The sequence below is a fragment of the Aphidius gifuensis genome, linkage group LG5 (genome assembly GCF_014905175.1).
Source record: "Aphidius gifuensis isolate YNYX2018 linkage group LG5, ASM1490517v1, whole genome shotgun sequence".
In the NCBI taxonomy this organism is placed as follows: Eukaryota; Metazoa; Arthropoda; class Insecta; order Hymenoptera; family Braconidae; genus Aphidius; species Aphidius gifuensis.
The window spans coordinates 13,526,938-13,599,026 of NC_057792.1; the positions used below are offsets into that span (position 1 = coordinate 13,526,938).

At 30.0% G+C, this 72,089-nt stretch overlaps 1 protein-coding gene across 1 annotated transcript; it reads left to right on the forward strand.

The window, feature by feature from the left end:
• Positions 1-36,552: 36,552 nt before the first annotated feature.
• LOC122856428 lies at positions 36,553-37,823 on the forward strand. Its single transcript, XM_044158096.1, has 2 exons — positions 36,553-37,168; positions 37,750-37,823. Exons 1-2 carry the CDS (start codon positions 36,553-36,555, stop codon positions 37,821-37,823), a joined length of 690 nt encoding a protein of 229 aa, XP_044014031.1.
• Positions 37,824-72,089: the final 34,266 nt, after the last annotated feature.

Consider the following 72,089-nt stretch of genomic DNA (forward strand, 5'->3'; position numbering starts at 1 on the left):
ACTGATTAAAATAGGGGTCCAGGACGCTATCCAGCTTCTGGGCCTTAGTATCTGAAAATTCTAGAAAAATCTAGAAGGCCAAACGACGCCGGTATAACGAAGCGTCGTTTGGAACCGACAAAATTTCCAAAATGTTTTCACATTTATTTTATTTCATTCCTCGAAAGACTGGGTGGTCTTCTAGGTCAGCGTCCTAATCCTCATTGTCCTCAAACTGCAACATCTTTCTAATAGCAAACGTTGTCATTTTGAGGGATTGGTCGGCATCGACTCGTGCCGTCAGAGGATTAGATACGCTGGCTCAAGGTTTGTTGTACATTTTATTTTTTATTTTATTTTGCCTTTTATTTTATTTTCTCAAAATGAATTTGACTTTTTCTCTCTCTCTCTCTTCTCACTTACCTCTCTTTCCGACGGAACAATGTTAATTAACAATTGAATATCTGCTTTATTTATTGAGGTACAAATTCTGCTCCCCCTGGTGGAAATATTACTTCAGCATTACTCTGGCATTTCTCCGTTTTTGGCTTATTTCCGGAGAAATTACTCCAGCATGAGGTTGATGGCGGAGAAATTATTCCGGCAAGAGATTGATGGCGGAGAAATTTTTCCGGCAAAAAAATCGTAGCAGATTAATTTTTCCGACATTAATCTCATGCCGGAGTAATTTCTCCGGAAATGGGCCAAAAACGGAGTAATGCCGAAGAAAGCCGGAGTAATGGCGGAGAAATATTTCTTTCAGGGCTTCATTTAATAATTTTTTTTTTATTTTAAAGAGTAGAACGTGAACTAGAATGGAATGTGTACCTCAATAATTAAAGCAGATATTCAATTGTTAATTAACGTTTTGTTAATTAACATTAATTAATTTTTTTTGTTGTTGTTATTTTTGAGGTACAAATTCAGGGCTTTAGTACAAATTATTTTGCGTCTGTAGCAATTTTTTTTCCCCCTGAGTCATCTAGAAAAAAAATCGGTTTAAACCCTTTCTCCACTCTTTAATTTTAAGGTACAAATCAAAACAATTGCGGTGCAAAATGGTACAAATTAAGACGCTTCTAGTGAGTATATTTTAGATAATTTTCTAGGACTTATGCAGGCCAGGTTCACGCACCTGTACAATTCTTCTACATATTTTCATTTAACCGTGAACGATATAATAATAACGGTATTAATTATATATAAGAAATAACAAATCTTCTTGCATATATAAATAAATCGAAAATTGAAACATGTATATATATATATACTTATATGTAGCTAAGGGAGAATTAGAAAAAAAAAAGAACAAGCACACACACGGACAAGAAAAAAATCGATAACTATGCATACATGCACATATCCGTATGTAGGACATGAAACGTCTCGAGAGTGGGGGCAACGAAGACATTTAGCTGAGAAATTTATTTTTTAGTAAGTTTTTGTTTTCGGCTTTTACTGATGTTGATATCTTTTTTATTAGTTATTGGAAAAAATCGAAAGTAGGCTTATTAGAAAGAGGGTCATCGATATATATAATAAAACTATTTTTATTTTTTTTTTTCGGCCAATAGTTAGACTGCAAATTGATAAATTAGAAATTATGACGTCACAGAGCACAAACTTAAAATACTTATACCCGGTAGAGAGTTCGCGTTCGTTCTATATATTTTTTTCGTTCTAAAATTGAGGCGAGACCCTACCGGGTCTCCTGATATATTTCTTGGACTTTTTTCTTCATTATCTAAAGAAAGAGTAAACTCCATATAAGAATGATAAGTATTAATTTATTATTCAGCTTGATATGATTATAGTGTTATCAAGGTTATAATTATTTAATGATGATGATAAATTATTGGTTTTCGATTCAAAAATACATACATACTGCACTCATGTCATGAAGACTAGATTAAATCTCAGTTTCAAGAGTATTTAATCAGTTGATTAGAAAATCATTGTCGGAATGTCACCAGGTGATACATCAGTAGAGAAATTATAATAATATGCTGATAAACCTGTTAAAGCGATTATTATATCGTCAATCATTTCGCTCTAAAATATTTTCCATTAAGATAAAATATTATAATAACATTTTTCTTTATATTTATTAATTTTATTTTTGTTCAATCGACTTTGAAGGGACGGAAACCTTGATTATTTTTTTTACTAACTTTGAAATGAAAATTGGGGCATAAAAATATTATTTGTAGTAGAATTCAACTAATTAAAAGCCAAAAAAAAAAAATTACGACCCTTAACAAAGCGTTTTAGGGGTTAAAAAGGGGTGAAAACGCGGATTTTAGACAATTTAATTTTTTTTTCTGATTTGAAATCAAAATTGGGGCATAAAAATATTATGTAAATAAAGAGTCGACGAATTGAAAGCTAAAAAAAAATATCAACCCCCAACATAGCTTTTGAAGGGGGGCCAGGGGGGACGGAGACTTTAATTATTTTTTTTGCTTACTCTGAAATGAAAATTGGGGCATGAAAATATTATCTAAATTAAAAATTTACTTAAAAGCTAAAAAAAAAATTACGACCCCTAACATAGCATTTTAGGGAGTGAAAAGGGGTAAAAACGCGGATTCTAAACAATTTTATTTTTTTTTTATCTTAAAATGATACTTGGGGCATCAAAATATTATGTAAATCAAAAGTCGACTAATTAAAAGTTAAAAAAAAAATATTTACCCAGAACATAGCGTTTTGGGGGGGGGGGGGAAGGGGACGGAAACCTTATTTATTTTTTTTACATATTTTAAAATGAAAATTAGGACATGAAAATATTATTTAAATTAAAAGTCAACTGATTCAAAGTTGAAATAAACATTATGACCGGAAAACATATGGTGTGTCGGGTGCCCCGCGCTTAATTTTTTTTTTTTTTTCATTATTTAACAAAATTAGGCCTGTTTAGTATTATCTTAAATAAAAATCAACTAATTGAAAGCTAATAAAAAAATTTCAATTCCTAACATAGCGTTTTAAGGGGGGCCAGAAACATTAATTATTTCTTTTACTAACTTTGAAATGAAAATTGAGGCATGAAAATATTATGTAAATCAAAAGTCAACTAATTAAAAACTGAAAAAAAACATTACGACCCTTAACATAGCGTTTTAGGGGGTGAAAAGGGGTAAAAACGCAGACTTCAGACAATTTAATTTTTTTTCCTATTTTGAAATGAGAATTAGACCAAGCTGGTTTGATCTAAATTGATACGGAGACAATAGAAAGCTAGGAAACGAAAATCGACGCTTAACATAGTGTTTCAGGGGGTGGTTTGGCGGATTGAAGCTTAAACGCTAATGACATTGAATTTGGCATCCATGTCTAGCGGGCAGATATTTTTTTCAAGGGGCAAAGCGCCACGTAGCGCCCCGACATATTATAGAAACTTATTATAGCTTTTAACCAGGATAAAACAATGTTGAAAAACCTCCATCCTTCGATTTTTTTCTCTAAATTGTTGTAGACAATATAAAAAATGTTTATGAATTTTTCTAGGATTTTTCCATGTGGCATTCCATGTAAAAATAAAATTACAGTTTTTTGTTTTTTTAATTTTTTTTTTTTTTAAATAGAAAGCCACATGAAAAAATTTTAAAAAAATTCATAAACATTATTTATATTGTCTACAACAATCTAGGATAAAAAGTCAGAGGATGGAAGTCACTAATTGTATTTTTTTTCTAGTATACCGTGCAACGAAATATTTAGACTTTGTAATAATTATAAATACATTTAAAGACCTCCATCCTTTGACTTTTTTTCTAGATTACTGTAGACAATATTAACAATGTTTATGAATTTTTTTAGATTTTTTCCATGTGGCTTTCTGTTTAAAAAAAAAAAAAATTAAAAAAACAAAAAATTGAAGATTTTTTTTTAGATGGAATGGAAAAATCTTAGAAAAATTCATAAACATTTTTTATATTGTCTACAACAATTTAGAAAAAAAAATCAGAGGATGGAGGTCTTTCAACATTGTTTTATCCTGGTTAAAAGCTATAATAAGTTTCTATAATATGTCGGGGTGCTACGTGGCGCTTTGCCTTAAAAATATGCCCACTACATAAATTCAATGTCATTAGCGTTTAAGCTTCGATCCGCCAAACCACCCCTGAAACACTATGTTAATTTTCTGCTTTCTCTCCGTATCAATTTAGATTAAACCAGCTTGGTCTAATTCTCATTTCAAAATAGGAAAAAAAATTAAATTGTCTGAAGTCCGCGTTTTTACCCCTTTTCACCCCCTGAAATCTAGAAGAAAAAGTAAGAGAATGGAGGTCTCGAGTTGTATTTTTTTTTTATTATCCAGTACGACAAGATATTTAGACTGTGTAATAATTCAAAAATACATTAAAAGACCTCCATCCTCTGACTTTTTTTTCCTAGATTATTGTAGACAGTATTAACAATGTTTATGAATTTTTCTAGGATTTTTCCGTGTGGCATTCCATGTAAAAATATGTATATCCATGGAATACCACATGGAAAAATCCTAGAAAAATTTATAAAAATGTTAATATTGTCTACAACAATCTAGAAGATAAAAGTGAAAGGATGGGGGTTTTTAAACATTATTATCCTGGTTAAAAGTTATAATAATTTTTTATCAATCATTGTAACGCGCCTGAGTGCCGCCTGGCGCTTTGCCCCTAGAAAAAAATATCCGGCCGCTAGACGTGACTGCCAAATTCAATGTCATGATTTTCAACCCTTTTTTTAATAATTTTAAAATGCGGGGCACCGAGCTTCTATTCGTTCCTAGATTTGCTGCTAGTTTGCCTGCCAACTTCAGCTCCGTATTTGTGATATTGTGGGTGGGAGTGGGTGAAAAAAAACAGCAACAACGCATTTCCCATGTTTGAATATTTAATTATCAATTCTAAAAAAAAAAAAAAAAAAATTATGCGTGTTGCGAGTACGCGTGGGGGAAGTTAAACTTCTTTTGGAGTGATTGCGGTTATGACTCTATAAGTTTCTTTTATTTATTTTTCTGTTGTTTTTGACAATTTATATTACGGTTGGTATTCATATTACTGTTCAATTTTCTAACTATGTGATATGAATTTTTTTTTTTGTTATGAATTATCGTTATCTAGAAGGATATCGCTGTGAACGTTCAGTACTTGATAAAATGGTAGTTTTTTTTCCTGTAGTTTTTGATCAGTTGAATCAGGATGGCAAACTTGAGTCTCGACGACTGATGGACTTAGATTGGTTTTTGTTTTTTCAAGCATACCTATTATAATAAACATTAGTTTTAGTAATAATATTTTTGAATTACAATTTAAATAAAGTAGTCGAGAATAAGTATTAATATTACCATTTTCGTTTTCATTATTTTGATCAACAATTTATTTGTTGGGATCATTATCCATTCCAGATTCATTAGGGATTTGTGATGATAATGACAATTTTTCTGTCTCTTCACAACGCTCTGCGTTCATATTGAACCATTGTAAAAAGAGATTAATATAATATTTTTTTTTATTGTAATATTTTTATATATGTATTGTAATATTTTAATAAATGTACTTATGAATTTACTTATTATATTATTATGTTTATATGAAATAATATAGTAATATAATAATATAATATATAGGGGAAAGCGGGGCAAAATGGGACACCCAAAAAAATATTTTGACTCATATTTTTTTTCATTTTTTCGTCACTCTTCGATTAAAAAAGCCGGAAGAAAATAGATGCAATAAAAAAAAAATTTTTTTGAAAATTTTTTGAGCATTTTTTTTAAGAACAAAGAAAATTATTTTTTATATGTTTTTTTTTGTTCGTCGAGAAAAATGGTGATAAATTAATTTAAAAGCAATTGTTCGTAATTATACATGAAGAGAAATAAAAAAAAATTATTTTTTGTGATTAATATCACATTTTATTAAACAACAATAAATAAATTTATAATAATAATTTTTTTTTTAATTTTTAAAAATTATTTATGTTTTTTTTATTAATAAGTGAGAAAAACTAATCGGAAAATACTATTGTCATACATCGATTTATATTTTTTCCTTAAGTGTCCCATTTTGCCCCGCTTTCCCCTATGTTGTAACGAAATTTATTATTTCGTGGGTTCTCGAAATAAATAATTATTAAAAGAGCTTGTTATAGAGTAATGAGTTCTTATTATTTATTTGTTATCGCCTGCATTGTTAATAGCTAATAGGAGTTAGTTATTAATAATTAAAGGAACATTGTGCTAGAGGATCTGTGGAGGGCCAGGTCAGTTATACATGACGTCGAGTAGGGCGCCTATTCGATGTTTATAACGTGACTTGGTACGTAAACCTCTTGGCAATGGCTTCCACTCCTCCGTCGAAGAGCCCCCACAGAAATATTTTATAAAAATTTTGCAAAAATTATATAAAAGTCATTTTATAAAATCACTTTGTAAAATAAGGGCAAAAAAATTAAGAAAATTATGTAAAATATTTATAAAATTTTTATAAAAATTTCAATTTTTTTTTTATAAATATTATATAGATAATATATAAAAAATTTGTAAATATTTTATAAATTTTTTGTAAAAATTTCTAAGTTTATTTCGAATATTTTGACTTCCCTCCCTCTTTTTTTGTCAAATTTTTATAAAAGAATTTTTCAAAATTTCAGAAAATAATTTAAAAAAAAAACTTTTCAACTAAGAATCGAACCCAGACCATCTTTGTGATAAGCGAGTGCTTTACCACGATGCCACATATCTTTTGGAAATCTGCAATAGAAATGTACATAAGAATACTCTTTTTTCAATTTCAATTACTTGTCAGTTTTAACCGTACTTTTCCATCGATTCTTATATATTTATATGTTGGAAAATAAATTCTGATTACTCTTATAAAGATTTGTATGGAAATCGATGGAAAAGTACGGTCAAAACTGAAAAGTAATTGAAATTGAAAAAGTATTATTCTTATGTACATTTTTATTGCAGATTTCCAAAAGATATGTGGCATCGTGGTAAAGCACTTGCTTATCACCAAGATAGTCTGGGTTTGAATCTTGGTTGAGAAGTTTTTTTTTTTAATTATTTTCTGAAATTTTGAAAAATTCTTTTATAAAAATTTGACAAAAAAAAAAGGGGGGGGGGGAAGTCAAAATATTCGAAATAAACAGAAATTTTTACAAAAAATTTATAAAATATTTACAAATTTTTTATATATTATCTATATAATATTTATAAAAAAAAATTGAAATGTTTATAAAAATTTTATAAATATTTTACATAATTTTCTTAATTTTTTTGCCCATATTTTACAAAGTGATTTTATAAAATGACTTTTATATAATTTTTACAAAATTTTTATAAAATATTTCCGTGGGGGAGACGAACTTACCGAAGGCTGCGTACGAAGCCTGATCATAAATCTATCGAACTGCGGGCTAGGAAAGCGTGCTGCGCATGTCCGGGGGCGATAGGTAGGAGAGTGCTACCTGAGTGGGGTTAAAGCTCACAGCAGCTGAGCACAGAACGTCGTCGTTAGACGACACAACTTGTCTGGCTCTCGAACTGATCACTACCTTCTCTTGACTGGCTCTCTTGGTTCACTACTGGTTCTCTCGACATCGTTTGGATCTCTCGTAAAGGTTCTCTAGGTATCAGACGTTAAGTCCTGGTGAAACTCTGTCCGAATTTCCCATGACGGACTAATACTAATGATCACGTTATATGGTTCTCTTAGTATAATAATAATTATTATTATATTCTCGCTACATGATGTGTATGTGATGGTTAGACCATCACCACATATAAATGTGTATGTGTGAGTTCATGAATGGATCGCTGTAAATAATAACGATAATAATAATATTGAGATATATTATTATTGCAATGGCAACGTATGTGTAAGACCTGGTCACGGATGGATCGCTGTATGGTTCCCTATACAAAATACTCATTTCATATGTAGGATATTTGATCCTACACTTATGATGCTTGTGACGTCAGTATTTTGCTATAGTATAGTCGCAATGTAATATAGGCGTATGTAACACTATACTTGGTTCACGATAGTTCCCTCAGGTTTGGTTACGTATTTCATAGTCCGATCAGGTGGACCGCGCCCCTCTACCATTTCTAAGACTGAGTTAGGTTCTCGTATTTTGTTCTCGTTACTCCTACGGCTGTTGGCTTCCGAGATAACCAACATGGCTCCCCCCGGTGATTTTGAGGAGGATGGTGAGAAATCCTCGTTGTTAGTTAAGAATGTAACACAGTGATAAAAACTACCACTGACAGGTTTTGATTTTTTAAAAAATAAAAGTAGTTAATTCCTGCAGGGCAGCTATACCCTATTTTGCTGATTTCAATTAGGCGTGAAACTCTAGGGTGCTAGTTTCAGATCTCTTTTTATCCATGTGCCAATAAACAGTTAGCTTACTTCAGTTTCAGCAACTAGTTCAGATGTCAAAAGTTTTTTTTTAGTTACTTCAAAATAAATTTGATATTTAAAGCTAAGGCCGAACATCAAGTGGGCTAGCTGTTTAAAAATCTATATATTGAAATATTTTTATTAAATTACTCGAAGCTAATTGCACTTGCTTCTGCTGGAATACAATAAGATCGAAATTCCCAATAATACAATTACATTTATTGAAGTGAAACTTCTTTAGAATGGGCAGTAAAAAAAAAAAAAACAAAAGATGGATGCAACGAAAGTAACGGTATGAGGGTAAGTAATTTTAAATTATTTTTCAGTGCCGTAACAAGGAATTTTTGCGCCGTGGGCAAAATTATATTTTGCGCCTTATTTTTATTGATATAATATATAAAAAAGACATTATTTCTTAGGTGTATTTAACAATAATAAATATAACAAGCAAAACCGCCAGAATATATTGAAATTATTTTTTTTTTTTTTACATAAAAATTGTTGTGAATAATAATATTAAAGACAAAATATTTCAAAAGTGATATAGATGAAGAATGAATCATTACAATACCAAAACGGTTTTTGTCTTCTGGCGTTGTCGCTGAAAAATTCATCTATGATATTATCGAAGTCTATTGAAGATACAATCAATTTGGCTCAATGATTTTATTTTATTATAAAAAATATTGCAGAGAAATTAATCTAGATTATGAAATGATTTATTTGGTTACATCCATTCCTTAGCAACAGTTGCCAATAGCTTTTTGATTAATTAATTATGGCAAAGGTTTCTTAGGAAAGGATGTAACCAAATAAATTAATTTGAAATCTAGATTAATTTCTCAGCAATATTTTTTATATTAAATAAAAATTTCTGTGTCAAATGGCTGAGGAATAAATCTAAACTAATAGTCATTTTATTTTGTTACATTCTTTCCCTTAGAAACATTTGCCATAATTAATTCATTGAAAAGCTTTTGACAAATATCGCTAAAGAAAGGATGTAACCAAATAAATTAATTAAAAACCAGATCAATTCCTCAGCCATTTAGCACAATAGGTTTAATTTAATATAGAAAATATTGCTGGGAATTAATTTAGACTGAGAATTAATTTATTTGGTTACATTATTCCCTTAGCAACATTTGCCAATAGCTTTTTAATGAAATAATTACGGCAAAATTAGCTGAGGAAAGTATGTCACCAAATAAATTAATTTATAAGCTATATTATTTCCCCAGCATTATTTTATATATCAAATCAAAATTATTGTGTCAAATGGCTGTGGAATTAATCTAGATTATAAATCATTTTATTTGGTTACATCCTTTCCTTAGCAACATTTGCCAACAGCTTTTTCAGTAATCAATTGTGGGAAATGTTGATAAGAAAAGGATGTGACCAAATAAATAAATTCGTAATCTGAATTAATTTCTCAGCCATTTGCCATAATCATCTAAATTTATGTCAATAAAAAAATGATAGGCAAACCTTTAGCATATAGTCAATACAAGTAGAATAAAAATCGGTCCATTATTTTAACTTGCGTTCGTGATTAAGTCAGTTAAAATACGATGTTAGTAATAGGTAAAATTAGATAGAATTTTAGAGTATAGAGGATCGTGTCTTGGCCGTTGTCAGATGAAACAAAAAAAAAATTTCAATTGAAATTATTAAGTATTTTTTATTTTACGTTTTATTTTGCATTTTGAATATTGTTTTAGGACGAGTGTCTCTAAACGAAAAATAACAATTATAAGGACGATTATCTTCAAATTTAGAAAGACAATCATGTTTATGTAATATCCGAATGATCATAAATGACAGTAGTCAATTTATTTCCTGAAAATATAATTTTTTTTTTTTAATTGTTTAAAAAAAAATATTTTTTTTCTCGTAACGCGCCTCTAAGTGCGCCCCCCATTACACTGCGCCCTGGGCAGTTGCCCCTCTTGCCCACCCCTTGTTACGGCACTGTTATTTTTTATCTTGTTTTATTTATTTATTCCCTTGACAACGATACAAAAAAATTTGTTTAGAATTTGTTTCAAAATTTTAGTTCCATGAATGATTCAAGAGACAAAGGTGAATATTGAGGTTAAAACTTTGATCAAATAATGAGTATTTAAAATTAATCTGTTAAATAAACAAATAATACACAAGATAATAGTTATTCAAGTGCTTGACATAATACGACAGCAACATCATAATCACAATACCAAACAACAATAAATAATATGTGGATGAAATGTGGTACCACGTGAACGTAAAGATAGTAAAGATGGTATTTTAGATTGTATAGGACTTCAAGAAACAATTAATGACATTGAAATATTAGCAGAAAAATGTGACAAATGTACTGGTAATCCTAAATCAGTAAAGATTAAAATACAACGAGGTGCTATACCAATGTCTGATAATTTTGATAAGACTTGTAATGGTGGTTATAATAATATTTTTAAACAAATAATGAGTTACTAAAATGAATCTGTTAAATAAACAATTAATACACAAGATAGTGTTTATTTAAGTGCTTGACATAATACGACAGCAACATCATAATCACAATACCAAACAACAATTAATAATATGTGGATAAAATGTGGTACCACGTGAACGTAAAGATAGCAAAGATGGTTATTTAGATTGTATATGATTTCAAGAGACAATTAATGACACTGAAAAATTGTCAAAAACATCTGATAAATGTACTGGTAATCCTAAATCAGTAAAATTTAGAATAGGACCAGGTGCTATACTGCAATAGGAAGGGTGGTTTCTGTGACTACTCTGGAAAGATGTAAGCGAAGCTACATTTTTTGCCGTTAAAGGAGTGATTACCACGTCACACTTTGGCTAAGTAAAAGATGTAGCTAAGTAACGCATGCTTTCTGGGAGATCAGAAACCTGGGACACGGAGCAAATATTCTCTCTGTCCAAGTGCAAACAAGGCCTCCTCGTGGCCCCTTCTGGAAACCTCATCTATGTTGCTTTCCCCGGAAAGTAACCAATGGATGATGGGCTAACTTGTTTGTGCGAGGGGTAGACAGTGTACCTCATGCTGCTACCCATAAAACGTTAATAACACTGCCCAATCTCAGACCTATCACTGAGTAACAGATGTTTATTTTCGTAATTGATATGAGGAAGGGTCGCCCTAGGCTTCCCGACGGTGACTATTCAACGTGGGCTTGCCCAACAATAGTACTGAGGGGTAAGTGGGCCCACACTGGGGTGCAACAGTGCCACTTACGAGTGAGGTAGGACTCTCAGGGGCAGCCGCCGAGAGAGTAGGGGAGAACAGGTGAGTGCATAGCACCTGCAGAGGGGGAGAGACCTACTAGGCATCCTTATCTCGAACAACCGAACCGGAGCGGCACACTTAACTCTGGGAAATCTGCTTGAGTTGGATTTATCCGACGTTATAGCACAGTATACTATACCAGGTGTAATTTTCATGAGACTTGTACTGGTAGCTGTAATAATATTTTAAATCAAATAATGAGTATTTGAAATGAATCTGTTCAATTCGTGGTTAATTCGCTCATAAAAAAGATGTTAAAAAAGTTAAAAAAATCGATCAATATTTGAAATTAAATTTATTTAACATCAAATAGTTCGTTTTGTTTTTTTTTTTTTTTTACGGAGGCTAGGAGCCATAGGCTCAGCCGCAGTCTTGAATTCATAGGCGAAAAAAAAAAACGCTCATAACTTACGAACTAAGTAACCGAGAGACTTCGTACCAGGCTCAAAAGAAGCGCATTGAAAAACTCTATCGCCCGCGTAGTAGGTTTTTTGCTCTATTGATAATAGTTTTTGATTAAAAAAATTAAAATGTAAATTTTGAAAAAATTTTTTTTCTTACTTAAAAATTTGTGGTCTCTAAACTTTCCATCAGAGAGTATTTATCACCGAAGGTTTTTTGTTCGTGAATCTTTTCTGTTTTATATTTCATCATTCTTAAATTATTATTTATGTAACTTAAAATAGTACATACGTTTTCATGTGAAAATTTTACAAGTTATAAAAACGGCGCAATAAATAACTCGACGCAAAATCATAGTAGAGACTTCGTATTAGGCTCAATTTGTGTGTCTCAAAAAACTCTATCACCCGCTTTGCAAAATTCCTTTCCATTTATAATAGTTTTTGAGAAAAAAAGAAAAAAATTATAAAATTAAAAAAAAAAAATTCTGATATATAATTTTTTTTCTCGAAAACCGTTATTGAGAGAGAAAAAAACCCCTAATGCCGTCACTAGATTTTTTTTAAGGCACATAATTTGAGCCTAATACGAACTCCCTATCTTGATTATAACAAAAGTTATGGCTCGCCGAAAAAAAAATAAAAAAAACGGACCAAACATGTCATCATAGAGTTGAAATAAAATGTTTATAAGGCTCCAAAAAAAGCTTTGAAAAACTCTATTGCCTTTCTTTAAAATATGAATAATGTTTTCGTTAATTCACGGTTAAAATATGTCTGAGCAATAAAAATAACAATGGCCCTAGCCAGAGTATTGAAAATTTTTAATTTTCAACGGGTAACGCTGGCCACATGCCCCAACAAATGTTACCAGGTCTTTTTTTTTATTGAACAGATAGCTACTAAATTAAAATCAAATTTATTACGGAGGCTAGGAGCCATAGGCTCAGCCGCAGTATTGGATTTATCAACGAAAAAAAAAAAAAGTCTATAACTTTTGAACCACTGAACTTAGAAAGTTCATTCGTAGCTCAAAAGAAGCGCCTCGAAAAACTCTTCGAAAACCATCATAAAATTTTTCCCTGTGACTAAAAGTTTTAAAAAAAAAAAAGGAAAAATCGATTTTTGGAAAATGTTTGTTCTTTGTTCTAAATTGAATGCCATCTAAACTATGAATCTGAGAGCATAAGTTACGAGGGTTGATATGATCTTTAGATATTTCTCTATCATGTTTTATTTCTTAAAAATGGATAAGCATTCAAATAAAAAAAAGACAGACGTTTATACAAAAATTTTTTCAATGGTGCAAAAAATGGCGCCAGCAATAACTTATAAAAAAAATCAAGATAGAGACTTCGTTTTAAGCTCAAAAAATGCGTCTACAAAAACTCTAGAGCCCGCATTATGGACTTTTTCCGCCATGAGCGATAGTTTTCGAACCAAAAAAAAAAAACCTTGAAATTAAAAAAAAAAAAAAGACATTTTTTTTTTTTTTCTCAAAAAAGATGCAACATAGAGCAGAAATTTTTTGAAAAGCACTAGATCTTTCGAAGGAGCTACTTTTGAGCCTAATACAAAGTCTCTATGATGATAATAACTCCAAATATGGTGGTTCGAAAAAAAACGAAAAACGGCGCTAACAATAACTCGTAAAAAAATCAAAATAGAGACTTCGTTTTAGGCTCAAAAAATGCGTTTTTGCAAACTCTATCGCCCGCAACGTGGACTTTTTCTACTCTGAACAATAGTTTTTGTAGCAGAAAATAAAAACCTTGAAATTCGAAAAAAAAAAAAGATATATAAAAGATATATAATAATATACAAAATCAAAAATATAATTTTTGTAAAAAACAAACTCGTTAAAGTTGTTCTTTACGTTAGCTTAGTACTACTGTATATACTAAATTTTTATTCAATTTAACAAAAAAAAATAAAAAATTCAAACAAACGATGATAAATAATTTAGGAGAATTAAAGCTGCCTGTGTTTGAAAAATAAAATCGAAATAAAAAAAGATCACGTTTTATCCTTATTACACAAACAAACTTTAACGCCGCGGTTTTCTTCACAATTCCAAGATCAGGTTGACAGACAGCTAAAACTTAATATAATTTCATGATATGTCCATTCAAAAAAATCGACAATACTTTTATCTAAGACTCGATATTGTATCACATGCGAATAAATAATTTTTCAATAGAAACGTCAAATTATTAGAAAACAGATATCGTATGCACGCCCTGGTAGAAATATTTCTCCAACTTTTTCCAACTTTCTCCGCCTTTTTTCCAACTTTCTCCACCTTTTTACAAAAATGACCCATGGTTGGAGAAAAGTTGGAAAGAAGTTGAAAAAAAGTTGGAGTAAATTTCAGGTTGAAGAAATGGCGGAAAAAAAATAGAGAAAAGTCCGAAAAAAATGGAGTAAATTTTTGGCTGGAAAAAGGTTGGAGAAATTTGTCCGCCATTTCTCCAACTATGGGTTATTTTCGTAAAGAGGTGGAGAAATGGCGGAGAAAAGTTGGAAAAAAGTTGGAGAAACGTCGGAGAAATATTTCTACCAGGGCGTATTTGACAAAAATTTTTTTTGATTATTAATCAGGTACAGCTGACAAATTTTTTCTTTCAGAGGACTCAAATATGTGATGTAACTCGAAATAGCCTATTTTAAATTGAAAATGAAGAAATTAAAAAATCTTTTCTTTATGCCGATCCCAGGTAAACAAGAATATTTGTCGTTTGCATTGATTGATTTATTGATTGTTATTCATCAGCAACTCAATTACAGCTGTACTAGTGTTGCGATAACTATAATGGAAGGTGGAGTTATCAAAAAAATACAGAAAAACAGAAATATAATTTACGTTTCCAAAAAAATTCATATGATAAATTGCAAATACCAAAAAATCTAATATCAAGCTCATCTAAAAACAAGCTGAAAAGTTAATCCAATAACAAGATATATGCAAAATAGTGAGATTGTTGATCATCAAATTGCATCTTTGCTGGAAAGTTTTCGTCTGTAAAACCTAATCTTGGAATTGTGAAGAAAACCGCGGCGTTAAAGTTTGTTTGTGTAATAAGGATAAAACGTGATCTTTTTTTATTTCGATTTTATTTTTCAAACACAGGCAGCTTTAATTCTCCTAAATTATTTATCATCGTTTGTTTGAATTTTTTATTTTTTTTTGTTAAATTGAATAAAAATTTAGTATATACAGTAGTACTAAGCTAACGTAAAGAACAACTTTAACGAGTTTGTTTTTTACAAAAATTATATTTTTGATTTTGTATATTATTTCACTTCTTTTGTTTAAACATTCAGCTTAAAAGTAAAAATAATCAATCAATTCATGAATGATTGTATTACCAAAAAAAAAAGAAATAAAAAAATAGTTTTAAAAATATAAGTGAAATTAGTGATGCCGCGATACGATGCGATACGATATGAGGCCTCATATCGTATCGTATCGTAATTTTCAAGGGCCATATCGTCTCGTATCGTATCGTCAGGTGGTCATATCGCCTCCATATCGTATTGAAAATTCATCATATCGTATCGTATCGTATTGCCTTCATATCGTATCGTATCGTCATATCGACGATATTGTAAAAAAAAAAATTCAGTTTCTGGGGTATTTTTTCGAAATTTTATATATTTTTCTTCTTAGTACAGAAATTCATGTATATGTATTTTATTTTTATTATTTCTACCATGTGTATTTCAGCATCTGGATTTTCTAAAATTTTTTCAATGATCACCAATATATTCTCGAGCAAATACAAAGTTCTCAAAGAGATAGAATTGAGAAACTTTAATAGAATCTCAGGGTCAAGCGTTGCAAATTGGTTTTCCGGCAGGAAGGCCCATTAAAATATTTCCAAACAATGCTGTCTTATCTTTTTTTCATATATTTTTGTATACTGTGGTTGTGAATACCCTGCTGGTTTCTGTTTTTTTTTTTTTTTTTTTCCTTGAAAAATTATTTTGTCAACAAATAAAACTCTGAAATGTTGCAGATACAGATGATTTTTATTTTTTTTCTAACGGTTTTTTGGAGGTCATTTTCTTGAATAAACTCTTCTGTCAATGTCTCATTTTTTTTTTTTTTCTTTAACTTTTCGACATGAGTTATTGGGTTGTTTTACATTCAAGACCTCTTGGTAATAATTTTTAAACCATTCTAGATTTATATATTTTTTTTAAATAGGCGAAGTGTTTTTTTTTTTCAATAAAATGGTTCTTTTTTCTTGAAAAAAAGTGAAAAAAGAACTCTCCATTTAGTTCTTCGAATTTATTTTATTTTATAATTTAAAGTTATAATTTTTAATAAAATTTGTTAAATATTATGAAAAAATTAATGTCATATCGTCGATATGGACGATATATCGGATATATCGTCTTGACCATATCGTATCGTATCGAGTTTGACGATACGATGTGAAACCCCATATCGTATCGGATATCGTCACCTCCATATCGTATCGTATCGTCATATCGTCATATCGCGGCATCACTAAGTGAAATAAAAAAATAAAAAATCCATTAGAAATTTATATAGTTCAGAGTGATACCGATTTTAGTGGCAAGGCCGTTAATTTACCATTACGAAGGCATCTTTTTAAAAAATTTATCAACAAACGGCGCACGGTGTCTTACGCCATCTATCAATAGTCACTTTACTGTGATCTAAAATACTGTCTGAAGCTAGGTTTTTCGGTATATACATTATACAGCAATTATTTTCTTGCTGCGGTCTTTAACTTTGTATCAATTAGAGGCACTAGAAGCTCTATATATGGTTATCATCAATGAATATTATTATTTTATGAATATTATTCCAACAATAGCTACAAATTTAATATAACTAGTTGATTGGTAAATAATTTTTGTCACACTATGATCTAAAATACTGACTGGGAATTCGTGGAAGTATTTTAGATTGCATCGAGATTTAACTTTGTATAAATTAGAGGCACTAAAAGCTCTATATATTACTATCATCCATAAATATTAATATTTTATAATTATTTTATAAATATTATTCCAACAATAGCTACAAATTCAATAACTAGTTGATTGATGAATAATTTTTGTCACACTATGATCTGAAATACCGACTGGAGATTCTTGGAAGTATTTCAGATCGCATCGGGATTCAACTTGGTATAAATTAGGGTCACTAAAAGCTCTATATATTACTATCATCAATAAACATTATCATTTCTCAATTATTTTATCAATGTTATTCCAACAGTAGCTAGAACTTTATCAACTAGTTGATTGGTGAATAATTTTTGTCACACTATGATCTGCAATACGGACTGGGGATTCGTAGAAGTATTTCAGATCGCATCGAGATTTAACTTTGTATAAATTAGGGGCACTAAAAGCAAACAATAGCTACAAATTCAATAACTAGTTGATTGGTGAATAATTTCTGTCACACTATGATCTGAAATACTGACTGGGAATTCGTGGAAGTATTTCAGATCGCATCGAGAGATAACTTTGTATAAATTAGGGGCACTAAAAGCTCTAGATATTACTATCATCAATAAATATTATTATTTTATAATTAACTTGGTAAAAAGTACAGACACTGAAAGCTAATACACTATGTATCAATAATATTCTTATAAAATACTGTTATTTATGTATTATGTATTATTATTGTATATGTATTATTTCAACAATGATTACAAATACTGACAATTGAAGAGTTCAAAATTCGTTGATTGGTTTTATTCTTTAATAAAATATGGCAACTTCGTAGTAGCACACACACAACAATAAAATATAAAGCAATATCCAAACGTTTTACCGCAATATTTTGAGGCAGTGTTCAGCGTTGGATAGTTTGACGATAATGTCTGACAATGTCATACGTTTAATACTGCCTTGCAGTATCGCAGATCGCAGCAAAGATTCAAAAATATTGGCAAAACAATCCTGCGCAATAACCAGCGTACGCAACTACAGTTGTGCTTGCCAATGTTAATTTGTTAACTAATGTACTTACAATCTTTAACATAAGTCGTTTCATACAACTATTATTTTGATTAGTAATAATAATGAGAGGCCCTAGAAATCACAGGAACCGATAAAAAACAAGGTATGGTGCGCGCAGCATCGCTACGCCATTTTTAAACTCTCGCTGCCATATGACATACTGCTAATCAGATAGAGCAGGATGACCAACCAATATTCTCGGGCGAATTTATCAGATACAGGACGCCAACTTGGTAAAAACTTCAAATATCGACAAAATCGACAGAAATTTATTTTTTACAAAAAAACGGGAGGCCGGTTTATCATATATTTATATCTTTTTAAATAAGGCACCGAAAAATCTGATAATAGGCTTATTTGAAAGAGGAACCTCGATTTATATAGTCAAACTGTTGTTATTTTTTTTTTCGATTCGTCAATCAAAAGATATGGACTTGACTATAAATCAATGACGTCACACACACGAACTTAAAAGACATATATCCCTGACAGTCTCTCGTTTTTGAACAACTTTAACGAGAGACCCTACCGGGTCTCATGATAAAAGATATATAATAAAAGATATATATACGACCAATGGCTGAAAAAAATATGTGACTGACCTGTTAATTTCTTTGGCTACATTAATTGCTCAGAAATTAACAGGTAAAACACACCGCTTCCTCAGCTATTCGCCAGCAGTAATAACTTTCAATTGAGCCTAATACAATGTTTCTATCTTCAGTATCCTGAAAGTTATAGCATTTTTAATCAATTTTTTAACAATTTTAAAAAATTAGGTAATAAATAACTCAACGTAGAATTGGATTGAAAACTTCGTAATCGGCTCTTATTTTGCGTCTCAAAAAACTCTATCGCCCGCATTGTGGGTTTTTTCTGCTATCTCCAATATTTTTTGAGAAAAAAAAAAAATAAACATAAAAATTTATTTTTGAATAATTTTATTATCAATAAACCATAAAATTATTTAAAAACCATAATTCTATTATATCTGAAAAATAAAAATAACTATGGCCCTAGCCGGAGTATTGAAAATTTTTAATTTTCAACGGGTATCGCGGGCAACACGCCCCCACAAACGTTTCCAGGTCTTTTTTCCATTATAATTTGTATTAATTTTATTTATATTTTTCAGGCTGTAACATGTGAGATTACGAGGCTGAAATTGACTCAATATTCAGAAATATCGAAAGCTAAAGTCATCCAAAGTTGATGTATCGGGAAAATATTAAAAGATATCATCCCGACAAAAATCCTGAAGATAAAAGCAACTCAAAAAACTCAGTATTTCATGAATATATATACATAAAATAAAAAGTATACATAAAATAGTAATAGAAGTGTTCGGCTGACTAGTTGTTCAATAAATAAATATTTATATAAAATTATATTCTGTGTTAAGTTTTTTAATTAGAATTTCATTTACATAGAACCTTAATATTATAACTAATCAACAAATTTCTATCATAATCGTTAATGACTGAATGAACATAATAGTTCACTCGGAATGAGAGCGAATAAGACAACTAGTCAAAAATATATTAATGCAACGAGAGATCTTTTAATTACTATTTATTAGAATTATTAAAGGAGTTTCACTTCCCTGTGCGTACAATAACACACATCTTTTTTTTTTTATAACGTAAATTGGTGTCGATTATGTCCAAATAATTTGAAAATAACCCGTGTTTCAGTTTTGCCGTAATTCGTGATAAATTGTCATTTTTACGAATTTTCTATGACAATACTTATTTTTGGAATAGATTTGATTAAAAATATGTATCCATAATCAAGAGGCACGGTAGTGCCTCGCGTCAAGTATGAGAAAATAAAAGAAAGTGGGGAAACGAGATAACTACCGTGCCTAATATACACGACATAGAGCTGACCCTAACCCTCCAATTCCTTGGGAATTTATTTTAAAATATGATTGATCAGATAAAAATATTTTGTCTTTTGATCATCCTATTAAATCAATATCAAACTTTTTATCAAAAAAAAAAATCATATTTTTTAGTTGTATACTTTTTTTTAAACTTTAAAATCAATTTCAGAAATTGCGTTTTTCTTGATATTTCCTTAAAAACTCAGGGCACTCTGACAAACATTAAAAACCAAAATTAAATCAAAGCATTATGGCTTCCAAGTCCAGAGCAATTCGCTAACCTTATAAAATAAAATTGAGCAATAATAGTAGAATGGTGTGAGAGAACCTTTATTTATATCAGTACAGTACAGTATTCAATATCGCAGCGATGGTGCGTGCGCCATATGAAGTTGGGATATAGGCGCGAATCCTGCTCATCAGGTGTGCTAATGTACTAATATACAACATACACATGCTTGCTGATAAACGTAACCTTTTGTTTATACATCCTTTTGTCTTTATCGTGCCTTTGTTTCTTGTGCCTTTTGGAATATATTATTTGATTGATGTGAAAAATATTCTGTCTTCTGATCATCTTATAAATTAATTGAAACTTTTTAATAAAAATAAAAACAGATTTTTAAGATGTATACTTTTTTTTTTTAACTTCAAAATCATTTTCAGAAATTGCGTTTTTCTTGAAGATTATTTAAAACCTTACTGCACTTTGACAAACATTATAAAACCAAATCAGATCAAAGCAATATGGTTTCCAAGTCCAGAGCAATTTGGCAACATTATAAAAATAAAATTGTGCAAGGTAATAGTAGATGGTGTGGGAAAACTTTATATTTACTTCAGTATCCAATATCGCATCGATGGCGCAAATTAAATAATGATACTTTAAGCTATGTTCCCAAGTCACATGTTATTGTTTATTTTTCTTTCCATCAAATTTAATGAGTTTTTTTTTTACATCATATGTAAACAAAAATATAAAATATTTTTATTTACGAAAGGATTTATTTTCGAATATCTAAATCAGCTGCCAGAAGCATCGGTCTATAGAACTGCAAATCCGTGGTGTCTCTTAGTGACTGCAGAACAAGCTTAACACCACCAAGCATGTTTTAAAATCACGGATTCGCGATAAATTTAGTAAATTCAGTTACTTTTTGGTGATTTTTATAGCCGCCATGCTTACAAGCGGGAATTTTAGCTTGTCGTGAGTTCGCACTCTAAAATTGATGTCAAGTGTTGGTTATTTGATTGTAGAAAACCTTTGATTTTCGAAAAAAAAACTGTTTTTGAAATAATTTCATGTTAAATAAAGTGTATTTTATATTTTGTTATTTTTGGCTTATTAATATTATTTTATTATTGTTTTATCAATTATCGATATTTTATATATTTTTTCATTGTTGTCAAGTGTATTAAATTTTAGAGCGGTGTGTTCACACGCGAGTTTTTGCTGCAATGCTTTATGCTTCATGAATGAGTGCCCTCACCGGTAAGTTTTCTCGCTCACTGACGAATCAAGTCTCCGCTCGGTCTCTACGACTTCAGAGCCCTATGGTGTTATTCATTTTTCATTAGCAATGTACAATTGTAGCTACGAACAAAAGTATTGAGAAAAATGTGAATCGTGTTCATATGCAAATGTTTCCTTGTCAAACGAATTTATGATGAATCTTTTAATACCAAACAAAAATAACACATTCACTTCACAAGAAGTTATTGATCAATCACTATCATTGTGGCACGAAGGAGTTGGTACATGTGTCGATTGTTTTAGATCAACGAATATTCTAAGAAAGATTGAAGTCCTCAAAATTAATGATATCATTGTTTTAAGTCTACTCTACATCAATAAATTTTAGTGATGCCGCGATATGACGATATGACGATACGATACGATATGGAGGTGACGATATCCGATACGATATGGGGTTTCATATCGTATCGTCAAACTCGATACGATACGATATGGTCAAGACGATATATCCGATATATCGTCCATATCGACGATATGACATTAATTTTTTCATAATATTTAAAAAACTTTATTAAAAATTATAAATTTAAATTATAAAATAAAATAAATTCAAAGAACTAAACGGAGGATTTTTTTTCACTCTTTTTAAAGAAAAAAAAAACCATTTCATTAAAAAAAACAACACTTTGCCTATAATTAAAAAAAAATATACAAATCTAGAATAGTTTAAAAATTAATATTAAGAGGTCTTGAATGTAAAACAACCCAATAACTCATGTCGAAAGGTTAAAGAAAAAAAAAATGAGACATTGACGGGAGAGTTTATTCAAGAAAATGACCTCCAAAAAACCGTTAGAAAAAAAATAAAAATCATCTGTATCTGCAACATTTCAGAGTTTTATTTGTTGACAAAATAATTTTTCAAGGAAAAAAAAAACAGAAACCGTGTTTAAACAGCAGGGTATTCACAACTACAGTATACAAAAATATATGAAAAAAAAATAAGACAGCATTGTTTGGAAATATTTTAATGGGCCTTCCTGCCGGAAAACCAATTTGCACGCCTTGACCCTGAGACTCCACCGAAGTTTCTCAATTCTACTCTTTGAAAACTTTGTATTTCCTCGAAAATATATTGATCATCATTAAAAACATTTTTAAAAATCCAGATGTCGAAGTATACACATGGTAAAAGTAACAAAAAAAAATACATAACCAAGTAGAAAAAATATATTTACTGGAAATATAAATTAAATCTGATTATCTGAAGGACTTACAGTTTTGGACTTACTAAAATTGAATTAAGAAAAAATTTAGAAAAGATTTAGAAGATATAAAATAAATTTATTTTATATTTCCAATAAATATATTTTTTTTTCTACTTGGGTATACAGGTGGTTCTGTACTAAGAAAAAAATCATATAAAATTTCGAGAAAGTACAACAAAAACTGAATTTTTTTATACAATATCGTCGATATGACGATACGATACGATATGGAGACGATATGACCACTTGACGATACGATACGAGACGATGTGGGTGGGTTCTACGTATAAAGTTAGTTATTTTGTCAGTTATTTCCGCAAGAATACTAGCTGGACAAAAATTGTTAATTTGTTCGTTGCTAGCAAAAACTGGCGAAGTAATGCGAAAAATGCTTACATATTTTTTTTTAGAACGAACAAAGATTAATACGGATGGTACCAAGTTATTTTATATACTTTTTAATATTATGGTTTTTTCTATCGAATGATTGAAGGACTTTACAAAAAGATGTGATATCCCACGTAGAAAAATTATATCTGAAATATATCTCAATTATATCTCAATTATATCTCAATTTCGACAGATATGGAGGAGATATAAGAAAGATATCGAATATATCTAAATAATATATATTATATATTATTTTTATATTCCTGGTAGAAAAAATTATTCAATTATTCAATTTAACATTTTTTTTAAATAATCAATTCAACATTTATTTAAACATTAAAAAAATGTTGAATTTAATGTTCAAACAAATGTCTAAATTTTTGTTTAAATAAATGTTGAATTTATTGTTTAAAAAAATGTTAAATTTATTGTTTAAAAAAATATTGAATTTAAATATATTTATAGTATATATATATTTTATATCTCTTTTTTATATTCTGCAGATCTATGCTATATATATTGCATATCTTTTTTATATAGATTGTGATATATATATCCAAATAGAAAAACATATAAAATCGGTTATTATAAAATCTAAAAAAAAATTTATAAAATATATATATATTCCATATTTTTTCGTTAGTTTATAATTTCGTTATTTATATTTTCCGACTTTACATGTATATATGAATAATTTTTTCTACCAGGAATATAAAAATAATATATAATATATATTATTTAGATATATTCGATATCTTTTTTATATCTCCTCCATATCTGTCGAAATTGAGATATAATTGAGATATATTTCAGATATAATTTTTCTACGTGGGATCTAAACAAAAAAAGAAACACAGTTTTTTTTTACAAAAAGGAGCGTCAAGTATTCGAAATCACCACTTATTATGTGATTATAGTAATTTTATTTTATATCGATATTTATTAATTTTTTAGATACAAAAAAATATAATACCAAAATAAGTCAAGAAGGAAATATTTAACGCATATAATTAAGTCTTAATCTTTGACAAAATTCTATACTTGACCCCGTCCGGAGTAGAAGGAGGCTCTTCTGGGCACCCTCAGGAATGCGGCTACCCCCCCCCCCCTCGTGTGTGTTGTGCATGGGCCTATAGTACAGGGCCCGGAGTAAAATAATAAGGGTGCGAGTGAGAGGTATGTGTGTGGGGGTGCGTATAGGTTGCATCGGTTGTATAGTATAGGAATAGGTTGAATGAATAAGGGCGCGTAGTAAAATAAAAATGCATGGGTGACGTCACTGGGGCAAAGTACATATAGAGCATAGGCCAAGCGTCGTATAGAAATAGAATAAGAATAGAGCATAGGCACGCGTAGTATGGGCATAGAATAAGGAAACCGTACAGGTGTAAAGTTTTGTTAGTTTATTTTTTTTGTGTATAGTTTTGAAATACAGGTGTTTAGTTTTATAGTAGGGAAAAAAAAGAATAGAGTTTTAAGAAAACATAGATAAAAGTAGTTTTTTTAATATAGTTTTTCAGTTTTAGTTTTTAGTATAGTTTTCGGAAAATGTAATAATAAAGGAGTTTTTTTAATATAGTTTTTCGAGTTTAGTTTTTCTTTCGTTTTCAAATCGTATAAGGGTCCGTCTGTAGAATAGAAAAAATCATCTCGCTGTTAATTTAGTTTACGAACGACATAAATTTTTCTGAAGTTTAAAATGTTTCTTTTGTTAATTTATTTTTACGAGTCACATGTTTTTCGGATTTCCTTCTGAAAAAGGTAAATTTTTATTTTAAGATGTTGCATAGGATTTTTTTTATGAACTGATTCTCACAATTTTTTTTGAAGTTTAAAATGTTTCCTTTGTTATTTTATTTTTATGACTCGCATGTTTTTCAGATTTCCTTTTAAAAAAGGTAAGTTTTTATTTTAAGATGTTGTATAGGATTTTTTATGAACTGATTTTCACAAATTTTGTTTTGAAGTTTAAAATGTTTCTTTTGTTATTTTATTTTTACGAGTGGCATGTTTTTCAGATTTCCGTGCCGAGGGTTAATTTTTTTTCGATAGATTTTTTCTAAAATTTCGAAATGTTCCTGCTGTTTATTATCTAATTTTACGAGCGACTTGCAGAGAGTATTTCCAGATTTTTGTACGTGGAAAAGAGTCATAAAAACAGTGGGTTATTTTTTGTATTTAAGTAAGTTTTACCGACAAATTTCTAAAAATTTAAAGATACACCTGTTATTTTTTTTTTTGCTTGTTTTTGATTTTCTGATTTTCTATTGGCAACATCTTAGCGAAAATGGACCTATTAGAAAAGATAAGTATTTATGGAGGTAAGAAAATGGGCCTGACTAAAATTATTTTGACTATCATCCCTGAAAATTTTCACGACAAGTGTCAGTTGTGTTTTCCGGGTGTACTCAGTCACATCTTAACTAATAAAATGGAAAATGAAACGCGTACTTGAAACCAACGAAGTTGACTTTAGTTGTAAAAAAAAAAAAGTAGAAGATAGCAGAGAAAAAAAATGGGTACATGATATAGGGGAAAGCGGGGCAAAATGGAACGGCGGGGCAAAATGGAACACCCAAAAAAATATTTTGACTCATATTTTTTTTCATTTTTTCGTCACTCTTCGATTAAAATAGCCGGAAGAAAATAGATGCAATAAAAAAAAAATTTTTTTGAAAAATTTTTGAGCATTTTTTTTAAGAACAAAGAAAATTATTTTTTATATGTTTTTTTTTGTTCGTCGAGAAAAATGGTGACAAATTAATTTAAAAGCAATTGTTCGTAATTATACATGAAGAGAAATAAAAAAAAATTAATTTTTGTGATTAATATCACATTTTATTAAACAACAATAAATAAATTTATAATAATAATTTTTTTTTTTAATTTTTAAAAATTATTTATGTTTTTTTTATTAATAAGTGAGAAAAACTAATCGGAAAATACTATTGTCATACATCGATTTATATTTTTTCCTTAAGTGTTCCATTTTGCCCCGCTTTCCCCTATATAAATACCCTGAACTGTTAAGTGAACTCAAAAATTTGAAGCGCACTGTGATTGCCCGAAGCCATTGTGTCTCATCGTTTTTTAAAAGTTTTCCTAGAAAAGATAGGGAACTTGAAGATTTTATTCGGGATAATAATTACTTGGCAATTACTGATATAAAAGAAATAAAAGATTATCTAGAACTACAACTACAGTCTGAAAATATTAAACAACGAGTTCAAAATAAATATATTGCAAGAAGTGAAAAAAGTTCCATACAGTGTGAAGAAGATGTGTTAAAGGATTTTGAAACGGCTGACGATGATGATATGATGTTTTTCGGTAAATAAATTTTCAATGATACTTTTTTCTTAACTAATAAATAAAATAAATTTTTAATACTTTTTTTTTTTTTAACAAATAAAGAAAATAAATTTTTAATATTTTTCTTGACAAATAAATTTTCAATAAATAAATTTTTAATACTTTTCTTGACAAATAAATAAAATAAATTTTCTCTTGTTTTTATAGACATTGAAATACCAGTTGACGAAACTGTGATGAATAATGAAATTCCAGTTCATGAGGCTGTACTGGAAAATGATAACGAAACACCTGTAGATGTCTCATTAGTCGATAATGAAAAACTGACAGATGTGACATTAGTCAATAAAGTGTTTGAAACAGCCGCAACTATGTTTGCAAATGCACAATTAGAAGAAAAAAATGAACCGCTTGATGAGGACTTGCTTAAGGTTTTCGAAGGTAAAAAAAAATATTTTTGTTTATAAGATTTTTACGCGTTATAGAATGTAATAAGATAATAATAATGATAATTTTTATGTTACAGATCTAGAACAAAATGGTTTTGAAGAAGAATTGTATTTAAAAATTAAAAAAAAACCTGCAATTACCTCTGTAGAAATATTACCGCCAATTAAACATATTACCATGAATTCTCGAAAAATAACTAAAAAACAAAAAGGTAAATATTTGTAGTAAAAATAATAATAATAATCATAATAATAATAGTAATAATAATAAAACTGATATTATTTTTTACAGAGGTCGATAACGATCAAAACAGTGAAAAACATAGTCCTGAATTAGTCAGTGAGGTCATGAAACTTGGTGAAAAAATAATTACGATGGTTGAAAATCAAAAAGGTACATATTTTATAAAATAAATGAAAAAATTTAATAATAATAATAATAATAATAATATAATATTTTTTTTTATAGACGGGGATAAAGATAAAGATGAGAAACAGAGGCCAGTATCACCACCTGCAATGCATAAGTCCGGGAAACACGGGCAAAAAATAATAACAGTAGATGATGACAATGAAGAAGAAGGTAAATATTTTATAAAATAAATAAATAAAAATTTTTTTATAACATAATAATGATAATCATATTTTTTTGTATGCTAGATGAAGTGGTTATATTGAGCCAAGCGTCAACGTCTTCGTCATTATCCGGTTCATCATCATCGTCATCTTCATTATCCGGCTCATCATCATCTGGGTCGTCATCATCATCCGGGTCGTCATCATCATCGGGGTCATCATCGTCATCGGCTTCGTCTTCAGACCCACCCACCATTATGAACGAGAATAATGTTGCTGAGGAATATGACACCGAAAACCAATATCGACCTAAAGCAGGGCCTTCAAAGCCACGTGTCGAGAAACAAATAAATGAGTCTGTAGATATTACAGATTTCTGCGTTGACTGTGCAGGGTATCAATGCCCAAAAAAGCAGCAACACCGCATCATCAGTTTTGTAAAGGCTGTCATGAAAAATGGCAGATGGGTGAGCAACCGCAGTACCCACAACCATCGCCTGTAGAAATACCAAACACAATTATTGAAAAACGAGATCAATTAATAAATCAAAGAATAACATGTTCGCAAAACGAAATACGTGACCTCAGAGAATCATTGAGTAACGTAAAATGCGATCTCTGTGGTGGAGAACCAATTCTGAATGAATTTGGTCATTGTGAACACTGTGCACAATTACTAGATTATAATAATTAAGCCATTTGTAAAAAAATAAATTGTTTTTATGTCTTTTTCACAGGTATTATTCTATCGAAGAAATATAATGAAAAAATAAATAAATAAATAAATTGTTTTTATATCTTTTTTTACAGGTATTATTGTATTGAAAAAATATAAAGAAAAATAAATAAATAAATAAAAATTAAGTATACCTTTTTCCTTTTGTCTTCTTTTTACAGATATATTTGTTATTATTAAAAATTTTTCAGGTTACACCATATTTTTTGTTTCCTTTTTACAGGTATCAAATATAATTTTGTTTAGAAAAAAAAAAAAAAAAATTCGTTATTTCTCTTGCTATATTTTTTCACACCAGAGGGCCAGAACAATTTTCAATTTTGTCGGGTAAAATATTTTACGAAACAGGTAAATTTAGAAGAAATCAGTTTTGGTGTGACCACTGCAGTGTGAAGATCTTTTTTTCAAGTTGTTGCTAGAAAAATGGAGCGTGTTTTAGATGATGTTGAAGTTGAAATTGACGACAGTGTAAAGTGTGAGTTTTTTATTGATAGTCTACTCGACGGTAGTTTAACGAACAATATTATAGAACCACGGTTACAACAAGAGCATTTGGATCAACATTTACGTGTATCTCCTGAATCTGAAGTTCCACAACAACCTGTTTTAGATGATGTTAAAGTTGACGATAATTTTATCGATAGGGACAAAATAAATCGAATCATGCAATCGCCATTACAACAACATCATTTAAGTGAAATTTTACAAACAGATGGTGGTAGTGATAATAATTTTCAGCGCATAGATATTGTTGATGAAACACAGACATTTGTGCCAAAATATAATTTGAATAAACATTTGATAAATTTTAAAGTCAAAAAATATCTCAAAATACTGTAGTTGAAACATGGATTGAAGAAGCATTTGCAAAGGTATACAAGCTGATCAAAAATTACTCAAATAATGCGCGTGATAGAGTTATCCTCCGTTTCAAAACCCCTTCTATGAACTCGGAGGCACATACTCACTTGACAACCGCCAATAATTTTACATTTGAACGTTCATGGGAGATTGTAAGTAGCATTTGTCAAAGTAATGATCCAGTACATGATAACGATCTATTTACTATTGACTTGGTTGTATTGAAATCAACGACTGGTGGTAGTGTGCCCCGCCAATTATCATTTGGGAATGTGATTTTAAAAGAATGTGTCAAAACAACGTAGATTTAAAGAATTTCTTGAAAACAATTGATAATAATTTTTATAAAGAAGCAATATTGCCTCTTAATGCTTTATTTGGTGGACGAACTGAAAATTTTTGTGTCTCACATACTGTTACTGGTTCTCAAAAGATATACTACGTGGACGTCACGTCGCTTTATCCTAGTGTCTTGAAGAAAAATATTTACCCGCTAGGCCACCCTAAAGTTTTTGTTCTGGATGATATACGTGAGCTTTGTCCAGATAATAACATAAGTAATGTGATAGGATTAATTAAATGTCGAGTTTTGCCACCGGCCGATTCATATATACCAGTATTGCCGATGAGGTGTCATAAAAAATTTTTTTTTCCACTTTGTAACGCATGTACATTAACTTTAAATCAAGAAAATTGTACTCATAATGAATCAGAACGAGCACTTATTGGTACTTGGGTATCTGAGGAGTTGAAAGTAGCGATTAAGAAAGGGTATAAAATTTTACAAATAAAAGAAATATGGCATTGGGATAAAACAACTCAATATGACCCGAAAACTAGAACTGGTGGTCTATTTACAGGTTATATAAATAAATTTTTAAAAATAAAACAAGAAGCTAGCGGATGGCCTGTAGAGTGCGTTGATGATGCATCAAAACAAGCATACATAGATAACTATAGTAAAATAGAGGGAATTGATTTAGATCCTACGGAAATTAAAAAAAATCCTGGTTTACGTCAAGTTAGTAAAAATAACTTGAATTCACTTTGGGGTATGCTAGCTATGGATAATATTTCGGATATGTACAGTATTATTCAAAATATTCAAGATTTTAATAAAATTATTGAAAATGTCAATTATTGAACTGCCATTGCGCATGTGTGCATCAATTACTATTCAGTCATTAATCTCACATAATTAATTAAAAAAATCGTGAATAAAAAATTTTTACAGTATTCAGTTTTTGGTGATAAGTTTATTTATCAGAATAATTAATTTTTCTTTCTGTAATTATACATTAATGTGTCTTGAATATTGAATTAAGCTTCTAACCTAGAATTCTGGGTCTGTCATCGTGTTTTCAAGATAAATTAAACATCTATCTAATGCCATTGACACGTCATATGAGTTGTCTTACAGCTGATAGATCATTGAATAAAAGACACTCTATCTTGGAGACTTCGCCAATATCATACTGCAGAATTTGTCTTGGTGATTTTATTGCTGCTGGTCCAAATAAAGACACTTTGAATAGTACATTCATAATCAGATCTACTTGTGGTCATTCATATCATATTGAGTGTTTACAGAACAGTCTGTCCAGCTCAGGCATTGTCAAGGATGAATCTATTACTCTAAAAAAAATCAATAAAATTCTTTTGAGTTACTGTCCAAGGTGTGCTGAAAAGAATATGCTTTCTACATCACCATTATCTTCATCATCAGCAACAACTCCAACATTGGCTTTTTCAACAATTGTTACGTCTTGTGCCACATTCACGTCAGCTACTTCATCATCAACTACAAGTCTAACACAAGCAAATAATTCTGTTGTCATGTCATCGTTAATTGCAATTTCACAAGCATCACCAATTTCATTGGATTCATCAAATGCTGATGCTACTTCTTATTCAACAAATGAGGTGTTACTGTCTAATATTCATAATAATGAATTTGATAATAATGCAGCTGTTAACGTAGATCATTCTCCTGTCAATGTTATTGATTCTCTTCAGTCAAATTCATCAATTATTGATAATTCAATTCAGGGTAAGCTTGACAGTATTTTATCTTGGTGCAATAACATATCAACAAGACAAGATAATCATTTTTCAAACCAGCAAAAATCTAACTTGAAGCAACAAAATTTCAATGAGTCTATGTCAATGACATTTAAAGCAATTGAGCAAAACTTTAAGATTACAGATTCTAAAATTGTATCTTTGGAAAATCAAATTTCTGAAATAAACAAAAATATTTCAAGGTTGCAAATAGAAATTAAAGAGTCAAGCAACTCTTCACAGAACTCATCAAACATTCAGAGCAATTTTTTGAATGAAGTTGTTATGTTTGGATTGCCAGAGGTTGTCAATGTGAATCTTCAAGATATTGTAAAGACAATTTGTAACTTGATTAATTTCGATTTTTCATCAATAACAAGTATTAGCAGATTGGGACGTACTTCTTCAGCTACTCGTCCTATTAGACTAATGTTTACAAATACTCAGTTGCGTGAGTCATTTATCACTTTTTTTAAGAAAAAAGGCAAATTAACAGGATCAAGTTTAAATATTCAGTCTTTACATTATTCAGTATCACCATTACTTGTTTATCGTCGTTCACCTAATCACCTACTTGAACTTCGTCGAGATATTCTTCAGCGTTTGTCTTTTGTTAAGCCAAAAGATGTCTGGATCAGTTACAACAAAGTCAATGTTCGCCTTAAAACTGGCTCACCAATTGCCTTAAAAGATAGAAATGATGTTTATCTTTTACCAATGCCACAACAGTCATATACTTTGAATAATCAAAGTTATACGAATCATAACTCACGTAATCATAATAATTTAAGAAATTGACAAATAGATAATCATCAAGTCTCCAATTTAAAACAAGCATCTAACAATAATTTAACACATATTTCTAATGTAAATAATTCGAACAATTCTCCGTTAATTTGTCACTTCAATGCACAGTCATTGCTGGCTCATATTGATGGAATTAAATATTATTTTTCAAGTAAAAGTTTTGATGTAATTGCTATAAGTGAAACTTGGTTACACTCAGATATACTTGATGCTCAAGTTATACTACCTGGATATAACATATTTAGAAATGACAGATCAACAAATAAAAGAGGAGGTGGTGTTGCATTGTATATTAAAGACTTTTATAAAATAAAAAACTTGAATTATTCTGAGCAAAATGCTGACAATCTTGTTGAATATCTTTCATTGACAATTTCTGATTATTCTATCAACGATTTAATTATTTGTGTTGCTTATAGGCCACACAAAAATATCTCTTTTTGCAACTTAGAAAATTATTTGGCATCAACTGTAACATCATCATCAGATATTGTTTTACTTGGTGATCTTAATGCCAATATTTTATCAAATGATTCAGACCAATGTGATTTAATTAGTTTCACAACGGCTTTGAATCTTTATTAAGTACTTTTTTCATCAACACATCACACAAGCACTTCTAATACATGGCTAGATGTTTGCTTCGTGTCAAATCATACCAATATTATCCACTCTGATCAGTCATTTGAGCCATTTTCATCTCATCATGATCTGATATTTATTGAATATTCTTCTTATTTAGCAGATGAAAAATTGAATGACAAAAATAAAGTATTTATTTCAAGAGATTGGGGTGTTTGTGCACCAGATGTATGAATTAATTCATTCAACGTATTCAGCTGGGACTTGTATGCTTATTGTCATAACATTAATAATTTAGTAGATACATTTACATCGAGAATTAAAAGAACAGTTGATAATTGATTCTTTAATTCCCATAAAAATGTGTTATGTTAAAACTAAAAAAAAACCAGGAATTACATATGAAGTCTGTCAATTAATAAAAAAAAGAAAGAATTTGTTTAAAAAATACAAAAAGACTAAATCTGCGCAATACTTTAAAGACTACTGTAAGCTACGTAATTTCATTAAATGTAAAATAAGAGACAATCGTAAAAAGATTATTGAAAAGTGTTATCATGAAAACAAAAATTCAAGAAAATTTTGGGTTGAAATTGATAATATTGGTTTAACAAGACGGTCAAATTTGTCTCTGAGATATAAAATACCATCAAGTTTTACATCAGAAAATCTTAATGATTATTTTGTCAATGTTGCTCAAAATTCACTCACAGGGAACCTAAACATGGTTAACCAAAGATGGTCGAATTTTACAGAAAGATTAAGTGGAAATAACTTTCAATTTACATCTGTAAAAATATCAGCACTGAAAAAGTTTATTAATTCATTATCATCTTCGTCATTTGGATCAGATGGAATTTCAATTAAGCACTTGTTATCTTTTGGTAGTTACCTACTTCCATATATTGTCAACATATTCAACTACTCACTAATTACTCCACAATTTCCTGCACAATGGAAAATTACAAAGATTTTACCACTTGCTAAAGTGAAAAATCCATCATGTAATAAAGACATAAGACCAATAGCTATTCTTCCACTTCTCTCAAAATTACTTGAGAAATGTGTACACGAACAAATTATAACTCACATGAATAAAGTTGGAATTCTTGACAGGCGTCAATGTGGTTTTAAAAAGCATCATGGTACGTTGACTGCACTTACCTACCTTCTTGATTTTGTCAGAAAAAGCATCGAGCATGATAAAATTACAATTGCAGTTTTCTTTGACTTTAGCAAAGCTTTTGATTTAGTTGATCATTTGATTTTGTGTAATGGATTATCACACTATGGTTACAATGATTGTGTTGTTAATTGGTTTAGGTCTTACCTATCAAAAAGGCAGCAATATGTATCTTTGCATGAAGTGGACTCTTCATTAAAATATATCTCAAAAGGTGTGCCACAAGGTACTTGTGTACTTGGGCCACTCCTTTATTCAATTTATATAAAAGATATTAAGTCTGCTTTAACTTATTGTGATCATCTACTTTATGCTGATGATCTTGTCATTTTTATAAATACCTCTGTCAATGAGATACATGATGCAATAAATAAAATCAACAATGATTTGTCATCAATCAATAATTGGATTAATGCAAAAAAATTAAAGTTAAATTCTATAAAAACTAGTGGAATTTTTCTTGGTACAAAAATTAATTTAACAAAATTAAAAAAAAAATGAGATAATGATTCCAACAACTGTAACGTGACATGTTATTTTCTCACTCAATTCTCAGACTTTACCTACAGGCTCGGATCAACTTATTTTTCAGACAAAGGGGGGACAGTAAATTTTATTCTACGACGCTAAGATAAACCAAAAACGTCACTAAAACTATCGGGATTTTATTCTACGTCGCTAAAATCACCAAAAACGACAATTAAAATATGCCAGTTGCTTTATTCTACGCCGCTAAAACAACAAAACGACCTTAAAACTAACCAAATAACCAAATACCAAATACCAAATAACCAAATAGCAACAAATAACCTAATAACACACAATAACCAAATAATCCAAATAACGCACAATAATCCAAAGAATCCAAATAACGCACAATAATCCAAAGAATCCAAATAACGCACAATAATCCAAAGATGTTGATCCGGACCTGCAATAGTAAATCTTAAAATTAAGTTGAGGAGTTTGCCTGGGTCGCTTAGTATGCTGGTTTGTGGAGAGAGGGACGGGTAAAGAATATTAAAATTACGTCACTGAAATAATAAAACAATGGGAAAATAAATCACTCAACAAAACGATAATTAATGTACTCAAAATTAACCAAGTTTATTTAATAATTAAATACGTAAACCTATCTAATATCCAAATACAACACAATAAAAGATTGACCAAGTACGCTTACTAACAAAGGGAGATAAAAAAGAACCACACATTACTAACAATGACCAAGGTAAAGGGGAATCTTAGGATGGATGACTCCTGCTCCTAGACCTTGGTGGAAGGGATGGCTCCACTTCCTAAGGCTATGGAATGGATGACTCCAATTCCAAGGGGGCAAGGGAGGGGTTGTCCGAGGTTCTGGGATGGCTCACCAGAGAACCTGGACTCACTGCGGCTGTAGGCAAGGAAAAATGTGTGTTGTGTGTGCTGTGCCACAGCTTAAATAGCTGTGATTCTACCCTTTCCAATTTTATTCCCACTATGACTGATATGGACCAATCTCAATGAAGTTACTCAAATTGACCAGTCAAAATCATAGTAGGGCACACGGTGGGAATGGTAGTACTAGAGGGAATATTATTAGTGTACAAACCGGTTATTCCCCTTGTTCCGGGTCGAACCACATGTCTGTCGGTCCCAGACTGACCGGATTTTTATTCTTTTTATTTTTTTTAAACAAAATACAATAAGTTGATAAGTTTTAAACATTACTCTGTTTTTTATGGCTAGATCGCAAGATCATACAATTTCAAATAACATATGACTAACAACTTTGGTTTATATTTTTTCTAAAATATTTTAAACAACGATTTAATTTATGTACTTTTTAATAGCTTTTTACAAACTCTAATATTCCCACACATGGTCAACTCATGCATAGATTTTTTGAGTAAAAATCACGTAACAAATAAAACCATAAGCTCAAGTTTCTCTTTGGTACTATTATAACATATTTTTTAAAAACATTATTTGTCAAGAATTAGAGAAAATCTCACATCTGTCAAACAACTGCACTAACGTATTTTCGATACACAGAATGATCGTAAAATTGACAATAAAAAGGTAAATTTATAACTTTTTTAAATAAACTAAATTCATGAAAACGTCTTGGACTTTCCGGTCGTAAAATCTATATTTTTTGTTTATACATGGTATTTTTATGTCACCCTTTGGACCACACAAGGCCCAATTTCATGTCAAAAAATCCCACCACCTACGCCTAGTTTTTTACCCTCTCTTGAACTAATTTTTGACCAATTAAAACTAATTTTAACTAAGTACACACCCATTTTTTGGACTTAACAATTTTCAACAAACTGAGAAATCAGTTGCTCTTCAACACTCGTTTACGTAACATCTCTAATTCATATTGATTCGCGTACAACGGAATTTTTTTATACTTACAATATAAAATAGTAGTGTCTGTCCATGACAACACTTTTTAGAGTCAACTCAATAAACAATATATAATACAATTAATTATAATTTTAGTGAAATAATAAAGTGAATATTAATAGAATTTAAGCCACAGTGTTTGGATTTATTTAAAGTGTTATTCCTATTATTTCAAGTTACAACCTATCCTCCACATCCTTTGATAGCCCTGTATAAAACATAAGGCCTTACAACCCTTGTGAAATTATCGTGGTATATTTGGATACGTGGTGCGATACATTTTTTGGTCCTTCGAGCCGGATTCACCAAGTGAATATTTACCAGTGACTTTAGTGAAGGTACAATAAAATAAGAGTCACAGTTACTCAAACAATTTTACTAAAATGGCACAGCCTAACTCTGATTCTCAAGCAGAATTACTCAAAAAGCTTTACCGACAAAGAGGTTGAATAAAAAAAAAGATTACTGAGCTTATGAAAAAGATAAAGATTATACAAGAAAATTTAACTACAAGTGATGTAGATGAACTACAAGTAACACTTGAAAACGTCACAGCACGCTATAGTTTATTTGGAGATATACAAGATCAACTAGAAGAACTTGATGAAGAGAAAGAAGCCCCCGAAAGGGAGCCAATCGAGAAAAATTATTCTACTGTTGTTGCTCAAACACGGAAAATAATCCGCAAACTTCAAGGCAATATGAATAATACAAGTGATACAAATAGTGAAAGTGGTAGTTATCGTGCAAATAATAATTTTTATCCGACAAATATACCAATACCGTCAATACAAATACCAAAATTTGATGGTACACCAGAGAAATGGGCAGCATTTTTTAGTGTTTTTAAAAATACAATTGATGTCAATCAATCTCTGCCAAAGGCACTCAAACTTTATCATTTAACAAGTGTCCTTACTGACAAGGCTTGGTCACTTATTGGTCATCTAGAAATAAATGATGCCAATTATGACCATGCATTATCTATTTTAGTAGATAAATACGAGCATACTCGTCGATTGGCTCGCCGACATTGGTCAAAATTAAAAGATTATCCTCATCTTAAAAAGGATACTCCAGCAGCAATCGGTGAGTTAGTTGACACTTTTAGACAACACTTAGGAGCTCTAAAAAATCTAAAGTTTATGATTCATGCTTGGGATTTTCCCTTGACAGATCTCATTCTGTCTAAATTAAATAATAATACAATTTGTCATTGGGAAATGACTACCCGATCAGCAAAGAAACGTTATGAAATTAATTTTTAATACGTTTTTTCCGAAACGTTTCTTAAAAAGGTATTTAAAATGTTTATAAAACGTATCAGAGGTTTTTGATTTACTGAAACTAAAAAAAAACGTTTCTATAGTCTTTTTCAGAAATCAATCTGAAATGTTTCAAAAATAACGTTATAAATACATATCAAGTGAATAGATTTAGAAATGTTTCTGTACAAACGTTTCGAAAATGCTTTATAAACGTTTTTAATCTATCAATCTTATTATAAATATAAACTAGTACCTGAAGTGCGTGTCTAATATGTTTTCAAAAAAGTCTTTCTCGAACGTTACGAGTTTAACATTTTATATATGTTTTCATAAAACGATTGAAAAATCATTCTGTGCATCGTAATAACAAATTATATTTTAGACGTTAAAAAAAAATTTCAGGATTACATGTTGTATTGCGTTTCTTTGAAAGTAATAAAAAAGCTATTGAACAGAGATTTTTAAGATGTTTTTGAAATGTGAAAAATATATGTATTGAATACATTGGAACCAAATGGTATTTGATATGTTACATAAAATATGTATGAAAAACGTTATGTACGTAACAATCCAAAACGTTTTTATAAAATTATAAAAAAATATATTTAATGTGCTTACTAAATAGGCTTTAAAAACGTTGAAATATATATGTGTTATAAACAATGCAGGCAAACACATTGAAAACGAATTTTAATTACTTGAAAAATTCAAAAAGCAAAAAAATTTATGATAGGCTGGTGGTTTATTTTTTCATTCAAATTATTTAATGTTTAGTGATTTTCGCAATTGAACCTCATTTTTTCCCGTACAATTACTCAAACTCGGAGAACAAAAAAACCGTAGTATATTAAATATACTAGCCATTAAATAAAGTCATAAAATAAAAACAAAAAAGTTATTCTTCTATTATTTTTCTACTCATTCATTTATTATTGAATTGTTCATAACAATAAATTATCTTATCTATAGCCATGATATTTTTTTCCAACTCTCAACTGAACTAAAAGGTCATCTATAGAAAGACGTCGAAGCCTAAATAGTCTTCAGCTTAAAGACCAGGGTCTTTCATCTCAGGTAGTTTACGTTTTTCCTTTTTGTCTTTCTTCACTATCGTGCATAAAAAGAACCCTGTGGAGAAAGTTTGATCGTTTGAATTAATTTTATTTCCGATATAATGTATAACTATGTATGATATAGGAGATATGCATTTAATAATGAAACAGTAAATTTTCACATAAATTAAATTTTTCATTTTAAAATTCGGACATAAATTAATTTGTAAAACCCGGAATTCTGGGAACGGAAACGGCTTTTTTTTCCTTTTTCAATGCCCTGCCAATTTTTGGAAATAAAAATAAAAGGTATTGAACAAAAAAGGAGGGGATACAGCTTTCATTCCAGTTGAAGCAAATGTGAGCTGACCTTTTTAGTCTAAGGTTCGCACTAAACAAGTTCTCTATTCACTATAGACTGCAGTGTAATATTTTATAGTTAAAATTAAATATCTAATTATATCATTTCCAATATTGATATTTGTATCTCTTTAACACTAACTTTTGTATTAATTATTATAACACTGTTAACTATGTCACTGCCAATCCGAGTGAGATCATGGAAAAGATCACAAAAGTATGCATTTATTAAAAAAACTATTGAGCAAGAATTTAAGAGTTTCGTAAGTGAATCCTCCAGTTCTAGTGATAACATTATTAGTGATGAGATTAGTGACAATAATGAAATTAGTAATGAAAATCATCTTGATATTAGTCAGGATTTAAATTATAATAACAAGGCTTGCAGTGTGATCGAGCTTAGTAATTCTAGTTGCGAAGATTCGATGAATGATTTTTGCAGTGATACAGACTTGTTGGATGACACATGTGAATATACTGAAAAAAATCATATTCCGCCTCCTGTAAGCACACCTGAAGTTACTATCTCTGACGTATTGAAAACATATGCTATTCAATGTAACGTTCCTCGCAGCAACTTGCGAGTGCTCATGAATTTATTGCAGCCAATTCACAATGAATTACCAAAAGATCCGAGAACAATACTTAAAGGACCAACTAAAGTCTTAGTTGAGCCAATGGGTAAAGGCCATTATTATTATTTTGGTATAGTTTCAATGGTTCGACACCGAATGAATTATGAAAGTGACATTCCTAGCCTACTTATTCTACATTTTAATATTGACGGAATACCACTCAAAAAAAGTTCAAACATTCAATTATGGCCCATTCTTTGCAGGATTGAGGGTATTAAAAATCCTCATCCGTTCATGTGCGCAGTATATGTGGCCCAGATAAAGCTAATATTAATGAATTTTTAAAGACTTTGTACCCGAGCTTAATGAAATGACGGATAAGAAATAACAATTAATGGGAGAGCCGTAGTTATCGAAATAGGGAATTTTATTTGTGACTGTCCGGCTCGTGCATACGTTAAATGTATAATAGGCCATACAGGTAAAAACGGTTGTGACCGTTGTATACAAGAAGGTGTGTGGAAAGGTTGTATGACGTTTCCAAAAGTCGATGCTGACTTGAGAAATGATGCTGATTTTTTAACATACACTAATCATTGGAAAGAAAAAAGCCCCCTGCTGGATGCCAAGATTAAAATGATTTCTCAGTTTCCACAGGATATTATGCATTTGATATGGCTGGGCGTTGCTAGAAAACTTGTACGATATTTTACAAAGTCGGTGAAACAGTTATGCAAATCTACTTGCGGAAAAACTTGTCAAAGAATTTGTAGAAGAGTGTCACAAAAATTTCGCTTATCTGCACTGCAGATTAATTTGATTAACGATCAACTGAAATCATTCACAAAATATTGGCCAAATGATTTTAGTAGAAAACCAGGTGACTTAAAAGAAAGTGATGGGTGGAAAGCTACTCAGTCTCGTTCATTTGTGTTATACACAGCACCTATAATCTTGAAAAAATATTTAAAAAAATCGACGTACAATATATTTATGCTTTTACATATAGCTGCAACTATTCTTGTACGACCTGAATTATGTATCAAGTACAATAATGTTGCTGATGATTTATTACGGAAATTCGTCCAAAGATCCGCCTCACACTTTGGTCCTCAATTTATATCATATAATGTACATAGTCTGATTCATATTGCTGGTGACGTGAAAAAAAACGGTCCAGCAGAATCATTTTCTGCTTTTATCTTTGAAAACGAACTGGGAATCATTAAGGAGAAAATAAGAGCATCATACAAACCGTTGCAACAACTAGTTAACCGCACTATAGAGTCAATGAACAGTTTTGAGCGTGACAGCTCTCTTGAAGATAAAAAAACTGGGCCCATCACGACATCTATACACTATCATGGTCCAACTTGTGAAGTTTCTGGTTCTCAATATCATCGACTTCAATGGAAAAATACAGTATTATCACATGACAGCAAGAACAACTCAGTTTTGCTTTTAAACTCGATGGTCATCGTCATCAGCAACTTTGTTCAATCACAAGAAGAAATATGGGTAATTGGGAAACGATTTCAGAAATACACTGATGTGTATGATAAGCCATATCGTTCATCAAAATTTGGTATTTACTGTGTTAGTCATCTGTCCCCTCGTCCAGTTAAATATAAACTAAGCGACGTACTTGACAAAGTCTTATTACTACCTATCGCAGAAACCGACTCTTTCGCATGCTATCCTCTTGGATTTTGTTGAAAAAAAAAATTCTGTAAGTATATTTTTGAGAAGAAATGACGATAATAAACAGTCATAATAACAATAACACAAAATTTTCTTTTCAGGTTAATCTTCAAGACAGTTGAGTAACGACTATAAGAGAATACTATGAAGTTGTATATGTGTGAAGGCGTCTATTCCTTTAAATTAGTTTTGTAGTTGATAAATTAAAATTATTCTCAATATAATAAATAAATATTTATTTATCAAACAATCAATTGACTTTGAAAAACATTTTTAATATTGAAATTTAGACAATCATACTGTGATATAAAAATAAATGAAAAAATAAAAAAAAAACAGGTAAAAAAAAAAATTGTCTAAAGACTTACACAAAATATTTTAAATGTCGAAAATGTACCTAGTTTTCTTTTCTTATTCTGTTTCTTTTACTGTGTCCTTCTATACTCGAACAATGTGTTCGAAAAAGAACCTGCAGGAGATCTATAGTCCCCGAGAAATTTTTTTTTTTAATAAAATTAAAATATCTATGACGTTAAAGGCGTGTGGTTAGATAAAATTGTTCATTCAGTTATAACATAAAATTCATTATAATAATTTTAATAATTATTATTTATCTAAGTATTCATGTTAGAAAAAATCACAGGAACAATTTTATTCTAAAAAAAAAGAAAACTCTATTCCTTTTCTATTCTATTACTTTCAACATGTCCTTCTAATGCTGAAATGTTGTGTCCAAAGCAGAACCAGCAGGGGATTTTAAATCCTCAAGACTATTTTTTTTCAAATAAAATTAAAATGTCTGTGACATGAAAGATGTGTAGTTGAACAAAATTTTTCCGTGACTTATAACATAATATTGTTTTAATAATTTTAACAATTATTATTTATCTAAATATTTATGTTATAAAAAATCACAGTAACAAAAACTCGGACACTAAAAATTCAAAATAGGGAAAATGTCATAGATTTTTATTGAAAAATTGAGATGATTGGTCAGTCTTACCGACTTTCATGGAAAGATCCTAGTATCAATCATTTATGATTTTTTTTTCTTTGAAAATATTTTATTCGATATAAAAAAAAATAACTCTATTCCTTTTCTATTCTATTCTTTTCACCATGTCCTTCTATACTCAAATGTTGTGTTTGAAGGAGAACTTGCGGGGGATTTTTAATCCTCGAGACTATTTTTTTTTAAATAAAATTAAAATGTCTCTGACATTGAAGATGTTTAGTTGAATCAAATTATTCCCTTCAGTTATAACATTGGTTTCATATTAATAATTTCAACAATTATTAGTTATCTGAGTATTCATGTTATAGAAAATCACAGTAGCAAAAAAAAACTTTATTGCTTTCTTATTCTATTACTTTTACCATGTCCTTCTGTACTGAAATGTTGTGTTTGGAAAAGAACCAGCGGGGGATTTTTAATCCTCGAGACTATTTTTTTTCAAATAAAATTAAAATGTCTATGACATTAAAGATGTGCAGTTGAACAAGATTTTTCCGTGAGTTATAACAGGTGCGTGAACCTGGCCTGCATAAGTCTAAATTATCTAGGATACTCATTAGAAGCGTCTTGATTTGTACTAATTTGTACTACCATTGATTTAATTTGTACCTCAAAATTAAAGGGTCCAGAAAGGGTTAAAAATCGACTTTTTTTCTATATGACTTAGAGGGGTAAAAAAAATTGCTACAGACGCAGAATAATTTGTACTAATTTGTACCACCAAGCCCGGAATTTGTACCTCAAGAATAACAACAAAAAAAAATTATTTACTCCAAAATGATAATTAACAATTGCATATCTACTTTAATTATTGAGGTACAAATTCTTATTTGATCGGTACAAATTAGCTCTTGTTCTGTTCTTTAGAATAAAAAAAAAATTATTGAAAAATATTGATTTTTAAAGGCGCCATGCAATTGTTAATTAAATAGATATAATTGCATGGCGTGGCGCCTTTAAAAATTAATATTTTTTAATAATTTTTTTTTTATTTTAAAGAGCAAAACAAGAGCTAATTTGTACCGATTGAATTAGAATTTGTACCTCAATATTAATAATAAAAAAACAAGTTACTCCGAAATATCAATTGATAATACTTTATTATTATTATTGAGGTACAAATTGTAATTTTATCGGTACAAATTAGTCTTTGTTTGGCTCTTTAAAATAAAAAAAAAATTATTGAAAAATATTAATTTTTAAAGGCGCCATGCAATTGTTTATCAAATATTATTATTAACAATTGCATGGCGCCTTTAAAAATTAATATTTTTCAATAATTTTTTTTTTGTTTTAAAGAGCAAATCAAGAGCTAATTTATACCGATTCAATTAGAATTTGTACCTCAATAATAATAATAAAAAAACAAGTTACTCCGAAATATCAATTGATAATACTTTATTATTATTATTGAGGTACAAATTGTAATTTTATCGGTACAAATTAGCCTTTGTTTTGCTCTTTAAAATAAAAAAAAAATTATTGAAAAATAATAATTTTTAAAGGCGCCATGCAATTGTTTATCAAATATTATTATTAACAATTGCATGGCGCCTTTAAAAATTAATATTTTTCAATAATTTTTTTTTTGTTTTAAAGAGCAAATCAAGAGCTAATTTGTACCGATTAAATTAGAATTTGTACCTCAATAATAATAATAAAAAAACAAGTTACTCCGAAATATCAATTGATAATACTTTATTATTATTATTGAGGTACAAATTGTAATTTTATCGGTACAAATTAGCCTTTGTTCTGCTCTTTAAAATAAAAAAAAAATTATTAAAAAATATTAATTTTTAAAGGCGCCATGCAATTGTTTATCAAATATTTTTATTAACAATTGCATGGCGCCTTTAAAAATCAATATTTTTCAATAATTTTTTTTTTATTTTAAAGAACAGAACAAGAGCTAATTTTTATCGATCAAATTACAATTTGTACCTCAATAATAATAATAAAAAAACAAGTTACTCCGAAATATCAATTGATAATACTTTATTATTATTATTGAGGTACAAATTGTAATTTTATCGGTACAAATTAGCCTTTGTTCTGCTCTTTAAAATAAAAAAAAAATTATTAAAAAATATTAATTTTTAAAGGCGCCATGCAATTGTTTATCAAATATTTTTATTAACAATTGCATGGCGCCTTTAAAAATCAATATTTTTCAATAATTTTTTTTTTATTTTAAAGAACAGAACAAGAGCTAATTTTTATCGATCAAATAAGAATTTGTACCTCAATAATTAAAGTAGATATGCAATTGTTAATTATCATTTTGGAGTAAATAATTTTTAAGTAAATAACAAGCGTCGAAGATTAAAAATTTGAAATAAGAAAAATCTCATAGATTTTTATTAAAAAAGTTGAAATGATTGGGGAGTCTTACCAACTTTCATGCAAGGGTGTTGGTATTAGTCATTTATAATTTTCTTTTTCCTTTGGAAAAATTTTATTTTACAAAAAAAAAAAAAAAAACTTTATTCCTTTCCTATTCTATTACTTTCACCATGTCCTTCGGTACTAAGATGTTGTGTTTGAAGAAAAACCAGCGGGGATTTTTAATCCTCGAGACTTTTCTTCTTGAAACAAAATCAAAATATCTATGACATTGAAGATGTTTAGTTACAAATAAAATTTTTCCATCTGTTATAACATAATATTTATTATAATAATCTTAACAATTATTAGTTACCTAAGTACTGATGTTATTAAAAATTTTTTATTTTTTGAATAAACTTTTTTCCTCATAAAAAAAAAAAGTTATAGAAAAATTTCAGTTCGAAGACTTCTCAGTTTGATAATTTCCATAAGCTTTTTCAAAACTAAAATTTTGTGGTCAGCTCACCAGGATAAATAGTAAAACACACACTGACAACCTCTAACTGCGAATATTTTTTTTTTTTTGAACAAAGGAAAATTCATTTCTACATTTTTTCTTTAAGATGAATTCTGATTCATAATCCTGCGTGTAATACTCATGAATACGTTCCTTTACAATCACTATCAGTAGGATCCATTGTAAAGTAAAGTCAAAGCACAAAAATTTGTCCGGCGCCGTGTCTATCATATTTTCGAGAAAAATAAAATTCTTTACGTGTGACTTTTGTATATGTGCCTTTGTCGATATGGAATTTTGAAATGATTTTCAATGTAAATTCATTTTCATTATTTTAGTTTCTCATCTTCTTCTGGCAAAGTATTCAGTTGTATGTTTCGGACTCCGCATTCACTAATAAGCCAGTGAAGTGTAAGCAGTGGCATTTGTTGAAAAGTTAAAAAAGTGAAAAACCATTCAAGTGAATATATATAAAATGACGAAAGAACATAAAATTGAAAAAACCAAACATATTGTTAACATTAAAAAAAAAAAATTGAATAGTAATAATCTTGGTCGTTTAAAAAAAACTGCAGGCAATTCGATTTCAAAGAGCCCTAAAAATAAAACCCCTCAGGCTGTACGTGAAAAGTAAGTAAATATTAAATATATAAATCCATTTAAAGTCGAAAGTACCGATAATTGAGTGCCTGGGTGCAATAAAGGCACGAGCGCGTACAATTATTTATTGAATTAAAAAATAAAGTTTAATATTTTTTTTTCGAAAAAACATTATTTTTCTAGGTCTAACTCGTCATAACTTTGTTAATGATGAATGACTTGAAACTTGGCATATAGTTTTGTTATAGTCTAGCGATAATGAAAATAACATTAAAAAAATTTATTACTTGTATTGTTTTTTTTTATTAATTTATTGAGTAATGCCGGTCGGAGAATACGTTTTTTGAACTTCAAGATAAAAAAGTGTCGAGAAAATTTTAGAATTTGAAAACTTGTCAGTGACAACATTGTTCATCTATATATCAAAAAGTTTTTCCCGAATTTTCAAATTTTTTTAGCAATAATTTACCAAGTTATTAATTAATTAACAAATTGTGAGCTATTTAAAATCAAAAAAATTAAAAAAAAAAATTTTTTTTTTGCTTTTTTTTTTTTTTTTCCGAGTAATTACGTCTAATAACTTTACAATGTTAATTGTTTTATTAATTACATGATGTAATGAACCTGTGGTCAAATTTTCATTAAGTTATTCCATGTATTAGTCTGTGTAAATAATTTTCCATGTTGTATGTGTATGTATAGTTGACCACGTTGTCCCGCTGTATTTTTATTTTTTTCTAACACTAATACATCGAATAACCTTTTGAAAATTTGATCAGGTGTTAATTATGATATAACAATAATAAAACAATAAATATTGTAAAGTTATTAGACGTAATAGTTTATAATAATAATTATTTAAAATCAAAAAAATTATCGAAAAAAAATTTTTTTTTTTTCTAATTTTTTTTTTTTCCGAGTAATTACGTCTAATAACTTTACAATGTTAATTGTTTTATCAATTACATGATGTAATGAACCTGTGGTCAAATTTTCATCAAGTTATTCCATGTATTAGTCTGTGTAAATAATTTTCCAAGTTGTATGTGTATGTATAGTTAAACGCGTTGTCTCGGGGTATTTTAATTTTTTTCCAACACTAATACATCGAATAACCTTTTGAAAATTTGAACAGAGGTTCATTATTATATAACAATAATAAAACAATGAATATTGTAAAGTTATTAGATGTTATTGTTTATAATAATAATTAATTAAAATCAAAAAAATTAAAATACCCCGAGACAATGCGCTTAAACACACTTACACATACAACTTAAAAAATCATTTACACATACTAATACATGGAATAACTTGATGAAAATTCGACTACAGGTTCATTACATCATGTAATTTATAAAACAATTAACATTGTAAAGTTATTAGACGTAATTACTTGTAAAAAAAAAAAATTAGCAGAAAAAAACTTTTTTTTTTTAATTTTTCTGATTTTAATTAATTATTATTATTAACAATTACGTCTAATAACTTTACAATCTTAATTGTTTTATTTTTGTTATATAATAATGAACCTCTGGTCAAATTTTCAAAAGGTTATTCGATGTATTAGTGTTGGAAAAAAATTAAATTACCCCGAGACAACGCGTTCAACTATACATACACATACAACTTGGAAAATTATTTACACATACTAATACTCAAATTCTCAAAAGGTTATTCGATGTATTAGTGTTAGAAAAAAATGAAAATACCGCGGGAATATTCTAAACTGTTTCATGGTACTTCTAAATGTTAAAAAAAAAAAATCTGTCTTTTTTTAATAAAATATTTAAAAAAAAAAAAAAAAAAAAAGTAAAGTTATTTAAACAAAATCATTTGAAAGAAAGAAAGAAGAAAGATTTTTCAAAAAAAAATAATATTTTACATTATAAAAATTATAGAATGAAAAAAAAAAAGAAAATCTATTCAATTTTTTTTTTCACTAAAATCTTGGGGCAACGGAGTTTGAGCCGGCCCTGCTAGAGCGGCCGATTCGGCGGCGAGCTTCAGCGTCATGCCTATTTTGGGCCTCTCTCTCTTTAATATATAATTAAGTTCTTATAATATTCAATTGTAACCACCTGTATTAATCTTATATAAAATTCAAAAATTTCAGTTTATATTGTTTGATCGATTATATACTGGGTGAAACAGCAAAGCTTGAAACATTTGTCGTCCCAAAATCGTGGACTTTTCATGAAGAAGGGCAAGATTTCGGTTACTGGCCATCACACTACTCGAAGAAAGACTTCAGTAAGTCCGTCAATAACGCCGATTCTCCAGATAAACAGAACTGGCTGTCTTATCCTATAAAAATTCATTACGAAGGTAAATACAATCTACCAATATTATCAAATGAAAAAAAATAAAAAAAATATCACTTAATTCAGGTTATTCAAGTGACGAGCCATAAGTCTTCGTGGTAAAGCACTGTCTCGTCATCTTGATAGCCTGGGTTCGATTCCTCGTTGAAGTGATTTTTTCTTTATTTTCTAATTAAAATTCATAAAATTTTGGAGAATTTTTTATAAATTTATATCTTGAGGGGAAGTGGAAATATGAAAAAATTTAAAAAAAAATTTCGAAAGAATAATAAAAAATGTACATATTTTTTATGCATATCAAGAGACTCGGTAGAGTCTCAAATCATTTTTTACAGCGCGAGACTTTACAGGGTATATAATATACATAAGTTGCATGGGTTGACGTCACGAATTTTCAATTGCCCTATAACTTACTTATTATTAAATATGAATCAGCAGTTTGGCGCGTATATAATTAATAATTATTTTAAAAAATTTTTAATAATTTATTGTTTTCTATTTATAAAACCTATTTGAAAAAATCGATTTATTTGAAAAAACAACGATTTATTAAAAAAATATATTTTTTATTTATTTAGGCTATTCAAGTGACGAGCCACCAGTTTTCGTGGTAAAGCACTGGCTCGACACCTCGATAGCCTGGGTTCAATTCCTGATTGAAGTGATTTTTTTTTTATTCTCTAATGAAATTAACTCTATAAAATTTTGAAAAACTATACTAATAATAATAATAAAAGTTCATCTAAACTAGAATAAACAAAAAATATTCTAATATTCTCAAACTACATTCGTTTTTTTTGGCATGTTATCATTTTTTAGGCACTCGAGAAATTTGTAAAAAAAAAGAAGATATTCTTTTGAACAATGGAAGTGATGAAATACTAACAGACGAAAATCGAGAGCTAGAACATTTTACGCCTATTCGTAAAAAAGTAAAAGAAAGTCAACAAACATCATTACTTATGAATCAAAAAAATAACAATTATTCTAACCTCCAGTCTTTGAAAAAAAGCGATATAGAAAATTCAGATGATTATTCAAGCCCTAGTAATGAAGAAGTTTCTGACTTATCAGATCAAGAAAATGAAGGTGATAATTTCATTAAAAGGAAAAAGTCATCGCTATTTGATGGCAACGCAAAGCGGCTACGTCATGAAGGTTATAATGAAATAACTCTAGCTGACATTTGGGATAAACTTGGTAAGATAACAAAACGATATGATTTGAAAAATTTAGTTCATGATCATTCGATGAAATTATTATACATATAGGGATCATCTAATATTTGATTATTATAAGCATTATTTTAAAGTTTAATTTCGAATGTATCTAATTACAGAGAAAATAGAAGAGCATATTCGGCAAGATGAAGGTACGACTAATTAAAATATATCTAGATTTCTTTGATCAATAAAAAAGTCCTCTCACGTATTTATATTTGATTGATAAATCAAAATGGGATAATTGTTCTATAGAATCAACTATATAAAATTTTTTAATAACGGTATTTAAGTAAAAGCGTGAATAAAAAAATATTTTTCCAGAAAAAAACAAAAAATATCATCGAAAAGTATCAACAAAATTACTGGACATCACTATTGAATTAAGTAAGCTGCAAAAAGTAAGTCGTACTTCAACAAAAGGATCACTTAAAATTGGAGAAATAGAAATGCCAGTTGATTCGATCGACGATGTTAAGAAGCTGGAAGAAGCCCTTGATGACCAAGAGAATTTGTCAAAACTGGTATCGTACAAGTCTATATTTTATTTAATGTTAATATTGAGGCATTCAACCAATAAAATTATTATATATTATTTTTTGTAGAAAAATGATCTGACTGAACAAGATGGTGATACAGCATTTTCCTTAGCACGAAACATCTTGTCGAGAGTATTCACAGAAAATGTTATGTCACAAATGAACTGGAATGGCAAGAATTCGAAAAAAATCGGCTTGAAAAAAATTGCTATTAAACTCGAACAAGTAATTAGTGGTAAGTACTTGAAGCATATTTATATATAATTTATCGAACACTTTTTTGTTCATTATTTTTCTCTACAAAAAATTGGTTATTAATAGTTATGTATATTGTTTATAAATTTCAGAAAGTGCTTCGGAAGTGAGCCATGGTAAATGGCCACTAAGGGATGTGGCACAAAAATTGAAACATGTCATGGTGAGTGCTTTGACTAATTTGAAAAAAAAACAAAACAATGAAGATCAAATAAACAACGTTGGAATTGCAACCGTCTGATATGAAAATATGTGGAAAAAAAAAATATTTAGTTGCAAAGATAAAAAAATGTTGTCATTTTGGAATTTGAATAATAAAAAAATAATTTTTCTGAATTAAATTTTTTTTGTGAATTAATTTATGAATAATAATTGGAATATTCCTTTTTATTCCTTCATCAAAACCGTCCTGAATAACATATATGTACCTGGTTTTTTTTATAAATGTATACCGCTTTTTCTACATTTCTAAGAAAATTAAACAAAAAAAAAAATAAATAAATAAATGTATTTATCATTCGATTAAAAAATAAAAAAATTAATGAATAACAATCGAAATAAAAATTAAAATAACCCCATGGGAATATTTTATAAAATTTTCATAATAATTGGGTCAACTTGCTAAGTGATTTTTATAAAATTTTTATAAAACTTTGGTAATGTTTTTAATTGAATTGGAATAAAATTTTAATGAAATTTAGATAAAAATTTTCAGAAAAAAAAAAAAAAAAAAAAATCCCTGAGGTGGTTTTGAACCTGAGCTACTCGGTTGATGAGCCGGTGATTTACCCTAAAGCCATAAATTTTATGATACGTCTTGATAAAAATTTATATAACAATACAACTTTCTCGATTTCATCGTTTCTTTAGTTTTAATTCATATTAAAAAATTAAGAGTGATCCTTCTTATTATTAATTTGTATGACAACTGTTGCCAGAAGTATGATTAAAACTAAAAGAAGATAAAATTAAAAAAGTTATATTCTTAGTGACATTTTTATGGAATATTATAATGAGATCGGTGGGTCTGGGGTAAAGCACTGGCTCACCGTTTAAGTAGCCCGGGTTCAAAACCGGCTTGGGAAATTATTTTATTTTCTTTTTTTTTTTCAGAAAATTTGTATTAAAATTTTATCCCAATTTAATTTAAAAAATATGAACGAATAAATTTACAATTACCTATATAAATAAGTGAATAAATACACAAACCAAATAGATGAACTAATAATACACGTAATATAAATTCAATTTAACTGAATAAACTGTAATTTGAGAAAAAAAAAAGATACCCTTAAAAATGTTTTATCAGATTGAAACAATTTTTTTTCTTAATAATCTACTTAAAAGATTTGAAAAAATAATTGCCATAATTAAAAAAGATAAAAATGTGTGCATCAACGTCAAAAAAAAAATAGACAAAACAGTCTACAAATTGCTCATTCAGCGCCTTCTAGTGGCCACACAATTCAACACATGAAACGTGAATACAATGTTTCAAAAACGCCTCTGCATTAATATTTCAAATACGTTTTAAAAAAACGTTTATGATACGCATTACAGTGCATTATTGTATATTATTGATATTCACTTAAACATATATAATTTATTGAAAGTTTTATTCACAATAAAATCCAGTAGACTTTATCGAAACCGCTATGTATTTTTATTTTTATTTTTTTGACAAATAATAAGTAAAATGAAAAAAAAAATTGGTCGAAAGAAAGACATCACACTCATAACAACTTTTTCAAAGAACATTTGCAACCGACCGTGGCTCAGGGGATACTGCGCTGGACTGCAGATGATGGGTGCACAGGTTCGAGTCCGCACATCATCATCAATTCTCAATACAAAATTCATCATTCTTTCCATCACCGTGAATTACAATTTAAAAAGAAGAATTGGATTTAATATTTTTTTTTTCGTTAATTTTTTTTTTTAATTATTTTTAAACTTGAATAACTTTTATGACGTTTTACAAATACCATAATTTTATGCATTCAAAAAAATATCTTGAAAACATTTTTACGATACGCTTTATCAACATCCCATTTACATGTTTTAGAAACAAATCGGAATATATTGTAGATACACTTTCAATACACACTGTGAAAACGTCTCTAGAAGACATCTGAAACGTTGCGAGACGTTTCACAGATACGCATCAAAAACGCTTTAAACATTGACTATTGTCCAGTTTTAACGCTTTGGCAAGCAATTAAAATACGTTTCAAATACATATCTAAAGTTCTTGGAAACGTATTAAAAGCGTTTTTAAAGTCAATTTTTGCTGATCGGGTATAAACTCACGTGAAGTACCAAAGTACACTGAGTTATTAAATTATTTAGAACAACGTTCTATTTGCTCAGATTTTTCTACACAAGAAGAAAAATCAAATGATACAAAGAGTGAAAAAACCCAAGTTAAAAAGGGTGGAATATCATTGACAACAACTACTACACGTGTCTGCCCAATATGTTCTGAGACACATTCTATATATAGTTGTGAGATATTCAAAGGTTTTACACAAGAAGAAAGATATAAGGCTGCAGTCAAGGCCTCATTATGCTTGAATTGCCTGAAAAAGGGACACGGGGTCAAAGACTGCAGTTCAATGGGGTGTCGTACCTGCGACAGAAGACACCATACATTCTTGCATCGGCCAACGACCACTGAGTCCGACCAGGCCAACACATCAGCTGTTCCAGCAACCGATGAAAATGAAGAAATATGACTACAGCATAGTAGTATACATCCAGGACGACCTATAGCATTTGTAGTCAACTCAACAACAAGTGTATTAGTCGTCTCAGCACTCATCAATGTTCTCAATACTGACGGAGAAAAAATACAATGTCGATGTCTTGATACGTGCTCAACTGCAAATTTTATGACTGAAAGTATGGCAAGTAAACTTAAATTAAATAAAAAGAAATGTTCAATCTCAATTGGTGCATTGAACACAGCTTCAACAATTTCTAAACATGTTGTAAGTACCACAATTCAATCTTGTCACACAAAATACGAAAGAACACTAAGTTTTCTGACAGTTCCAAGAATTTCGGAAAATATACCTGATCAAATAATTAATAAAGATAATATTAAAATTCCTAACACAATGAAATTAGCAGACCCTAATTTTCATCAACCTGCTCCAGTTGATATTTTATTGGGAGCAGGTGTTACCATGTCATTATTTACACAAGGACAAATAGATTTGTCTAAATCTGGTGGCCCTGATTTATTCTTACAAAGAACTAAATTTGGATGGGTCATCGGGGGGAGTGCACCTACAAAGGTCCCATCGCAACAAGTGTCTTGCCACCTGGCATCAGACATGCACTTTGATTTCTCAAAATTTTGGGAAATTGAAGAAGTAAAAGATGTTTGTCATCTCACAGCAGATGAATTAGCATGTGAAGAACATTTTCTTCAACATGTCACAAGAAATAAGGTAGGACGATACATTGTCGCACTACCATTTAAACAACCAGTCAATCAATTAGGAGAGACTCGGTCTATAGCAATAAAAAGATTAAATTCTCTAGAGAAAAAGCTTCAAACTAATCCTATGTTAAAGATACAATATAACGCTGTACTACAAGAATACCTAGACTTAGGTCACATGTCTGAAGTACCAGATAAACAATTACAAGAAGATGGTTTTTATTTACCTCATCATGCAGTGATAAAAGAAGAAAGCCAAACAACAAAAGTACGAGTCGTGTTCGACGGTTCAGCCAAGGGTTCCAAGGGTCATTCGCTCAATGAATTGCTACATGTTGGCCCAACAATACAGACAGACATTTTCTCATTACTACTCCGATTTAGATTACACCAGTACGTACTGACTGGTGACATTGAGAAAATGTACAGACAATTTTTAGTACGTCCACAAGATAGAAAATATCAACGTATTTTATGGAGAAATACGTCTGGTATTATCAAAACATATGAATTAAATACTGTAACATTTGGTCTTGCTCCATCACCATTCCTAGCTATACGATGTCTACATAAATTAGCTGATGATGAGCAAGAAAATTTTCCTATAGCATCAGAAATACTCAAAAGAGATCTATATGTTGATGATCTTTTAACTGGTACACAAACACTTGAAGAAGCAATTAAATTGAGGGATGAATTAATTCCTTTATTACAACAAGGTATGTTAAATATACGCAAATGGGCTTCCAATGAGCCTAGACTATTAGAAGGCCTTCCAGAGGCTAACAAAAATTTACAATTACAATTTAATGACTCCAGTGCAATAAAAACACTAGGTGTTTACTGGAGATCTACTACAGATACAATTGTTTACACAGTTAAAACAATTACGTTTGACGAAATTACAAAACGCAAAATTTTTTCTGAAATTGGAAAAATCTTTGATCCTCTTGGACTTCTTGGTCCAGTTGTTATGACAGCAAAAATAGTTATGCAACAATTATGGAGTATAAACATTGACTGGGATGAACCTGTCCCATCACCAATTAAAGATGAATGGTTAACATTTTATAACCAATTACAACTTTTAAATGATTTATCTTTTAAAAGACATACAATATTAAATGATACAACAAGTATACAATTACATGGCTTTTGTGATGCCAGTGAAAAAGCATATGGGGCTTGTATTTATCTCAGGTCCATTGATAAAAAAGGTAAAGTTTACACACAACTTTTGTGTGCCAAAGGGCGCATAGCTCCTCTCAAGACACTATCAATCCCTAGATTGGAATTATGTGGAGCATTATTACTTGCTTCGCTTTATACAACAATAATTAAAGCAATACACATAACAATAGATGACACATATTTGTGGTCAGATTCTACAATTGTTTTACACTGGCTTAGAAAAGAGCCAAGTGTTATGAAAACATTCGTGGCAAACAGAATTGCCAAAATACAAGAAAAAACAAAAACAACACAATGGTGCCATGTACGTACACATGACAATCCAGCTGACCTGATTTCAAGAGGTCAACTACCTGAAGAATTCATCAAAACAACAACATGGCAACATGGGCCGTCTTGGCTGTGTGAAGATCCAGATGGCTGGCCGAAATTCGAGATGACCGAGGGTTGCAGTCTACCTGAGCTCAAGGTCAACACATGTCTCAACACAACGACAAGTTCAACACAACCGCAAGTAAATATAAACAATAAAAATGATTACAATATTTTAACTCGTTATTCATCTTGGAATAAATTACAAAATGTCATTGCATATTGTCTGCGAATGAAAACAAACAACAAGAATACTGGTTATTTAAAAATCAATGAAATTGAATATGCTACTAATACAATAATTAAACTAGTACAAAAAGAAATATTTTTTGATGAATTAAAAATTCTAGAAAATCAAAGACAATTAAATCAAAAAAGTAAATTAATTAAACTCACTCCATTTATTGATAAAAATGGATTATTGCGAGTAGGAGGGCGATTACAAAATGCCTCTATTCCATACAATCAAAAGTATCCAATCATTTTACCTAAAAATCATCATGTAACTTCATTAATAATTAAACATGAACATAAAATACACTTGCATACTGGTACTCAAGCCACATTATATGCTGTAAGACAACAATATTGGCCAATTGATGGTCGCAATCAAGTGAGTAAAATAATACGCACTTGTACAACATGTCTACGAGCACAGCCTCGTACAATTGATTACCTGATGGGTAATTTACCAAAAGCAAGAGTTAATGAAGCAATTCCATTTACAATAGTTGGGGTTGACTTTTGTGGACCTTTTTTAGTTAAAGAAAAGAAAGAAAGAAATAGAATTAAAGTTAAAATATACGTAGCAGTCTTTGTATGTCTCGTCATCAAAGCTGTACATCTAGAAATGGTCAGTGATTTAACTACAGATTGTTTTATTGCTGCTTTAAAAAGATTTGTTGCAAGACGGCGCCGTCCGATCCGTCCGTCACCAACACGCCCGCCCCGGTTCGCGTTCCACCGGTCATGCACCACGCACTGCCAACTGATCCTGATGTGCAACTGATTGAACAAATAAAAACGATGAAATTTTGGCAACGTTGGCACAATGAATATCTCAACGAGATGATCAACCGCAGTAAGTGGAACAAAGACAACAACAACATAGAAATAGGCGATGTGGTCTTATTGAAGGAAGACAACATTCCACCTATGCATTGGGCATTGGGTCGAATCATCGAGACGCATCCTGGGACGGATGGTATTGTCCGTACGGTCACCATCAAAACAGCAAAGTCTACCTACAAACGCAACGTCAAGAAAATAGCACCCCTGGTTCCTTGTGACCCAGAATGACATTAGAATAAATTAAATTTACATTTACTAACACTTTTTTCTGTTCTAGATATTTAAGTTGATCGGCCGACCTCTCAACGGGGGGAGAATGTTCCGGGTCGAACCACATGTCTGTCGGTCCCAGACTGACCGGATTTTTATTCTTTTTATTTTTTTTAAACAAAATACAATAAGTTGATAAGTTTTAAACATTACTCTGTTTTTTATGGCTAGATCGCAAGATCATACAATTTCGAATAACATATGACTAACAATTTTGGTTTATATTTTTTCTAAAATATTTTAAACAACGATTTAATTTATGTACTTTTTAATAGCTTTTTACAAACTCTAATATTCCCACACATGGTCAACTCATGCATAGATTTTTTGAGTAAAAATCATGTAACAAATAAAATCATAAGCTCAAGTTTCTCTTTGGTACTATTATAACATATTTTTTAAAAACATTATTTGTCAAGAATTAGAGAAAATCTCACATCTGTCAAACAACTGCACTAACGTATTTTCGATACACAGAATGATCGTAAAATTGACAATAAAAAGGTAAATTTATAACTTTTTTAAATAAACTAAATTCATGAAAACGTCTTGGACTTTCCGGTCGTAAAATCTATATTTTTTGTTTATACATGGTATTTTTATGTCACCCTTTGGACCACACAAGGCCCAATTTCATGTCAAAAAATCCCACCACCTACGCCTAGTTTTTTACCCTCTCTTGAACTAATTTTTGACCAATTAAAACTAATTTTAACTAAGTACACACCCATTTTTTGGACTTAACAATTTTCAACAAACTGAGAAATCAGTTGCTCTTCAACACTCGTTTACGTAACATCTCTAATTCATATTGATTCGCGTACAACGGAATTTTTTTATACTTACAATATAAAATAGTAGTGTCTGTCCATGACAACACTTTTTAGAGTCAACTCAATAAACAATATATAATACAATTAATTATAATTTTAGTGAAATAATAAAGTGAATATTAATAGAATTTAAGCCACAGTGTTTGGATTTATTTAAAGTGTTATTCCTATTATTTCAAGTTACAACCTATCCTCCACATCCTTTGATAGCCCTGTATAAAACATAAGGCCTTACAACCCTTGTGAAATTATCGTGGTATATTTGGATACGTGGTGCGATACACCCCTCTTTACTCACAAAAATAAAAATAATAAAAGCGTCACTGGTCAACCGTACAATAATAATAATAAAGGAAAAAATATTCAAGAAAAATAAATATAATTTTAATTTAAGGTAGACGAGCGAGTCTCGTCACACAACAAAATAAATATAAATTGCACAGATATTACTTTTGTGAATAAAGTAAAATATCTTGGTATATTAATCGATGAATCGTTGCATTGGCATTATCAAGTGTAACTGATTTGTTCACAAGTAGTACTTTGAAAGAATTGCAGTCAATAAAGATTTATTGTCACTTGATCTAAAAAAGAATATGATAAGTTCTTTTATCTTACCTATATTTGACTATTCTTCAATTGCATTAACTGATTTCACATTACAACAACATCAAAGACTGCAACGTGCCTTTAATTCAGCAGTAAGATTTATTGAAAATACAAGTTATAGAGAGCATATCTCGCCTTTAATTTTAAAACTTGGTTGACTTTCTTCAACAAGCAGAAGGTCTTATTTTGTCAATTGTTTTATCTATAAAACACTACTGTCTTCAAGTGATATTCTTCTAAATGATCTATTTAAAATAAAAAAAAAGAAAGATGATATGGAAATTCATCTTAAAAGTGATGATTCTTCGAATAACTTAGCTGTACCAATTGCTAAATCTAGACCGTATATTAATTCATTACAAGTTGTTGGTCCTACTTCTTGGAACAATTTACCAGTTTCCATAAAATTATCACCTTCAATAGAGTCATTTCAGAATAATTTATATGAATATTTGCTTAATTTAGAAAGAGACAACATATCTTTAAATTTTTCTTAGATGTTTGATTTATGTTTGATGATTATTTACTGTATTAATTGATTTAATCTACTAAATTGTATACTTGGCCTATTGGCTTTAACCAAAGGTATGTTAAATAAATAAATAAATAAATAAATAAATGTCAATATTAAAGTTTCTTGCATAACTATTATCGATGATGATACACTATTTGTCAATTGGAAATATGTTGAAAGTTGTGATAGAACTGATAGCTCAACTAATTCAGTTCTAGGTGATTTCACGACTGCGCATGCGCGCTTAGAATTATACAAATATCTTGATAAAGTTCAGTCGCGAGTATTATATGTTGATACTGACTCTATAGTTTTTATTTCTGAGAATGAAAATGATAAACTTCTATTAGGTAATTATTTAGGTGATCTCACTGATGAGCTTGATGGTGGTTACATAAAAACTTTTATTTCTGAGGGCCCTAAATTTTATAGTTATATTGCTGAAAAACCTGATGGTACAATAAGTAAAGTATATAAATTAAAAGGTGTACGACTTGACATTAATGCTCAAAAATTATTTAATTATGATAGTATTAAGACTTTAACTGATGGTGAAAACGACAAAATTATTGTAACTTGTGACTCAATACGTAGAACTAAAGAACATGATGTACATACAGAAACAGAATCGAAAATTGTACGTGTTACCGGGCCGAAACGGAAATTTACGGCTAACATGAATAATACATTACCGTATGGTTATAATACTATGTATAATAGCGGTAAAAAAAGACATGGGGGCTTAACTACTGAGTATAATACTAGCCCGTATAATACCAGTAAAAAAAGACTTAGGGATTTAACGACTGAGTATAATACTAGCCCGTATAATACCAGTAAAAAAAGACTTAGGGACTCAACGACTGAGTATAATACATGTAATAATACTGTAAATAAACGAGCTAAATATGTTATATGAATAAATCTTGAATAAAAATAAAATGTTTTATGTTTTTATCGAATACACACCCTACTAAATTTTTTTCAGTTATCATCATGGCTTGGCAAATGACACATCCATTTAAAATTATTATTTCAGGTCCGTCAGGGGCTGGTAAAAGTGTTTGGACTAAACGTTTTTTAAAAGAATTATCGGGATTATGTGATACCGAATTTGACCGTATTATTCTATATTACGCCGAATGACAACCTGTGTATACTGAATATAAAAATGTTGAATTTCAAGAAGGCTTACCAGACATGAAAGATTTTAATGATATTAAAAAAAAAAAGTTAATCATAATGGATGATTTAATGCGTGGAATTGGTAGTGGTTCATCGGTATTGGATATAATTACCAAGGGTTCACATCACCGCAATTTAAGTGTATTATTATTATCACAAAATTTATTTCATGGGGGAAAATTTTATAGGGAAATTTCTTTGAATACAATTTATATTGTTGTTTTTAAAAATCCTCGTGACAAAGCTCGAATTTCTCATCTTGCTAGACAAATATCGCCATTGAATACAAAATTTATTCAAGAAGCTTATTTAGATGCTACATCAGCGCCACATGGTTACTTATTAATTGATTTGAATCAGTCAACACCTGAAAACATTCATATTAGGATATGTATTTTTCCTAGTGACGCTGTAAATTATGTGTATGTCCCAAAACAAGTACGTGGTATAAATAATAGTGATCCATCTTTAAATTTACCAGTTGTACATCTATAATGTCTGACAACACACCAAAGCGGGTGCCTTTGAGAAAACCATTTAATCGGAAAAATACAATATTATTAACATCACTTGTTCATGCTAATCCAAAACTACGTCGAGCAATACTTCAACACAGTGATTTTAAATTTATTCATTGTATTTGTGAAATCATTTTGAATTATTTGAAAAGGGTTTTACCAAAAAAAGATAAGGAAAAAAGGAAGCTAAAAAAATATAAGAAAATTTTAAGACAATTAATTTCAAAAATAAGTTGGGCAGCTAAAAAGAAAATTATCATAAAGCATTGTATTGGTATTTTAGCCTTATTGATTACGCCTATAATAAATCTTTTATTCAAAAATTTAGTAAATTCTTATCGATTGAACCATTAAAAAATAAAACCGGTCCAGAAGTATGTTTAGGATTTGAACGTATATTTAAAAAGATTAATGGTCGTATGCCTGTTTTTTTACAGACCGATTCTGGAAGTGAGTTTAAAAACAAAATTATCCAAAAGATGTTAAGATGCTAATATTTATTTTCGAGTGGCAAGAAATCCTGACATAACAGCATCAATTGTAGAACGCGTAATAGGTACAATAAAAGAACGTATTTGGCGTTATTTTACACATAAAAGAACACATAAATATTCAGATATATTACAACAAATTGTCGATGGGTACAATAATTCTATTCATACATCGATTAAAATGACACCAGCTGCAGTGACGATAAATAATTCAGAAATCGTTAGAAAAAATATAGAAAGTCGTTATGATGATGAAAAAATAGTTGATCGATTTGAATATAAAGTAAATGACCGTGTGCGCATCAGTACTGCGAAAGGCAAATTCCAGAAAGGGTATACCCCTTCATGGTCTCAGGAAATATTTAAAATAACGAAAGCTACATCACGTCAAGGCAAACCGATTTATGAGTTAGCCGATTTGGTGTTTTATGAGGTTGAATTGTCTCCAGTTAACAAAAACATTGAAGAAAGTGTATTTAAAATCGAAAAAATTCTAAAAACACGTGGTAAAGGCAAGCGAAAAGAATACTTTGTACACTGGCTGGATTGGCCATCAAAATGTGATAGCTGAATTCCTGCAAGTAATCTACAATGGATAATGACAGAAGTTTTTACCTCACACTTGTTAGTAACAAAAGTACTGAATTTTATCCTAATAATAATGCATCAGAATTCAGTATACAATTACCACGTGAAATCAATTTGGAAGGCAAGTGGGTTATTGGCCTCTGTGATATAAATATACCTATCGGTTTTTTACATATCTATCCTCAAGAAGGTTGTATAGGTGTTGATGTAACACCATCCGGCGGTATTACGGTGTTTCTACCTCATGGTTTATATTAAAATACTGAAGCGATAATCAATGCCTTGAATAGAGATCAAATACTTAATCAACATTTTGAATTCAAATTTAATTCTCAAACACGTTTTACCAGTATGAAAAAAATTTGTGGAAAACCTGTGCTCTAAATTTAATAACAGTAACAGAAAAACTGACAGATATTCTAGGCTTTCATCACATAGACTGTGGATTATTATTTTCCAAAAATATTGTTATACGTGTTAGTGAAAAACCAGCCAGTTTGTTAAGAGCATTGCCAAACTTATTGTATGTTTATTGTGATATTTGTTCACCATATATTATAAGTGATAAAAATAAACAAGTTTTAAGAATTGTACCTTTTAATAGTAATGAATATAAGTATGGTGGGAATTATAATGTGAATTTCCAGCCTTATTATCTACCAGTAATTCAACAGACCTTTCAAACAATATCATGTATTATAAAAGATTGTAATGACCACATAGTCTTATTTGGGGATGACCCTTTGACCATGGCGGTTCATTTTTAAAAAATTAATTAATTATGTCAATGTATTTAAAGTATTATGATTATCAAGTTGGTGGTGGTGTAACAACCCATCAACGTCAATACATTACTTATAACCAGCGAGGAAACGGTGGTTTTCTCAAGGGATTGTATATTCTATGTTACAAAGAGTAGCTAGACCCGTTGGTAAAGAGCTGTGGCAGGCTGGAGTTAGTGTATTGGATGATGTACTGACCCATAAATCTGATTTTAAAAAATCATCAGAGACACGATTAGAAGAATCTGGTCATCGACTTAAACGTCAAGCAGTAGATAATTTAGAAACATTGTGGAATAACCGTGGGGGTGGTAGCAGTAATCATAAGAAAAAGCGACGTCGACAGAATATTCAAAACGGCTCCGGTATTAATAAACAAAAGGGTGTGATGAAGAAAAAACGTAATCAGAAAGGTAGTGGTCGCCCACGCGTCAAGAAGCAAAAATCTCGTTCTAGAGTCCAGAAAGGTGGTGGTAGAAAAAAAAAGGAAAAATATAAAGAAAAATAATAATAAAAGAAAAAGATCAATAAAAAAAAAAATAAACGTAACGTGTACGATATTTTTTCTTAAATAACCATGTCTTTTTTACATAATAATTCGTGTGAGTGTACAAAGTCGGAGCTTGACTTATTTACAATACCTCCAACGCAAACAACAATTGAAGATTCCACATGGGCTTATTACAATCCTATCAGTACAATGAGTGATGATTCGCAAATCGAATTTCATGTACCTGGAACAAGTGAGGAATATATAGACTTACCACATACACTGTTAAAAATTCGTGCTAAGATTGTGGATAAAAATGGGGCAGCAGCACCGGCAACTGACGCAGCAGGGCCAGTTAATTTAACACTCCACAGTCTCTTTCAAAAAGTTGATGTATTATTCAATCAAAAATTAGTATCAGCTTCAAATAGCACATATCCTTACAGAGCATACATTTAAACAATTCTTAATTATGGATATGATGCAACAAATAGTCATCTTCAACTAGTGTTATGGTATCCTGACACTCCTGGGCGTATGAATACAAATAGTGTTGTTGCTGCAGATGTGAAAAATGATGGCTTAGTTGCCAGATGTGTTCATACAAATGCCGGAAAACAATTTGAGATGATTGGGCATTTATATGTTGATGTATTTAACCAGGAAAAATTTTCATTGAATGGGATTGAAATGAAAATTAATCTCACACGGTCAAAACAAGAATTTTGTTTAATGGATGCTACAAACGACAAAGATTATAAAATACAAATATTAGAAGCGTCATTGATTGTACGACGAGTCAAGCTAAATATTCATATTATGATTGCTCATGCAAAAGCCTTAGCGAAAACGACAGCTGAATATCCCCTTACTAGAGTGGAGGTCAAGAGTTTTTTACTCACCGCAGAAATCCTTGGAAATGGTCTCGACAATATTATTATTGGTACTTTGCCTAAGCGTGTTGTTATTGGATTTGTTGATAACCGGGGCTTCAATGGTCCATAATGGGTCCATAATCCATTCTACTTCCAACACTTCAATATAAATTTTCTATGTCTCTACGTCGATGGTGAACAAATACCTGAAAAACCGTTGCAGCCTACGTTTTCCAATAATATATTTGATGCTGAGGAATACCACACACTTTTTTCTGGTACTGGTATTCATTTTGGAGACGATGGCATGCAAATAGATAGAAATAGCTATAGAAAAGGTTATACGTTATTTGCTTTTGACTTAACACCAGATCTTTCAGCACATAGTGCTGGTCATTGGAACTCAATTGAGAGTGGTAGCCTACGTATTGAAGTACGCTTCAGTGAAGCTTCGGCGTAAGTCGTTAATTGTCTTGTTTATGCTGAATATGATAATATTATTGAAATAGACTCCAGCCGTCAAGTTATAATGGATTATAGCAATTAAATATAAAGAAGAGTAAAAATAAAAATATATATTAGTCTAAGCAGCGCAAGATAGCGTGATTCATCTCATGGATACTCAACAGCTAGCTAGAGCTTTACCGTATACAGATATCTCTGTTGGTGGAATTTACCCTGTTGACAAACTACCTTTTGTCTGGCCAAAGCCGTGTGCAATAATTGCAAATACAGACAATCATAATCAACCAGGATCTCATTGGGTCGCATTATTTATCGATCATTTTGGCTATGGAATATACTTCGATAGTTTTGGACAAAGACCTACTGATCCTCGCTTCAGCTATGTCCTTAGAAGAAACACTGTCTGTTACGAGTATAATAATAAAAGGCTTCAATATTTTTCGTGTGTGGTTGCTATTGCATTGTTGCTCGACATTGGTTTTCCAATGGCGGAAATCTTTCGAGTTTCCAACGCTTGTTTGGAGATGATACTAAACTCAACGACAATATTATAATGACAATGTATATAAAACTGATTTTTATAATAAATAAAACTGATAGGATTTTTCTACACGGGTATTGGTGACTACGTTCAGTGTTATCACTGTGGTAATGGTATAAAAGATTGGTTCCCAAATGAAGATCCATGGGAAGAACATGCACGTTATTTTAAAGAATGTTATTTTGTACGTGTTATCAAAGGACAAGAATTAATTGATGATTTTAAAATACCTCAAACCGATGATCAACCATCAGACGATGAGGAAGAAGCAGAAAGTTTGACAATCGAATCGAACTCAATAGTCATTATGAGAAATATACCTACGGATTACCACAGTATAGATGAAGATATTGAATTCAAACGTAAAATTTGTTTTGAAAAAAATTTAGGTATATTATTTTTACCATGTAGACATTTTGTTTCTTGTGGAAATTGTTCAACTGATTTAAAAAAATGTGTTATATGTAGAGCAGATATTGAAAAAGTTGTACGTTCAATTATTTCGACTAAATAATAAATAAGTAAATTAATCGACTAAGTCAATCACAAACCGTGATTCAGTCAATAACATGGCGCTTACACTATTTTTGATTTTTTCTGTAGTTGTAAAAATAACTGAATCGAGAATACAAACACCGGGGTTGTATTATGATCATATCAAAAACGTGCGTCTAACGAGTAATAGTCTACAACTTACAACGGATATGAATGTTGACGATCTTCTCAATTTTTTAGCGAATATTTTACCTTCGCGTTACTTTGATGCTGATCTGGGTGGGGGAGGTAATTATACTAAAGAAGAACCAGGATTGGCTGGTCTACATAACATATGTCAAAAGTATAAAGCAGATAAAATTGTAGAAAATAACTGTGACTTTGTATCACGGCGCCTTCCTTTTTTTGAAACAACAACGAAAGAAAATCGCAATGTATGCAGAACAAATTAATTCATTATTTCATAAAGACGTTATAAAAACAAAACGTAATAAATCCATCTACCCTATCGTGGGTGCAATATCAAGCTCATTATTTGGGATTCTGAATGAAGACGATGCCAAGATGATTAACGAAGAAATCAATAAATTAAAACGTGATAATAAAAAAACTATTTCTGTTTTAAATAATACAACCGATTTATTACAAACCGAGCTACATACAGTACAGACTCGATTAAGAAACAACGATGGACTTATCAATTATTTTCGTGCACAAATGGAAGAATTAAGTGTTGGGTGGAAAAGCAAGGATACACTTTTATGGAAAGTTCACTCTGAAACTATGGTAAACCTCGGACGTACCTGGCTTCAGAATATAGAGCTGAGTTATGATGAATATATTAATTCCTTAGAACTCGCAATTCAAATCGACTATTTTGCTAGACTCGGATCAATCCACCCTCAAATAATGTCTAGTAAGAAAATTGAAGATTCTTTGCGTCTTTTTTTACAAAATAATAATAATCAGTATGTACTACCATTATCAATAAATGCAGCGGGTATTGATGGTCTGCGGAAAATTGCAAAAATATCTATTGCCTACCATGAGAGACGAATTTTACTGAGTATTATGATACCTCTACTATCACCAAAAATTTATTTAATATATGAGATCCATCCAGCACCGATAAAACAACATACTTTCCAATCACATATTGCTGCATACATTAAACCTAAAAGTTCTTTGATTCTTATAGCCCAAGATAAAAGTGAATACAGTACCGACGTTAATATCCAGACATGTGAATTTTCCCCAGTCGTACCAACATCTTTTTGTACTCACTCTTTTTCTTTACAAGATACAAGAAATATAAATTCATGTGAAATTAATTCATTGATGACAAACAAACAAGATAATATGTTAGATTGTAATATTTAATTTTATGAAAATCCGCAACCGCATTTTATTCAATTATACAATAAAAAATGGTTATATAGCATGGTTGAAAATACTGAGTTACGAGTTATTTGTGGTGATGACGTGAAAACCCGCAAACTAAATTATACAGGTATAATAACTGTCAATAGTGGATGTAGAGCTCGTATCGACTCTGTAACATTAGTCGGGGTTCCTGGCATATCCCAAAATAATGATAAAGTCCCCCCCCCCTATATTGGTGGATATGAATTTTTAAATTTAGTTGAAGGTATAAATGAAACTAATAAAACAGCGATTGAAAAAATGATGTCAACTCAAGTCCTGTAAGTCTTCTTTAAGTCTTAAAGAAATTGTAAAAACATTAAATGCTGTGAAATTTAATGTGACTGAGAAAGAAAAAATTCACGATACACGCCTAAAAATTTTACTGGGTCAAATATTATTAGGACTTGTTCTTTTGTACCATATTTTGAAAAAACCAACATTGAATTGTTTTTACACAATAAGAAAAAAAATTAAAAAATTCAACGACATAAAGGTTGAAAATGATGTTGGATCCCCAGACAGACCAACCAACACTGACATCTACTAAAATCTGTAAGCTCTCCCACTCTTATTTTTAAAAAAGTATAAAAGCTTTTGAAAAAAAGTTTATTTCATCAGTTATTCAACATGGCTCAGTACGACAGGGTTCTCGTTTTACCATATACAACTGCTCTTAATAAATCTAATACAAAATCATTGTGTGTGGGTCTTGAGTGGACAAGTGGCGAGTATTTCAAATCTGCAATACAAATTATAGCCAGTGATACTAAAAGAAGTATTTTTTTGGATAACGAGACGCAATGGATACCGTTGATGAAAATGTGTAGATCATTTTCATATTATTATGATGGTGACGATTCGAGACCAGACTTCAAACTCAATTACACTCAACCAGTACATCTTGGAGATTTAACTATAAGTTTTCCAGCCACAGACCATAAACGTGAGCGAGGTATTCTTTTTGAACAAGGGAATGTCCGTTTATTGAAAAAAACTTTGAGGACATTATCCTCTCTCGGAACATGGGTAGCAGCTTGTCAAAAAATATTGACTCATTATCTTGCAGATATTTACTCGGATGGCATTATAGAATATCTACGAAAAAACTTGGAGGTGTACGTATTCATAAAGAAACTCTTCAGCATTATTTACAGATGACTGTTGGGGACTATTTATTTAAAGAAACACAGAAATCCACTGAAGACCATACAAAACTCGAACCGATTCTAATGGGTCCATGTTTGCCTTTATTGTATAATGATATTTTAGTCAAGAATTTTGATTAGTTATACGACTTTATTTATCCTGCCACTGCACCAAACAGTTTCAATCCTGTGGAGTATCGTGGACCAACACCTTCTCATTATGTAGACCATATGGCCAGCGACACTAAATAAAAAATAATTTTAAATAAATAAATGATTTGTATTTAAAAAATGATCATACAGTTGCTGAAGCAACTGTGCCTTCCCTGCGGGGGGAATTTTAATTTCTTCTTTAATATATATTAGAATTCGTGACTACAAATTTATTTCATTCTCTATTGTTACAATGATTATTGTTACAGCTAAAATTTATTTAATTTTCATTCATTTTGCTTGTTCCTTCTAATGGGTCATCTCCATGTCCAGAATCGCTTTCTTCTAACCTTTTAAACTCTCTGTTTTCATTCATTTTGTTGTACTATGATTTTAGCCTGTCAATGTTAAATATTTATTACAAAATTGTCGAGTTCGATTGTTTTTATTCTATTTACTTTTTTCTCTCGGTTGAATCAGGATTTAACGTTTTAGTTGTTGCTGAAGTCGTCATTATATTTTTAATTTTTTTATATTCATTCATTTTCAATTCCTTTAATACTATTTCATCACCCTTTTTTCCCTAGAAATTTTCTGCCTTTTCATTCCATATAGTGAGTTCAATCTAAAATATATTTTCTTTGGTAAATTTATTATCTTTATTTAGTTTAATCAAACTTTTTTTCATTTAGATTTTATTTTACTTCATAATCATACGACTTTATTTATCCTGCCACTGCACCAAACAGTTTAAATCCTGTGGAGTATCGTGGACCAACACCTTCCCATTATGTCGGCCATATGGTCAACGCCACTAAATAAAAAATGAATGAATGATTTGTATTTAAAAAAAAAATAATAATAATAATGATAAATGACTGTGTATTCTAAAAAAAAAATAAAAATAATAATAAATAAAAAAAAATAATAAATTCCTTGTATTTAACAAAAATAAATAAATAATAATAATGAATGATTGTATTTGAAATATAAATAAATAAATAAAAATAATAATAATTAATTCCTTGTATTTGAAAATAATTTGACTTGTATATTTTTTTCCCCTACCCCTATAATAATAATCATAATAAGAATTTTGGATTCATCTGTGTTTTCGAAAACTACTTCAGTCTTTATTTGACCGTCATGGATATCGCTATTGTTGTTCATGGTTTTGTAGAAAAAGATTTTCTTTTTCACCAAAAGAAATTGCTGTGTTTGGTATAAATAAAAAAATAGCTGATCATTGGCTTTTAACGTCACCTTGTGACTTTACAACACTCTCAGCGTATGGCCGTTATGAAAACTTGAAGCGTACCCGTAGACTAAAAATAAATTGGTTCGATGGTGAGTCTGAGGAAGCACAAGTCATCAAAGTTTTAAGGACCCTCGCATCAAAAAGCAGACTTATTTTGAGTTCTGGCAATGAATCCTGCGAATATCTCGAAAAAGTACTATGTACGGCAATCTGAGATGTTGATAAAGAGAAATTTCGGCCGGAATTTATCAAACAATTACCACCGTCAACAACCTGTATTCACCATGGGCTACAGAAAGAAACAGGATGCGCCCTCCAAGTTGCGCGTCAAATAAAAAAGTGGATGGAGAATAGATATGAATTTGTTAAACAAAGAAATTATGAGGAGGCTGTTGCTATACCAGAACATTTACGAACACCTCGTGAGCCTGAAATAGATCATCCTGGAAGCATACACGGTGTGGATGAAACTGATGTTTGAAATAAAAATTGTAAAAAATAAAAATTTGAGAAAATAAAAATTTAATTTATATTTAAAAAAAAGTTTTAAAATTTATTTCCATAGGTTAAGAATAATATTATATATTTTTACCGTTGCCTCGTGACGTCACCCATGCATTTTTCTTTTACTACGCGCCCTCACAATCTTATTCAACCTATTCCTATACTATACAACTTATTCCTATACTATACAACCCATGCAACCTAAACACACCCCCACACACGTACCTCTCACTCGCACCATTACTATTTTATTTTTACTCCGGTTCCTGTACTATAGGCCCATGCACAACACACACGAAGGGGGGGGGGGAGCCGCACTCCTGAGGCTGCCCAGAAGAGCCTCTTCCTACTGCCCGGTTCTTGGACATACGTCCAACTCTAAAGACAAAAGCTCGGGTTAATCAGAATTTACAACCTCGCCCTATTGTAGTAGGAAGTATTGAAAAAATCACAGCGAGTTACATTTTATTTAACGAAGATTTATTTCAAGTTCTTAATTCAACGCATGCAATTGAATCGATGCTGAAAGTATATTATGCACTAAATTGTGAGTACCCTCTTGAAGCAAAAAATATTTGGCAATTTAATAATTAAATTTTTTTTTTTTTACATGGACTGCCACATGGAAAAATCCTAAAATTAATCATAAACATTGTTAATATTGTCTACGATAATCTAGGAAAAAAGTCAGAGGATGGAGGTCTTTAAATATATTACATCTTTTTCTTAGCTACTGCTTTTCTTTGGACATTTTTATTTTTTAAAAAAAAATTACATGCATATTATTTTTTTAATAAATAAAAATGTCATCCTTTTCTGGGACACTTGCCGAAAAAAGTTTAAATAAATCAATCCGATTTCGATATTTCAATATTTGAAATGTTCAATATTTTTATTCATATTAATCTTTTAATGTAAATTTTATCAGTAAGAAAATTCATTTCTGTGTTTAATGAAGGTCATCTTTTATAAAGATGAAACTTTTTTACTTTTAACAATAACGCGCGATGGCTTAGGGGATAGGGCACTGGCTTTCAAAAGATAGGTTTGATAGGTTTAGATAGAGACGTAAGTTCGATTCCCGGTCAGGACACGTATCAACAAAAAAAAAAAAAAACAATTATTAGTGAAGAGACGTTGAATGATCGGATTGCGGCTTTCAATTTCGGCGAGAACTGTAAGCGTAATCACCCTCCCGATAATTCTCCATTATCAATAAACAAAAAAAAAATTAAAAATGTCAGCGTCGGAAACCCTTTGCTTACTTCGTCACTTGGGAATGTTCATAGAAGATCTTATTGCTGTCAATAATCCAGTTTGGGAGGTTCATATTCCGTCAAATGAACTGATGAGTTTGCTGTTTGAGACGACTTATCGTAAAAATACGATTGATCTTCTCGAAATATTAATTTCTGAGCATTTTCAATTATATATGAAGGTTTTTAATAAACACATGAAACCAAAGGCTCATTTCCGAACTCATTATCCTCGATTTGCTCGTTTGTGTGGGCCACCTGTAAAGTTGTGGACAATGGGAGAGGAAAGCAAACATCAATGCTTGAAGAAAATTGCAAGTACATCTCAATCACAAGTAAATACTGCTAAAACGGTGTCGTTTAGTTACGCATTTAAAAGGTTTGCAGAAATATTGTAATTAGTGCAGAGTTGATTATTGGTCCTACCATATTATTCGATTTAAAAAATATGGCTAATTTTAACCAAATTGAACCTCAATTAGATTTATCTATTCTGACAAAAGTTCGTTTATGCAAGTGAATTGAGTACCAAGGAGATAGGTACAAAGCTGACCCAGTATTTTTCAATATAATCTATATTCTGTTAGATGACAATGAACAGGTTTTTTTCGTAACAAATCCTATCAAAATGTCGTTGTTTGATAGGCACTGCCAGGCTCATGAAATAATATGTTTGGACAATGATTGTTTGTGTGTTATGAATATCAGAGATGTTAATGGAATTTTTTCGAAAAGTCAGTTACCAAATAATGAATGGTACATTTGTTCAAAGTAAAGAGCAATAATGATTATAATCAACATTAGTGCAGCAATTGACTTTGCATTTTCGAATTATAAAAATTATAATTACCAAAATATATGTATTTAGTGCAAATATACCAACTGTCAATTGACAGTTTCAAATGTTTGTGAACATTCGCATATTATTAAAGACATATTAATCATTTGTTTTCCTTAGCTGAAAAATTATTTGTTGCATCCCAAAAACAGTAGAAAGAAATCATAATTTTGCAATGTATTTTACGTTTATATGCGATTAAGTTATTCATAAAAATAGTAGTATTATATTTTCTCATTCAAACATTGTTGCTTGTTAGTAACAAAACTTAATTTTAATTATAATTTTCTAATGTAATTTACGTTTATATGCCAATAAGTTATTCCAATAAATAATAATATTTTAGTTTCTTATTTATATATGTATATATATTGTAGCTTGTAAGTAACAAGACTTAATTATCATTGATGTAATATAAATTATATATTGCCACATTACTGAAAGAATTGTATACCCTAGCCATTAATAAAATAATAATAAAATTGCTTTTTCATTGAAAATAAAAATTTGTAAAATTGTTTTTTCACTATTTACATAAAAGAGACAATACTACAATATCCGTGGCAACAAAATATTATGATAGATCCTATATGCTTTTTTTGAGCGAAAAAAAAGATCACAATATCTTGAATATTTTTTAAGATATTAACTGTTGAAAATTGCAAATATCGAGATATTCGAAATATTCATGTAGTGATTGGTTGTAACCAGAAAAAACTAGATTTCATGGTTATATTTATACTTAGATGAAAAATATTTTTTATTTAGCAGCTACATATTTTACTAAGTCTTAATTAAAGCCAAACAATCATATCTAGCTTATTTTACCAGCTGTGCTGGCGTAGGAAAAGTCCTAAGCTACATCTTTTCCTTAGCTACCACTTTCCCTTGGTATTCCAATTTTTTAAAATATATTACTCGAATTTCATTTGTTAAAGA

Bases quoted from the DNA above. Each gene is read 5' to 3' on its own strand.
- LOC122856428 (XM_044158096.1), top strand. From the start codon at position 36,553: ATGAAAAAGATAAAGATTATACAAGAAAATTTAACTACAAGTGATGTA. The intron at 37,169-37,749 runs GTGAGTTAGTTG...AAAAAATTTCAG, and splicing joins GGATACTCCAGCAGCAATCG to GATTACATGTTGTATTGCGT.